The sequence below is a fragment of the Chelon labrosus genome (assembly GCF_963514085.1).
Source record: "Chelon labrosus genome assembly, chromosome: 21".
Lineage (NCBI taxonomy): Eukaryota > Metazoa > Chordata > Actinopteri > Mugiliformes > Mugilidae > Chelon > Chelon labrosus.
The window spans coordinates 5,642,001-5,713,419 of record NC_140354.1 but is presented as its reverse complement, the minus strand read 5'-3'; the positions used below and the strand labels follow the sequence as shown (position 1 = coordinate 5,713,419).

The 71,419-nt window shown below is 41.5% G+C and overlaps 4 protein-coding genes across 8 annotated transcripts; 2 read left to right on the top strand and 2 right to left on the bottom strand.

Moving 5' to 3' along the window:
- Window positions 1–29,100: 29,100 nt before the first annotated feature.
- Window positions 29,101–33,233, bottom strand: mrm2 (mitochondrial rRNA methyltransferase 2). The gene is made up of 2 exons (XM_084569877.1): window positions 32,856–33,233; window positions 29,101–31,124 (listed from the first exon to the last, which is right to left on the bottom strand). The coding sequence occupies exons 1-2, from the start codon at window positions 33,139–33,141 to the stop codon at window positions 30,688–30,690; spliced, it is 723 nt and encodes a 240-aa protein (XP_084426003.1). The 5' UTR covers window positions 33,142–33,233; the 3' UTR covers window positions 29,101–30,687.
- Window positions 33,234–33,920: 687 nt separating this feature from the next.
- Window positions 33,921–38,414, top strand: nudt1 (nudix (nucleoside diphosphate linked moiety X)-type motif 1). The gene is made up of 4 exons (XM_084571227.1): window positions 33,921–34,053; window positions 34,156–34,316; window positions 35,588–35,733; window positions 38,241–38,414. Exons 2-4 carry the CDS (start codon window positions 34,165–34,167, stop codon window positions 38,411–38,413), a joined length of 471 nt encoding a protein of 156 aa, XP_084427353.1. The 5' UTR covers window positions 33,921–34,053; window positions 34,156–34,164; the 3' UTR covers window position 38,414.
- A 33-nt stretch (window positions 38,415–38,447) lies between these two features.
- snx8a (sorting nexin 8a) lies at window positions 38,448–47,687 on the bottom strand. 5 transcript variants are annotated; one of them, XM_084571222.1, is made up of 14 exons: window positions 47,277–47,687; window positions 47,110–47,176; window positions 46,313–46,440; window positions 45,665–45,794; window positions 44,710–44,900; window positions 44,376–44,496; window positions 43,751–43,887; window positions 43,516–43,596; window positions 43,265–43,425; window positions 42,960–43,089; window positions 42,796–42,864; window positions 42,281–42,430; window positions 40,205–40,354; window positions 38,448–39,845 (listed from the first exon to the last, which is right to left on the bottom strand). In XM_084571222.1, exons 2-14 carry the CDS (start codon window positions 47,129–47,131, stop codon window positions 39,765–39,767), a joined length of 1,551 nt encoding a protein of 516 aa, XP_084427348.1. In that variant the 5' UTR covers window positions 47,132–47,176; window positions 47,277–47,687; the 3' UTR covers window positions 38,448–39,764. The 5 variants fall into 5 exon arrangements, with proteins under 5 accessions (XP_084427348.1, XP_084427350.1, XP_084427349.1 ...); XM_084571224.1 differs by having other exon boundaries at window positions 47,339–47,354; XM_084571223.1 differs by having other exon boundaries at window positions 47,110–47,687.
- A 226-nt stretch (window positions 47,688–47,913) lies between these two features.
- ttyh3a (tweety family member 3a) lies at window positions 47,914–68,544 on the top strand. Its single transcript, XM_084571150.1, has 14 exons — window positions 47,914–48,890; window positions 51,663–51,832; window positions 53,326–53,437; window positions 53,593–53,813; window positions 54,462–54,557; window positions 55,140–55,212; window positions 55,971–56,046; window positions 58,959–59,014; window positions 59,613–59,705; window positions 60,491–60,583; window positions 61,209–61,345; window positions 62,696–62,869; window positions 63,285–63,360; window positions 66,085–68,544. Exons 1-14 carry the CDS (start codon window positions 48,765–48,767, stop codon window positions 66,154–66,156), a joined length of 1,575 nt encoding a protein of 524 aa, XP_084427276.1. The 5' UTR covers window positions 47,914–48,764; the 3' UTR covers window positions 66,157–68,544.
- The last annotated feature ends 2,875 nt before the right edge of the window (window positions 68,545–71,419 follow it).

Below are 71,419 nucleotides of genomic sequence, written 5' to 3'. Positions count from 1 at the left end.
CAAACGCATGCTGGAAAGAATGTTTACATTTAACTAATGCTGTCACTACCAATGAAAATCTCCGCCTTATACAATATAAGCTGATGACCAGGATATATTACACTAAGTCCAAAATACATAAATTTGACTCCTCTTCCTCCACCCTCTGTGTTAAGTGCTGCTCTCAGGAAGACACCATTATACATGCGTTCTGGGAATGTGTGAAGATTCAAAAGATCTGGATGGAAATTCAAAATTGGTTAACAAATAACTGCAGCATGTATCTTAAATTAACCGCATCAGAATGTCTCTTGCAGAAAACCGATCATCTGAAATACCCAATGGGATGGCAGGTGATGTTCTCCTCCTTAGTCCTTAAAAAACTCATTTTAAAACATTGGAAAGACACACACGCCCCGACCTTACAAGAATGGAGGGGACTGATGAGATATTACTTAAACATAGAAAAAGCAATGCATGAAGACAGAAATAAAAAGCAGCAGTTTAATAAAATATGGCAGGAAATCTATAAAGCTTTATGAAAAGCACAAGTAAAGAAAACTGATGAGCTGGCTTTGATGGGGAACCTTCTGTGTTTTGTGTTTGTGAGTGTGGATGTGGATGTTTAGTCTATGTCCTGTCTTTGTTAGGTGTGTGTGGGGGGGGGGGGGTATTGGGGTAGTTGGAGGGTATGTGGATATGGGTGTAGATGTATGTTATCTGTAGCCTATATAGGTGTGGAAGCCTATGTATCGTGTAACTGTGTGATATTGTTGTAATTGAGATTATGATGGCAAAGAACTAATATTCTGTTTGATATGTATATTGGGACTCCAATGTAGAGTACACTCCAATGTAATCTCTGAAAAGTAAATAAAAAAAAAAAAAACAATTATAAAAAAAAAAAAAAAAAAAAAAAAAGAAAAGCAATGCAGTTGAAGGCCTATGGAGTGCTACATTTCTTCTAATTTATTTTTTATTAACAATTTATGTGAAATCTTGAATTGTCCGATTTGTTTGAATACATTTACTTAGTGCCCCCAAGTTAATGTAGTTTAGGTTCCACTAAGAACCAACACGAAAGGGTGTGGACTGCTTGTGAGAACTACCTTTACAGCAAGGTACAACAGTGTGCCAGAGGTTAAAACTGACAATCAGTATCTTACCCTTAGCACAAGCAAAACACATTCAGTCCACACAGACAGACACACTCGTAAAGAGTAAGCCATTAGTCAAAAGGAACGCCAAAATGATCTCACACAGCCAAGTAAAATCAAAACCGACCAACAGGACACCGATCTGGCAACACTGAAGAAAGCCTTTGGATAACTGTTACTGTATGCTAGGAAATGTTATGTAGTTCAGAATCAGCAGAAAGAGTTCAGTAGCATAGGAAATCCCGTATAAGGGTACTGACTGAAATGTTTTATCTTATTTTAAGGATTGTCTTATCTTATCCAGGGACAGGGAGACAATTATGTGTATGGCAATGAGCTATTATGAGACAACAGTGATGTTTACATCCTTAAATACACAAAACCACAAAAGCTTGCAAGTCTCAAAAGCCATGCGAACAGGAAGTCCATGAACAGAGAAGACAGGAGAAATACTGTGTGTTGGATTAAGGCGATGAAAGCAGCTATATGCCAAACAACACACCAAAGGAAAATAACCCAAACTGGCACAACAAAGTCAAAGCACCCAATCAACATAACACACAGCAAAAAAAATGTAGCAGCAAGCAGACACACACTAGGCAAAACACTTAAAAAAAACAGCAGCTATGGTGCCTTGTTCCTGTTACTTTTCACGAGACTGAAAGATCATTTTAAAGCACAAAGACACAAGCTTATTAGCGCAAACAGGAAATGCATGCACTTACCAGAGCTTTCAAAAGTGAAGTGTCAACAAGCGTGGTGAGGTCTGAAGTTGAAGACTGACGATAGCATTGCCAGTTTTGGGTGTGATGCGAAAAGTTTGAGGCCCACAGCTAATCCAAACACAAAGGAGCTCGGGCCTGGCTGCTTCCAGAAGCTGAGCAGGTTAGCTAGAAATGCTACATGTGCAGCAACAGGCAAAACCAGAGGTGAAGGCCTTCACTGGTTAAATATCCCGCCTCCCAGTAAAAAGGGTGTGTTGGGTATGTGTTAGCTTCATGTGGGTCAGGTCACATGTCCAGTTACTCATTGCAGTTATTTACCTGAACAAGTTCGGAGGCTGTGACACAGGTATCTGAATTTAGGAAGACTATGATTCCAGTTATCAGTAACAGCTGAATTTTGAGATGATTATCTTGTAAATCCAGTAAATTGGGACAAATATTTGTTTTCTTAAGTGAATGCATTATATTTCAGTGAACTGAACCTAAAATATGAGATGGTGAGGACAGCATAACATGGAATCTCTTCAATTTAATTTAGTCAATCTGTAGTTTGCTGCAATACTACAGTATCCAGATAGAGTATTAAAATCATGAACATATAGGAGGAACATGTAAGTTTTACTTTTCTTCACTTAGCTCAGATCAACTCAGCTCAATTTAATTTAATTTAACTTAACTTATTTTGGTTTGGTTTGGTTTAGATTAAATTAAATAGATTTAGCTTAACATCAGTAGTACTTAACTTAAAGGGGAACTACTGTTTTTTACAACATGGACCTTATTTCTGGCATAAAATACAATCGTTTACTCACCCATAGAACTTCTGTGTAATTTGTAGTCGTTCAGGAGATATTTAGATCTGTGTATATCCATATAGTGGGAGTGACTGGGGCACCGAAACGCAGCCTCTAAATAACGCATTATCTGCCGCGAAACTCGTTCATTTCACTAATAATTTGTTATCGTACGCTAGTGCTATTCCTCGATGAGTCGGGAGTTACCTGTTATCATCATCCGGGGCCTGTAGATTGACATACAGACCCCGGATGATGTCTTCTGACCTGGATGATGTCATTTCTGAGCGCCGCGCGCACCCCAGATGGTCGGCTTGTTTACCTGTAATTTCCTACTGCTAGTTTTTTGCAACATGGCTGAATATTTTTTCCGATTCTGAGGTTGTGGATGAACCATAGCATGTGATGTCCTTTGTTTTCACTGGAATAAATGACGAGTGGAGGAATTTAAAACCGCATGCATTCATCTATGAAGTCCGTGACACTCTTTTATGATCCCAGATTACCGACTCCATATCGAGTCATTTACAGTTTCATTCCATTCCTCTTCAATTATAGAACAAATGAGCCTGTGATTAAATGTTTTACAATGAAGGCACACATGCTCTGTGAAGCATTTTGGTGAATGTCTTGTTATTGGCAATAATAAATCCTTGGCATTATTGGACTGGGTGTAAAATATGAAAGTCATAATCTGCCCCAGCCCAAGGAGCCGTGGCCTGCTTGAGACAGCAAGAACTCAAATAAGAGAGAGAGTTTTTATAGCCAGAGATAACACGGCCAGTACCTTCACTGCAACGACGGTACATGACAGTTATTCTAATCTATCTCTGTAATATGAGAACCAGCCCCTCCTCCAGCCATAAAGCCTGGCAGAAATCATATACTATTTTGTAAGCTCTAATATAATTAGACTCTTAGCCGGCAGATGAGTTACAGGATTCATAACATTACTAAACTAGCAGAGAATCCCAAAATGGCTGATAATGAACTTATGTGTGAATGTCTCTCGCAGCATGTTGCTGCTCATGATCTTGATGTGGTTCCCTCTTGGCTTTCCGAAACCCCAGCTCCTCAGAATTCACAAAATGCAGACACATTGTTCATCAGATCAGAACAATAACTTCAGGTTATGAAAATGCAACCAGGAGAATCTTCACTGTCTCAGTATGATGATGTTAACGGTGAATAACAATATTAAATGACAATCCTTAGTGATATGATGCATGCATTGGAAACTTTTTTCAGTTTGCAACACAAGCTTGTGCGCTCATTTACACATAGTTCCGTGTGTTTCTTTTCACCTGATGTTCTACAGTCACTGTCTTTTCCTTTTATCCTGTTTTGGTCCTCCGTCCACTCTCATTGAAATATTTGACTAATCAAGCGCAGAATGCTCCAGTAATTACCAGCTAGTTGCTAATTTTGTCTGTCTGCCTTTTGGTCCTGGGCAGGTAAATCCACTTTGGCTGTTTAGAGTGTTTTTGATCGAAACAGCTGCTTTCTGGAGCCAAATTGGCCACAAAATGAACCGAAGCAACAAAACCGGAGGCTGCAAAATCAACTCAACACGTTAACAGATGCTGAAATTTTACAAGTCGTGTCGTAAATATCAAGCGGCTCCTCTCACGGTGCATGGATTGATCGTAGTATAAAAAAGAAAAAATACTGATTAAAGCAGTTATACATTTGATTTTTATTCATAAAGCAGTAAAGAAATAAAAACAAAGTTCAGCATCTGTTAGGGTTTATATTGAGCTGGCAGTCTGCAGCTCATTGCGTCAGGGATGTGATACACCAAGTCGGCACTCTGCCATATGCCGGTGTCTGGTCATGGGTGAGCATCTGGAGCTCTGGTGCCGAACCAGCGGCGGAACAAGTCTGTCAGAGAAATTTCTTCACTCTGCTGTTGCAACAGTAAACAAAGCGTTCAAAGGGCACTCATTTTTCATCTTCATCTCATCTGAAAAATTAAATGTGTAAAATACTTCAGGACAACGACAGGGTGATGTACTGGCGCGTTCGCTTGCAACATTTTGATCCAGAAGTAGGCGATGTGAGGGGGCGTCACAGTCGGCCTTCGCTGCCAGCAGTTCTTTGGTGTGTCCATAAATTTAGACCGCAGTAATGTTCACCTGCGGATATATTCTACCAGTAGAGGTTTTAAACAAGCTCTGCTGATAGTCAGTGCTAAAGATACATGCGGCGAGTGCCTCGCTAACCTGAATTAGCCTTTCCATGCCTGTGGCTGGGCCCAAGGACTCTCTGTACTTTGAAGAGTGGCTGTCAATCGACTAGTTTTACAAGCCTTTAAAAAAAAAGAGCAGCAAAATGTGAGAATAGCGTAAAAAACGCAGTGAAACTTTAACGTTGAAATCATTTGTTGTATCATTGCTATCACAGCTCTCATTAATACACATAAACCAAACTGGAAAAAATTTGCTAATATATCCTATATATCAGACACACAATAATATAGTATTGTATAGAGATATCAGCAAGTACTGCAAGATTTCCATTACCTCAATACAACAAATAATTTTCTCAGAATAAATAATAATAAGCATCTTCAATAAAAGATTAGCAGGAATGTCTTAAGGGCAGACTCCTTCTTGCAAGGTTGAGAAATGCAATTAAAGTGAAGCTCCAAATTGCTCAAGCAGAGTGGATTTGTTTTTGTGTCCCCCAGTGTAAAATCCGGCCTCCTGACGATAGGATACCGGTGCATTGTCACTGTGATTGCACATCCAACATGATGATGGAGAATAAGCTCATTTCAATTTTGTCATGGATAATGTCACCTGATTTTATGCTGCTGAATCTCAACCAAACATCCATCAATGTAACCACATAAATCATCCCTGACAGGGCATTTAAAAACAAATACGCATTCAAATCTTAAATGCAAAGTCACACGGAGCCTTGGCTTGGCTGTGCAGTCACTCGAGTTTGGCACCGGCGGACCCACATTTGGCACCAGATCATCAGCTGTATCTCCTTTTTCTACTTCTATCGGCGTGCACGATTACATTGATTAATAGTGACGTTTCATTCATTTTTTTACATAACTTGCAATTGCTCTCTGCGCAACAATGTAAACAATAAATTGCGGAACACAAAAGAAGACGGACAGCAGTATTGTGTACACACAAGACCTCCTGGGAGGTCCGTTGTTGATGAGAAACAACTCTCTGCTACATGACTCACCTATTTGGATGAGCACACAGAATCAGGATGTCATTGAACGTCGATGCACCACTGGCATAGAGACAGATTTCCTCCTTCATGCATTACACACAAGACCACGGCCAAGAATAATCACGGTGAGTCTGCTCTGCCATTTCCACCACAAATCAAGTTGACTGACTGAATATGTCCTGCCAGAGAAAGATCAGTACTTGTGGTGTTTTCATTTTATTTTGTTGTTTCCCATGGCTAAGAAATCATTTTCACCTGGTGAGAAGATGTACCTATTTCCTAGTTCAGCCCTGATTGTACTACTGGAGGCTGCCACCAAGGCAGTTCAGTTTTCCATGAAGAGAACTAAAATTCAATAATCTTTAAAAGGAAAGATTATACATGCGGCGTAACTTGATGTGCACGGTGCTGCAGTGTTTCAGCGAAAGTAACTGTTAATCCACATTTATTGACTTCAACTCCAACATGAGACACATAGTTCCACTCACCTGTGTGAAGTAGAGTGAAATGCAACAAAGCTGACTAGATGCTCCCTGGTGTTTTAGTGGCGTAATTAAAGGACAATACAGACACAGGCATAAATGCTTTAGACGGCGTAACTCCCACCCCAGGTTGGAGGACTTAAAATTTTAATCAAGCTTAAAATGGTCTGTTTTTTGTTGTTCAATTTAAGTAGCAATACCACCAGTAACCACTAGAGGCTTCAGCAGCTCTGGATGTAAACCATAGACTGTACATAAATATGGACAATGCATCCCTACTTCCTTGCACTGGCTAAATTGACGCTATTTTCCCAGGGATACGGGCAGCGCCATCTTGCGAGTTTGAAGCCAAAGTCTGCGTAGTACGGTCTGAGAGTGACGCCACGCAGAGCTGCGATATCGGTGACCCCACCACACTTCAGCCAGACTCATTTGCATTTTTGTTTAATTAATACTGCACTCTGCTCTATCTCAACCAGTTACAAAGAAATGACAGAAACCATCTATGAAAAAAAAATAATAGTTTGACATGTTTTTAGTGTTTTAGTTTGGCCCAAGTCCCATTCACTAACATGGAGGAGGTGGAGCTTATAATCTATACTGCAGCCAGCCACCAGGGGGAGCTCTACTTGCTTTGACTTCACTTTTGAGCAGTTCCACTGTCCATCTTTATACTGTCTATAATTTAAAGGCAAAGACTTTCATGAAATTCAATACATTACATTTCATTTAAGGTACAACCAGTCCAGAAAAAAGGTGATGTAATAAGTGCCATCACATAACACTCTTTTGTAATTATATTACTTATTTTGACGTTTTTATCATCTATCTTCTCGTCTAACATGTTCCACGGTAGTTCCCTCTCCATGTAAAGCATGGTCAGTGTATTCAGTCCTGATCCGTTGCATTTTTCAGGAATGTCTTGAATGCAAGCTTACTGGCTGCCCCGGTGAGGTTGGTGCAAGGTCTGCCAAAACCCATTTAGATCGCACTGCAGCATCTGCTCTTTAACAAAGCAGATGCTAACAGAGCAGCCAGATTTCAACACGGCAGCCATGTTGAAATCCACCCAAATGGGCGGGCCGGCAGTACTCCATGGAACACGATTCATGGGTATGAGAACAGCAGTCAAAGTCCCTGACAGCTAGCCAAGCGCTGAGGTTGAATATGGCAGAAAAAGAAATCACCCCAGTGGAGAAATCTCTCCATGTCCTGGCCTTTAGATGCATTATTGTTTTAGTCATACTGGACTTTTATGGAATTATATTTGTGCCAGTATCCTGAGCGAGCAATGATATATTCTGAGCACACAATGTGAGATTTTGAGCACAGAAAAATATATTTTGCAAGCACATCAGTTATATTTCAAAAAGAAATTACACTTGAGCAAACAAAAATATATTCTGTGCTCCATAAATGTGTTTGCATGTTAGTTTTACTCATAATGTTCTCTCACAAACTCTTTCCATGGTGCACAAACAGACCGCTGCGCTCGCTCGCTCCCCCCGTCCCTCTCTCGCTCAACCTCTCTCGCTCTTCGCGCTCGGGTTTGTTCTCTCCGCGCGCTCAGCTTGGCACACACGTTATAAATGTGCCACAAAACCAACCAATCAGAGAGCTGGCGGAAGTACATCCTGATTGGCTGTTCGCTCTCCAATTAGATCGCTTGTTACATTAACCCGGAAAAAACAAAGGAGATCGCATCAAATGGACTCGGACTGGATGAGGAGGACTTCTTTTAAAAACAAATTTCGGTCAGTATTTATTATTATTATGATTATTGTCTGATGTTACGTTAGGGTTGCGTTGTCTGGGCTTACATTATGTCCTCTTATTTTGAGACATTAGCTGTTGTGTGACTGACGAAGACTTTTCCTTTCTGTCTTGGGCACCATTAGATAATGTCAGGTGAACAACAACAACCACATGTAAGTAGTATGTGTTGCCTTTGTTATAAACACAGTGAGTTATAAAACATTTGTAAAGTTCTGTTTTTACGTTAGTTTTAACCATTGTAAGTTTGCGAACTAGCAAAACTAGTTTGCAAACCTTTCGCTAGCTTATGTTATGTCAAGAAAATAGTAACGGCTAATGCCAAGATGGTTTGACATCTTAATTAGATAACCAGTCATTTTATTTCAACATATAACGCCTGAAGAAGGTACTTTGGCGATATGTCGGGCATTACGAATTGCGTCGGTTTCCTCAGGGCACTCCGGTTTCCCCCACCACCAAAAAACATGTACGATAGGTATAGGGACTGCAGATGGAAATTAGCCATTGGCTATAATCAGATGTGTGTTTACATTCAATACCTAGTACTGAAATGTTCAGTAACATGCGCTGTCCCTCCCAAATAAACTAAACTAAACTTAAGGAAATAGTCTTGATTACCTTTACATAAGATTTGATATTCTAATGTTGCACTGTCAAATATGATTTGTAGGCATGCATTCCCCTCGGTCACTATTAGCTCTGAAAAGTTTGCTTTTCTGACAACATGGTTTTGTCTAATGATGAGCTTGTCATGATTTGTGTAGATGATGCAGATAATTTTCACTAACAAACCATGATGCCTTTGTTGGTTGCAGTGAGTGAGAGGGACATGTTTAAAATCCTTGGCAACGGTTCAATAACCAGTAGTTTTAATTTCTATGTTGAGTATAAACAGATACACTTTTATTGAACAGTTGTTTATTTTTATAAACAAAATACACACAGCAGTGTAATATTTTAATAATAGTTTTGACATATTGTTTTTTATTTTTTTGGTCTTTCTGGATCTGTAGGAACTTCAAGACCCAGGCACTGACTGGGAGAGTGTTGTACTGCAAGAGGAGAGTTGTGGTTCCTGAAATCGTATGCCCACTGGATGACGATGCCCTGGAGGAACTTCAGAGAACTACTGATCCTCTGGGACATTCTCAGTCACATGGTCGTGACTTGTACGCACAATTTTTGCACAAGGTGTCTGACATTAGAACATGAATAGACACATTAGCTGTATGAGGTATTGAAAAAAAAAATGAACAAATAAATGAATAACAAAACTTAGTAACTCTTGTCTGTTTTCAGATCAAACAGCCATTGGTATATTAATAACTTCTTGTTTTGAGTAGTCTTGTTAAACTCTGTGGAATCCACCACCATATCGCACTGCTTCACTCAGGATTCTTCTAAACTGAAAAAGTCACGGTCTGAGTGCATGCACTCACTATTGGGTAACAAACCGAGTGGCATCCAAGCTTTTCATTGCATTCATGGTCAAAGTTGCATGCTATTTTGAAATGTCTCTTTTCATCAGGGAGGATGGGGATGTGGGATTGCCTGGTCATCCACTGGAGCACATGTGGCACTGCAAGAGGTTCTGTGTCACCAGCTGCACTGTCTGTCTCCCCATCTGTGATTAATATATTTTTCAAATAACATGAATTTAAGAAACAGTTTAAACTGAGTTTAAAAAAAATAAATAATCCAAGAACATGTATGCGTTTGGTACATTAAATGATGCTATGTGTATACTATACAGTACATCATACCTGGCATTTCAAGCTCTTCCAAGAAAAAAGTTGATAATCTTCCTCTCAGCTCTTTCCTTAGATGTCCCCTTTTCGCTGTAATGTGGCTGGCAGTTCATCATCATGAAATCAGCATCAGGCTATGAAGAGAGCGAATGCAGATTTGGATAAATATCTTTAAGTGTACAAACTCAGGCTATTAATGACATACAAAATGGTAAGTTAAACAACTGGACTGACAGCTGTACCTCTGTCATCTGTCTCCCCATGCCCGCCTGAAGGAGTTCAAGCTCCTCTACTGGTAACGGTGTATGGGTTGTATTTTTTGGCAGCGGATAAAAGTTTGACTTGAAATATCCAGGAAAAGATCTGTGGATTAAAATATAAATGTGAGTTTAGTAAGTGTTGTATTCAAATTCTAATTAACATGTTTATATTTTTTTCCGATGTAATCACAAACCAAACTCCTGTCTGAGTGTGATTCAAAATGACAATAAAACGTTTTTTCCCCAGTGCAAATGAGAATGACGTTGTGTGGCTTAAATAACAAACCTTGTCATTTCTTGCTGCACAGTTACATTTCTAGGGGCTGGGGCGGGCTGCTCTGTCTCCTGTCTTGTGGGCCTTGTTGAGCCGTTTGTGGCCCAAGTGTCGAGTAGTATAGACACCAGGTTTCTGGCTGCTGACTCAACTGTACCATGACCCTAAATCAATTCATGATGTAACGTTAACATGTTTTCTGTTCAAAGTAATTAGACATGAGACTGGCGGCTGGCCTTAAAATCACGGCTAATGGTTGTTAGCCGCCAGTTTAGCTGGCTATGTTGCCAGCTAGCAAAATTAATTTGATCTAAAAACTGTCGGATAATAGGTGTAGTAGGCATCATCATCAAAGTACCGACCAAAATAGCTAACCGCTAGTTCACAAACTTACAATGGTTAAAACTAACGTAAAAACAGAACTTTACAAATGTTTTATAACTCACTGTGTTTATAACAAAGGCAACACAAACTACTTACATGTGGTTGTTGTTGTTCACCTGACATTATCTAATGGTGCCCAAGACAGAAAGGAAAAGTCTTCGTCAGTCACACAACAGCTAATGTCTCAAAATAAGAGGACATAATGTAAGCCCAGACAACGCAACCCTAACGTAACATCAGACAATAATCATAATAATAATAAATACTGACCGAAATTTGTTTTTAAAAGAAGTCCTCCTCATCCAGTCCGAGTCCATTTGATGCGATCTCCTTTGTTTTTTCCGGGTTAATGTAACAAGCGATCTAATTGGAGAGCGAACAGCCAATCAGGATGTACTTCCGCCAGCTCTCTGATTGGTTGGTTTTGTGGCACATTTATAACGTGTGTGCCAAGCTGAGCGCGCGGAGAGAACAAACCCGAGCGCGAAGAGCGAGAGAGGTTGAGCGAGAGAGGGACGGGGGGAGCGAGCGAGCGCAGCGGTCTGTTTGTGCACCATGGAAAGAGTTTGTGAGAGAACATTATGAGTAAAACTAACATGCAAACACATTTATGGAGAACAGAATATATTTTTGTTTGCTCAAGTGTAATTTCTTTTTGAAATATAATTGATGTGCTTGCAAAATATATTTTTCTGTGCTCAAAATCTCACATTGTGTGCTCAGAATATATCATTGCTCGCTCAGGATACTGGCACAAATATAATTCCATAGACTTTGAGCATGATACTTCATCGTCTCACTAGTATTTTAAACAACCCACTACATTTTCCAGCTGAATGTCTACTTAGCCTTCTTAATTCTTTTCATCAAATTTTCAGCGCACTTGAGGTTTCAGCTTTTATTGATTTTCCACGATGCAACAGCTGAGCCAGAACCGCTACAGAACTATTGTGCTTCTCCTTTAGTAATCACTAGTTCTTTCAGTATTTGATGACCATCTTTCTTTAACTGTAACCAAATGGTTTGGTTGTGTCAAACTAAGACTTTCTCCTAATCACTTAAAGGTTTATTGTTGAACATATCACAGCTGTTGAAGCGGCCTCCATATAAAACACAACTGCAATAATGTAATGGCTTTTAAGAAAATAAAACTTGTCATAGCCAAAGTTATTGTTGTTATCGTTGCTCCATCCTTCAGAGCTGTGACTCATGTTGGCAGCTGCCCTGTAAGAACAAGACCGCTGCAGGTGCATATGTAAATGAGTGTGTGGCTGGTTCAATGAGGGGTGAGATACAGTCCATATGAATATGTAGAAAATGTTGACTTGAAGATGACCGTTCTTCCCCGGCACTGTGTTTTACTTTTGCTTCTCATCAGTATTTTTCTGTTGCTGTTATCCGTGTTTTCCTGAATTAAAAGTGAAGCAAATGTGGCGTTATTGACCGAAAAAGTCCCATTTCAACGCGCAGCAGTGGAACAATTGTGTTATCACCATGACTGCCGGCTACATAAACTTTCACTCTTGAGTAATAAAGCTTCAAATTAATCAGGCAAATCGTCTCGTTGTGTTTGCTATCAGTGGCCCAGGATGCAATGTTTCCTCAATGCACAGCAAGCCATTGCTTTCCGCTTTCCAGGAATGAGCAGCCGCTGTTTGGAAACTGTTTCTTCACGTCCTGAATGAGGGATTGAATGGGGCTTTAGCAGAGTTCTCAACAATGTAACATAAATTGAGGCTGTGGGCCCCAGAGGATTCTGGCTTCCTCATTCCAGCCACAATTGGTCACATCTGATGAAAACGAGCACTGAAGACATTCCTTAAACAGACAATTGGGCTGAATATGCATTGTCGTCCACAACACAGGATAGAAACTCACAAATTTGTGAAACACAAAATTGTAGTGTTATTTCCAATAATTTGTCACAATATGCATTAATGTTTCGACTGTTTCAAATTATATTTTATAATGATATATACTGATACAGGTCTAGGGGCCCAGATGCCCAAGGAGTCAGGGGGGCTCTAAACTACAGCCTCTTTTCAAAAGCACTGTTAAAGTGACAAAGATTTTTATTTAAATATATGTCTGTTAAATCATTAGATGAGGTCACACAAAGATGAACATTTGCTCCACTTGTGCCTCACTACAGTGCTAGAATACATCCAAAATTTATGAGGACTTGAGTCAATTGACATGCACAGCAACTCTGGAACACTTGAGATCTGCATGGCAAGATGACGTATGGAAGGAGATTACAGAAGAACAGTGGCAGACAGCCTTTAAACAGATTCATAGCTCCTCAGTCTGTGTGAGACATGGTCTTCTGCAGTTCAAGGAAGTACATCACTGGCACAGGTCTAAACAGAAGCACAGCAAATATTTTCCAGATATACGGGGATCCTTCATGTGAACGCTGTAGACGTGCACCAGCATCATTATGATATGTTCTGGAGTCCTGGAAGGGAACTGTTGTTATTATCCAGCTGTTATTGGGCGAGAGGCGGGGTACGCTCTGGACAGTTCGCCAGTCTGTCGCAGGGCTAACACAGAGAGACACAACCATTCACTCTCACACTCACATGCACACCTACAGCCCATTTAGCGTTAACCAACCTAGCCAGGTCTGCTAACCATGTCTCCACCTCCGTTTGTAGTGATGTCAGCTCTGGACTATTCAACATCCATTCACTCACCGGCAACGGACTCCTTCTCCGGGACCTACTCCTCAATCGCAAACTGGATTTTCTATGCTTGACAGAAACACGGCAGCAACCGAACCACTTTTCCCAGTTGAATGAATCCACACCACCTGGGTTTGTTTACCTCTGTCAGCCCTGCCTCACCGGTCGAGGAGGAGGTCTCGCGATAATTCACCATGAGAAATGGCGTGTCTCGCGTCTCTCCCTCCCAGCATACTCATTGTTTGAATCAGTGGCTCTGCAAATTACTGGACCAACCAACACCGACCGTAGTAGCTGCTGTTTATTGTCCTCCCAAACCCAACAAGGATTTTATTGATGAATTCTCCTCTCTTCTCACCCTCCTCTACACACGCTCTCCCAATGCCATTGTGCTTGGTGATTTTAATATACACACGGACAGCATCAATCAAATTCTTACTATGGATTTTACATCATGCTTGGACAGTTTTGATTTTCAGCAACACATTAATTTCCCCACCCATTGCAAGGGCCATATACTTGATCTGGTGTGCTGCTCTGGTGTCCCCCCTTTTAACTGCTCTTCCACTCATCTCCCGATCTTTGATCATATTTTCATGTCATTCAATCTGAATTTGTCCATTTCCAAAACTAAACGTATAATCGTATAATCTGTTTTCGTAACATCAGCGACATTAATTTGACAACCCTCACCACAGCCATAGAATCACTTCCCATGATCACCTCCCCTTCCACATCTGATGAACTCGTTCTCCACTACAACAGCATTTTCCCCTCCCGGTGATGGGAACACTCAGACTTTTCTTTACTTAACAACTCCTTACGCCCTCTGGACAATTTCCCCCCACACTTCTACTTTATTGAACAAAGTCTCACTCATGAACTTTTTCAATGCTAAAATTTAAAATATCCATCAGCAACTGGTCTCTCACATCTCCTACAATTCATTCCCTCCCATCCCCTACCCCCTTCCTTTCAACGCTTCTGTAATTTAGACCTTCATTCTGTTGCTGATGTATCGGAACTCATCAAAAAATCTAAACCATCCACCTGTCAACTCGACCCCCTTCCGACACCCCTGGTCAAAGCCTGTCTCCCCTCCCTGTCTTCTCTGATCACCGCCATCATCCACTCCTCCCTCACCTCTGGTTCAGTCCCACCATCTCTCAAATGTGCTGCAGTAACTCCAATTCTTAGGAAACCTGTTTCAGACCCCAGCAATTTCGTTAGCCTCCGTACAATTTCCAACTCGCCATTCCTCTCTAAAATCCTGGAAAAACAATAACCTTTATGAACAGTTCCCAAAGCTCTCACTCCATCCTTCTCCATCAACTGGCATCCATTGGATTATCTGGCACACGTCTGTACTGGTTCCACTCATATCTCACTGGCCTTCGCAAAGCCTTCTCCAGCACATCCCAAAGATTCTCAATGGGGTTTAGGTCTGGACTCTGTGGTGGCAAATCCATGTATGAACATGATGTCTCACACTCCCTGAACCACTCTTTCACAGTTTGAGCCTGATGAATCCTGGCATTGTCATCTTGGAATATGCCCGTGAACATCAGGGAAGAAAAAATCCATTGATGGAATAACCTGGTCATTCAGTATATTCAGGTAGTCAGCTGACCTCATTCTTTGGGCACATAATGTTGCTGAACCTAGACCTGACCAACTGCAGCAACCCCAGATCATAGCACTGCCCCCACAGGCTTGTACAGTAGACACAAGGCATGATGGGTGCATCACTTCATCTGCCTCTCTTCTTGCCCTGATGCCCCCATCACTCTGGAACAGGGTAAATCTGGACTCATCAGACCACATGACCTTCTTCCAGGCACACACACAAAAACGGTCAAAACTGTTTTGGAGCCACAAGGAGACCTAAACAATATTAGGAAGCTGGTCATAATGTTATGCCTTATTGGTGTATCAACAGAGTGCTTGTTGTCACACGTTAGCCAATGAGACTGCAAACACAACCGTTTTCCCACTGCTGTTGCTTGAAATTAAAAGAAACAAACAAGTTGGCTTTTATTGTGAAGTAGTCACACAGAGTGAAAAGTGTATCTTCGCTCAAAAGTGCATCTCAAAAACACAACAACTGGCTTTTTGCATTGCAGGGAATAATGGAACAAAAAGGAGCACCCACACTGAGCTGTTAGATGAAAGGCTGCAGATGAGAGGCTGCACACCTTCATCTTCTCAGCAAGGTATCCTGCTCCTGTCACTGTGTCTTGTCGTTTGCAGACTCATTTCATGTGTAACATAAAATCTGTTCACCATTGCCCAATGATGAAAAACGCTATTGTCTCTATTTAATTCTGTGATTTTGCTTTTGCCTCCAGTAACTTCAGGTGTCAACCAGGACTGTTTAGAGGTTGAGAAGCTTGTACAGTGAATGCACTAAAATGACAAACGGATGCTCAGCGACCACATACAGACATAAAACAAAAGACTGAGCGGCGTAAAACAGCTGGGTGCTGGGGTCTTTTGCCATTGTTCAAACCAGATTCCACAAGTTCTTCCACCACTAAACACAAAGAATCCAGTGTAAATGAAAAGCATCAATATTAAAAGTCAGCAGGCGGCAATAGCTTTATATTTCGTCCAACTGTAATAATGTTCTGATCTGAAAAGGCTCAGTTAACTAGGAAGCCTGTCAAAAGCTAAAATATATGCTTCTTATTTATGGAACGTCAATACTATGGACGTTCTGTCTGCAACCTGCTCCTTTGATTAACTCACTTCATTCGGATCTACTCTCATGGGCTTGTTTTCAGTCCCGACCTCAATCAATGCCGTTTCTGTTTGTTAAACAGTCACATGATGCCGAGCTGTATTTTTTAGCAGTGGCAACATAATCATGTATTGCATAGCAATGCTGTTTCTGGATTATGTATTAGGTTCCTTATGTCAGCTGTCACATGAATAAACAGCAGTGTCAGTAGTAAAACATTTAAACATGGTTTATAGTTTTACCACCGTCAGACTTTTACAACATCATATTATTTTTTTTTATTATTATTATTTTAGTCCAAAGATTTTCTATTGTATTCTAATTCCCATTTCTAATCAGACTCTTTTAAGTTGGAAGTATTTGGTCCTTTGTAGTCCACTGATGGACTTCATGTCATTGTGAAAGACGAGAAATAAAGTAGAACAATTACTCTAGCAATCTCTCTTCATTAAAAGTAAGTTGTCCCCCGTTCAGAACCGAGACATGTTATTCCCATGACTTTCAGACTGACCTCACTCCATAATGATCCAGTTCTTCGCTGTGAACGTGAACCGCTCTTCGGTCTTATAGCCGAAACAACAGAGCCACAAATCTCATGAGGATTGTTAAGCTGCTGCGTTGACAGTGATTGTCAGTAACAGTTAATGTGATAGATGGATGCAGTCTGAGAGGCTGGTAGGGCAGACAAGCTCACGGTTACGAACATAAACTTTCATATACTCCCAAAGTAGAGGCCACATTTTAAAAAATCTGAATGTAAAGATTAATTAGACCACATGTGACATTAACGGCTGATTTACCAGGAGTGGAAATAGATTAGATTTACTGAATGTGTGCCATCAAGTCCATTGGAGCAAACCGACAATAAACTGATCATTCATCCAACCAGACGAACACAGGCCCTCTCTTAGCGGAGGTCAACATTATTTCTTCATTAGTAATTTTATTGTTTTCATTAATTCCCTCTCAAATTTTGTCTCCTGTTGAGAAACACTAGCCAATTGTTCCTCACGGATTGCAGCGAATACTTTTTTTCCCTCCCGACACAGTCAATTTAACACAAACATGATTTAAGAGGAAAGCAGCAGAAGCACTGCGCTGGTTCGTCGCTACTGAAAAACTGATTTGGTGGAAGTGACCAAAGATACTGCTCCCTTGTTTTTACTGTTACTTTTGAAATGACATTTATTACCGTCTGTGGATTAGAAAACACATCTTTCCTCAGCTTTGCAATAAATGTAATAGTACAAAGGTTGATATAAATGTCCACTGTGCTCTGACAACTGACCTGACCGTGTTATGGACTATACACCGATCAGAACATTACGACCACCTACCTAATATTGTGTAGGTCTCCCTTGTGCCTCCAAAACAGTTGTGACTCATCAGAGAATGGACATGGGCCTTCTGAGGGTGTCCTGTGGTGTCTGGTAACAGAATGTTGTTAGTGGGCTCCTATGGGTTGAGGGGAGGGGCCTCTGTGGATCATCCCACAGATATTTGATCAATTTGGGATCAACACCTTTTGCTGTTTTTCATGTTTTTTGAGTAGTCCCTGAACCGTATTTGTGTGTGTGTGCCTGTGTCAGGCTGCATCAAGGAGTGTCACTGCTATGGGGTGGGGGTGCTTGGTCTGGTCAAGGTGGGTCTCTAAGTAACGTCCACATGAATGCCAGGTCCAAACGTTTCTCAGCAGAACATTGTATTGTCATAAGATGGTCAATGTTATTTACTTCCCCTGACAGTGGTTTCAATATTGTGGCTGATCGGTGTACATTCGCCCTTAACAAGTCTAGCCTGAGCTCCCTCAAAGAACCCAGGCATCACTATAACCTATTCTTTATATAGCCATGGTTACTGGATGCCTTGGATTTTCGTAATATTACCATGACTCTGCAAAGCAGATGACCACGAAAAGGTTCTCTGCCACTGTCCTGCTCCTGCAAAATGTTTTGTCTGACAATCATCCGTGCTACTGACATCATGCTACCCGTGCTAATATTAAATCCTGGTTGTTGTTCCACCACTGTAAGCTATGTTAACCTAACAAGGTAAAGCCCAAGTGACTCGTTTCACACACTGACAGCTGCCAACACACCTTAGTGGCGACCGGACCGCTCATTAGCGCACCCCTCTCTGCCTTCTTGTCAAAAAATTCCATCCCAACTGTGTCCAAAGCCGAAAGTTCAACATTTTGGTATTTACTGTTGCTGCAACAAACCACACAGCAGCTCTGGTTTGTTTAAAAAGTTCACACTGTTGCCGTCCATGTAGCAAACAGAAATGTTTTCCCCCGGTGATGTGTGGTGATGTGAGCCTACTGTGGATGATGTATTGGCGATCTGATCGATGACAGCGTTTGCAGGTATGTCCACGATCTAGTTCATAATGTTTACATTATTTCCAAATTAGTATGTAATACAGGTTGAGTAAATTCTGCAGTTTTGCATGAAATGAAAGCAGCTCTTCTGTTATATAGTTTGTTTTGGTTTCTTCTGCCAGGACCAAAGTGACTGACTAATCGTCAGACAGAAGGACTTTTCCATCCCTATAGTTATGATTATTGCATGGAGCAAAAAGAGACTTCCTCCAGCAGCAGCATTGCTTTGTTTAAGTTCCACTAATATATATTGTGTCATATGGCGGAGCAGATGGACCACAACATAAACCATTACTTAGGAATATAATGCAGGGATTCTGATGCCTCACGTGAAACGGTCACAATGTCGCAGCAGACCACTCAAATGAATAATTATTCAGACTCCTCTTGAAAGGCGGCCTGCAGTAAACCTTGAGAATCGGCGGAGAGATAAGTCCCTGCACCTGCTGCATACACCAAACCGAATAAAAGAACAGGAAATTATATCACAGAGTTTTTCATCATGTCTCAGGTCCAACGGAGAACATTTTCACAGGGAGATCAGGTTATCGGATCAGCCGACTCCTGCCGCCTTGTAGTCAAAGTGGCAAGAATCATTTATGGTCACACAGCAAGTCAGAAACACTGATTATAAAGAGTGATCTGACTTTAAGATGAAGCATTGTGAGTATGCTGCAAACAAATCTCCAACTGTGAATGCTGTGGAAGATTTCAAACTTTGTTGCTTTTGTCAAACTTTTTTTTTATCTCACCTTCATGTAACCAAGGTTATTCCTGAAATAGAAATCCCTTTTTGAGACAGTACGGGCAAAAGGTGCAGGGCTGTTACGTTATATAAAGAAAAGGAATCAAAACAACCCAAAGGGACGGCGATAAAGAGAATTAAAGCATCAAAACCAGGTATTAAAAAAAACTAATCCCTGGAAAACTATCCATATAAAACTTCCTAAAAGAGAATTACATACTTATTGATAAAGTCTCTGGAGGCACTTTATGTTTCACTGCTATGTGTGAGAGTCTCAGTTTATCTGGATGGCAGAAAAAGAGAAGGACAGAGTGACCTGTACGGTTATTGTGGTGTTGAGAGATCATATCATTTTGGCTGCCTGGACAATGGTGATTTTTCACTATTAGGTTCCATTAGTTTTAGTTTTAGACTTTATCAAGGAAATTATCTGGCGTAATTTTCATTCACAGCATGTGAGAAATGGTGGTGATGGGGTTAGACAGACGGCCTAACAGAGGTTGGTATGACTGAAGAATAGCCAGGAAAATCACATAAAGGGTGGAAAGCCTTTTGAAATATTATAATACAGTGGTGAAACTAAAATGCAAGCTTGGGAATAAATCAGATGAAAAAATACAGCATTCAGGGAAGGGGCTGACATTTCTGCTCTTTTCTGTATCAAATATATACTACTATTTGACAAGCAAAGCATACACCAACAAGGAATAACATTATGACCATCTTCCTAATACTGTGTTGCTGTCAAAGCAGCCCTGACCCGTCGAGGCATGGACTCCACTAGATCCCTGAAGGTGTTCTGTGGTATCTGGCACCAAGATGTTAGCAGCAGATCCTTTAAGTCCTGTAAGTTGCGAGGTGCAGCCTCCATAGATCAGCCATCCCACAGATGCTCTTTCGGATTGAGATCTGGAGAATTTGGAGGCCAAGTCAACACCTCAAACCATTCCTGAACCGTTTTTGCTTTGTGGCAGGGCCATCAGGGAATACCATTACCATGAAAGTGTGTCGCGACAATGCTTAGGTAGATGGTACGTGTCAAAGTAACATCCACATGGATGGCAGGACCCAAGGTTTCCCAGCAGAACATTGCCCAAAGCATCACAATGCCCCCACCAGGTTGCCTCTCTCCCACAGTTCATCATGGCGTCATGTGCTCCCGGCCACCCGTGTGGCGCTTTCGGCGGTGGACAGGGATCAGCATGGGCAGCCCCATACGCAACAAACTGCAATGCATTGTATATTCTGACACCTTTCGATCAGAACCAGCATTAACTTCTTCAGGAACGTGAGGTAACTCGTCTGTTGAGCCTTCTCTCCCCAAGTGCATCAATGAGCCTTGGCTGCCTTCCTTCCTTGGACCACTTTCGATAGATACTGACCACTTCAGACCGGGAACACCCCACAAGCTGCAGTTTGTGCGCTCAGTCATAATGTTATGCCTGATCGGTGTGCACACACAGGTAAGTGTTGGAATTATTACATTCACTAAGTCTGGGTGGTTGGACAAAGGGGAGCTCTTGTAGCGATGGCTGAGTCCTCTGAAGCTTTTGAATAGTTCAGCCACGCTTTAGGAAATTGGCTTAGTCACTCTACTTCTTCTAATGAGGCTGTGCCACTCTCTCGTCTCATGTCATGAGGCTAGAGCCGTAGAGCCATTAGTCTGGCTTCTGCTGCATTCACACCACATGACTGAGCATACGTTAAGGACCAGGGAACATTCACGGCATCAAACAACTCAAAGCGACGTATAAATAGAAAGCTGGTCATGTCAGAGTTAGAAATACTTGGCATCATTTTACAGTCTGGTTCAATCTTTAATCTGATTTTAGTTGACGTTAAAGGCTTGCTTGCTTTTCAGACATTTCGGCATTATAAATCACCAAACATAATTACTGTTATAAAGTTGTGCATTTATTATTATGATAAGTCTGGGTTAGGGTAAAGAGAAAGACTGGTAGCTCTAAAGGTGTAAAGCTGACTGATTAACAGGTTGTATGTATTTCTTTCAATTTAAAGCATCTGGTTGTGGCTTGTAAGGATTTCCCCATTCTGAATTTCTCTGTGAAGAACAATTTGTCCAAGACTTCTTTGCAGCCCTCCACTGGTTGCTTAGCAACCACCTGATGACAAGACCACGGGACGTCACTTTGCCCGACTCCTGGTCACCAAGAAATAAAGTCAGCACATAAACACCCCTAAAACCACAAAGTTCCTAATGATAGCATCTGAACAGGTTCCTTTAGCTGTGCCATGGTTTGACTAAATTACCGTTCCTGCCGCTCCAAGAAGCACCTGGTTCCAGGTGGGTAACACATTCACCAAAAGAAAAACACAGACGGTGATGCAGGAGATTATGTCGCAAAGCCAGACTACATAATGATGCCGCACAGAACCCCCACTGCTCAAAGCAGACATTAAGCCTCCTAAGCACTGAAAACTTTTGACAGTGAAGCTGATGGGCACTATTCTCCCACACAAAGAAAATGGAGGAGCATCTCGCCGCTCAGGAAAATATGAAACAGACAGTGGGCGGTGGTGGAACACCTCTAAATAAAATCTTGGAGAAGAGAACGTATCAAACGTTAAAGATAACATTTTGATGTTTTTTTTCTGACTTTGATTCTGAGTTTTCATGCTTTCCAGTTTTAGTCCAACATCACATATCATGTCCTGTCAACATACACCGATCAGGCGTAACATTATGACCACCTTCCTAATATTGTGTAGGTCTCCCTTGTGCCTCCAAAACAGTTGTGACTCATCAGAGAATGGACATGGGCCTTCTGAGGGTGTCCTGTGGTGTCTGGTAACAGAATGTTGTTAGTGGGGACCTTTGGGTCCAATGGTCTGAGGGGAGGGGCCTCTGTGGATCATCCCACAGATACTTGATCAGTTTGGATCTAGTGAATTCGGAGGCCAGGTCAACACCTTGTGCTGTTTTTCATGTTCTTGTGTGTGTGCCTGCGTCAGGCTGCATCCTGCTGAGGATGGCTGCTGCCATCAAGGAGTGTCATTGCTATGGGGTGGGGGGTACATGTCTAAGTAACATAACCACACGAGTACTAGGTCCAAAAGTTTCCCAGCAGAACATTGGCTTGTCACAAGATGGTCAGCGTTATTTACTTCACCTGTCAGTGGTCATAATGTTATGCCTGATCAGTGTATACTGGTATGTTCATATTTACAGATACAAGCTTTTTATAAAATTCTAATGGATTTTGGTGCAGTGAAGCTTCTTAAATCAACAAATTTTCCTTTTCGCAACTAAATTTAGTTTATAGTCATGTCCAGTGGAGCTGTTAATAGTCAGCTGCTCAGCTTGGCCTTCGTCTTCTCCACCTTCTTCCGTGTCCGCAACCCTGGCCAAGACCAGAAGGACTATTGATGCCGCTGAGAAGAGGCATGCAGCAACAAACCCAAGATAACAGAGGGTCATTTTTCAGGCAATATGTTTTCTTTTCACTCTCCTTCCTCTTTTATTTCACGAAACCAAAGGAATAGAGCCAGAGAAGTTCATTCATTTACCAGCAGGCTGAGGAAAATGGATGACGGAGCAATTCTGAAACAAAAATCAGAACAATAAAATGGGAAACAAAAGGGGCCGCTCGTCCTGCAGGGGATGGCGAGTCCTGTCACAATGGAGAAGTTTTTGGAAACAGCTCCCGCTGAGGCCCTCCCGCACCTGGGAAGAAAATGAACAGTGGAAAAAAAAGATTAGTTTCATAAAATAAAGCCCATACAGCGAAAGATGAAGCCACCATATGGCGAGGCAGTGGGAACAGGTTGGAAGCGTGCGCGGGGACGGGGGACAGATACGGAGGCTTAATGGGACTCAGCTGCTGCTCCTTGTCTCATCAGGCCGCCCCTCACCTCTCCCCGCCTCCTGACCGACAACCTGACTCGGCTCCGGTTACCACACACATCCATCTTTTAGTCTCCTTGCTCCTTTTTGTACCTTTTGTTCTGATATGTTTGAATATCGGGTTTTCTTCATTTATTTCAAAGCAAGAAAATAGAGAAATCTGAAAAAACCTGAAGCATCTTTCCCTTTGCTGCATCTCACAGCACTGATATAGAGAATAATTGTGACGAGTATCGCAGTTCACTTCAAAGACTTTCTGCAGGATCCTGTGGCAACAGGGCAAAACAAGAAATATCTTCTTAAATCCCAGATGACTATGCTCCCTGGAGATGAACACTGCCTTGATTTTCAATTTTGCAGCGAAAGTAGTTAAAAAGAATCTGTGAATACAACCTGAATAACAAGCGTATGAGTGATATCATATTTGTTTTCATAGTGTATTGTGTGACAACACTGATACCGACAATCCACAAAGAATAGTCCTTCAAGTTAACGCAAGATAGTTCCAAATCAAATGAATATTTAAAATCACAGCTTGAATCAAGCGAACGCCGCACCTATAACAACTATAATTCAGTCCTCTTGCATAACAATGAGGACTTGTTTTTCCTCTACATTCATCAACCTCCTGCTGCTCTCCGCTCTGAGAGAATGTCGGATGCCTTGCCAAAAGTGTTGCCATCCTCTCCCGCTGATAGAATGACGACTCCCCCAAAAGGTGAAGTTTTGCACCTTCCAGGAATGAGACAAGTCAACCATAACAACCAGTAGAGCACTATGGGAGACCTGCAGACAGCATGTCCATTTTTTTTTTTTTTTTTTTGTTGCTATTCTGCTTGAGAAGAGCAAAACCCAACACAGCGCCTCTGGTCACACAACCATCTCTGGGCTGACGTGAACCCCAAGGTTCCACCCACTGTACAACCATGTCAAGTCCTGCCTTCAGCATTTTTAGAAAGATTAATGAGCGAGCCCACTCCGAGACTCCCCTGCTTCATCTCTCACTTTCCGCGTAATCCAGAGGGGTTTCAGTCATTACCTGGGATACTAAACGGGTGAATTTTACTTCAAAGTCTCCGATTTCATAAACAGCCTTAATTCCTGTAATTACAGCCCAGCACACTTACATAAGCCGCAGTCTAATTTTGTCACAAGATATTCACTAACTGGACAAAATGAGGATTTATTCATAATAAAAAGGCGTTTTATTTGATTACTGATTTTTTTTATTCCTACTTTTTTATGCAAATCAGTCACTTTTGTATTCCCTGGGTTGGATTATGGGTGATTTGCGAACCTCTGTCTGGTATACAAACAGTTACACAAAGTAAGATGTCATACAATTAGCCATTGCACCATCTGTCTTCTGTCCAGTCTTCAATCCCAGTTGTATTACCTCATTTGTTTATCCACCGGTGAACAGATTGGTCCCGCGATCCCCAGAAGATAGCTCCCCACCTGTCCTATGACAACTCACATAAACAGAAAATAAAATAAAAAGAGCTGAGACATATTGTGGTTATACTTGTATTCATCATCATGAAGCTTTTATAGCCCGGCTTTGTAGACTGTCACAAGTCACGCAAATACCTTGCTTCACATGTTGTGAGGTGGGAAAAATGCCCCCAAACTGTAAAACAAAGGGTAACAACGGACATGTGGAATAAGAGAGAAAAATGTTCCGGGCCTGTCAAGCCAAGTAACATTTATTCGTACGGCCCAAAATCACAGCTGCTCAACGAACCAACAACACCGCAGAGCCACGCTAGCCTATGGGATCTTACAACACCATGTAATCACAGCGTCCCCCCCGTCTCAAATCTGACAGGGGACCTTTACCGTGCGACATTCCTTCCAACTCAACCTTCATTTCCAGTCACCTCTCCACTTTTCACTCTAAAGTACGGGTGAAAATACTTTAGAAATGTCACAACAGCTGCGTTTTCTTTTCTTTTTTTTTGACTCTCTTGGAAAAAGAAAAAAATAACGTCTGTAAACGGACCTTTCATGGCACCAGATTTCTTGAATGAAAAACGTGGAATGTCACAAGTGCAGTTTAGAATTTAGAAACAGCTTGCATTTTACCGCTGAATACATAATCCACAAGCCTGTACATGCCTGGATGGCTCTGCTCAGTGTTCATGTTTCAGGTTAGATCCCTTCAAAGGTCACGTATAACAACTGTATGCTGTTATGTTAGTCTATTCCACGTATGATAATACATTTCCAGTTGATAAAAGACTCTATAATCTTTGGATCAGCTTCTTGTACGTGTTCCTTATTGATGTCAGACACATTTTAACACACTAGCCTCAAAACATATCACGGTAGCATGTTGACTGGAGAAGAGTTGAAGCCTAATATAGCTCATAATTAAGATTTAACACGACCCAAATCTAAAATATTAATGTATAATAATGGTTTTGTAATGAAAACTACTGCAGAAATAATTCAATGTGCCGGGGATGCCCTTCTGTTGGAGGAAAAACACAATGGTGAGGCTGCTAGATGAGGGAATAAAGGCAGGATTTAGTCTAATCCACCGCTTTGAGTCTTATTTGAACTGCCTGACCCTTCACCAATAATCACTCCGCTTTTCAGTGGCTTCACCAGCACTGTCCCTGAGCCAATTACCAGTTTGTTCCGATTAAAACATTTTTTAGACCTTCACAGCAAGAGAAAGTTTGCCAGTAAGTCACCACAGGCCTTGTTTAGAGGGGCCAAAAGTCTGCCAGGAGTTGACCCTCAGTGCCTTCATTTTTGTCCAGCTGTGAGAGGCTGTGAAGTGATACAGACGCAGAGAACGTCTTTTCAGGGAAATCTAATTTATGCGTCCTACTGATTCATAAAAAACTATTACGATATTAAGATCTAACCATTTTCTGATGATTTAAGTGTTTACAAAGGCTCGTATTTGGTCTTCAAAGGAAAGCTGATGGTAATAATGAAGCTTTATTATTCATGAGCTCCAGTGTGTTTAAAGCCAGACTCTTTTTATAGAGCTGATATTTTTCAGCAAAGCGTTTCATCTGCACAGACCTTTCAGAGTAACGGATGCAGCCGGTGACTAGGAAAAAAAAAACAGAGCGAAGAAGAGATGACATGCAAAATGACACAAAGCGTGCTTCTGAGATTTTAGAAATAAGACATTTGGTGATATTCCAAACATCCCCAACAACCCCCACCCTCCCCGACCTCCTTTTATTAGCCCGCGAACCCTTGGTGGACATCCTCCTCGGCTGTGCTTCTGAACTTAAAAGTCAAGCACATTACCCAAAGGACATCCACTCTGGCAGTAAAAATGTTAACGTAAAGTTATTAGGTATCGCTTCCCATCCGCAGCCATTTCCATTCGGCCCCGTAAATGTCAGTAGATATGGAGATGGTGCCACCGAAAGCTGACCATGCTTTTGTTTGTTCCTTTATTATTATTATTATTTTTTACAGTGGCTCTTTAACCGCTGTACCACAAATGACCCTTTTTTGCAATAATGTTCCTGACATTATACCTTTGTTATTCACTGACATGTGTCCTTTTGTATGATAGCTGCAAACGGAAGAAAGCTGAAAAAGTTCAAAAGAGAATTGATGTGTGAGACGCACGCTTAGAGGCGCTTTCCACTGTGTTAATTGTCTTTCCAAAAAACGCCAACAACGCAAGCTGAAAGGAAAAAGACTTGCAGTTGTCATACAGTTTGCAGATTTCAGATTCATTTCCCCGCAAAGACGGTATGAAATTATCATCATAATAGTAGTCATTACTTTGTGTCAGTGAATGGCTGCTTGGCTCAGTCTGCTAACATTCAGGGACAGGGACTCAGCGAATGATGAATGTTGTCAGGGCGAGCAATTCATTTTGGTAACTCGGGTCAGCCAAGGGAATGAATGGTTAGATGGTTAGAAATGATATTAACGTTTCTTTAATTTCCTGTCAATTTGAGACTTCCACTGGGTTAATAACAGAGACAATGTTTGTTTTTATTAGCGAGCTCCTTCCTCTAAAAGGAAACATTCCCTCTTTTCCGAAAAAACCCCCAAAAAAAATGCATCCAGTTTTGTTTCTCTGCAACGGCCATTCGCTAGTTTGCATATAAATACAATGAGATTTTCCAAATGACTCCGGTCTCCTGAGTTTTTATGAAAGCGTTCGTGTGGTGGAACAAATCAATTCCAAACCATCCGAGGGCTTTTCTGATTTGATGTCTCCTGCAGCCCTTTGACACCAGAGCAAATAACGGCAGAGGAGCCTCGGGAGGAGGTACATGTTTCTATTAAGAACTCACTCATGTAAACACAGTTTTATTCATAAAACATGTAAGGAAAAAAAATCCAGTTCTCGCAGCCTGTGTTCATACGCAGAGTTTTTCAGGTGGTACTCGATAAGGGTGGCACTAAGTGACAAGCAATTATAGTCAGTTTGATCATACACTGATTCTTAGACACAGTCTGACAGAAAACAGGAAGGAATCCACTGGTGGGTGAGATTTTGATACGTTACATTAAGATATGTCGATACACCGATCAGCCACAACATTAAAACCAGTGACGGGAGAAGTAAATAACATTGACAATGCAATGTTCTGCTGGGAAACATGGCATTCATGTGCTTACTTAGACATGTACCACCCACCTAGACCAGACCAGGCACCCCCACCTCATAGCAATGACACTCCTTGATGGCAGCAGCCATCCCCAGCAGGATGCAGCCTGACACAGGCACACACTCAAAAACGCATTAGGAACAACTAAAAAAACATGGAGAACAGCACAAGGTGTTGACCTGGCCTCCAAATTCACTACATCCCAAACTGATCATGTATCTGTGGGATGATCCACAGAGGCCCCTAGCCTCAACCCATAGGACCCAAAGGCCCCCACTAACAACATTCTGTTGCCAGACACCACAGGACACCCTCAGAAGGCCCATGTCCATTCTCTGGTAAGTCACAACTGTTTTGGAGGCACAAGGGAGACCTACACAATATGAGGAAGGTGGTCATAATGCTATGCCTGATCGGAATATATAGTTAATCAAAAGTTTATCAGAGACACTGGCATGTGAATAGAAGTGTGCGATTGCAGTCAACACAAACACGTTCAACACAAATCAGAGCAAAAGAGCTATCCACAGTGTCGTACAGCTTCTCAGATCTGAGTTGTGTTTCTCTGTGACCGTTTCCCTCCCTTCATTTACTAATATTTACATCTGATCCTGCAGCTGGCCACAGAAGAATGAATTAACCTGTGGACGAATCATCATTCATCCCGGGCCCGAGCGCTCGGCGCCGATGAAATTTACATAAATCCCACAGTAATTTTGGAATCATTTAAATCTAAATAGCAAAGGGCCGAATAATCAACAAGTAATGAGAAGTAAAATTGGTCATCTGTTCACATCTTTCACTATCAGCTTCATCAGCAGGCATGGCTGCTCCCTTTCACTGCAAACAATCATCTTTAGAGGTCAGCCCATCCCGCCGCCTCCCCCTTCTATTTAGTTAATTTTACCAAGAGGCATGAATGTATCAGTTCATACTGTATTACTCATCACTCCTGAGACAGAAAGGCTAAATAGCAGCCTTATTAATTTATTCATGTGAGCCGTCGCTTCCTTTGCTGCATAAATGCAAATGTGTGCTTGATTAGGCTTTTCATTTTCATTTTGTGGAATGATCAGGTTTATCAATTAAGGAATAATGTGATTTTCGAAAGAATGATAATTTAACAGTAATTTCGAGTCTGTTTATGTAAGGAATAATAAAAAAATATTTAATCCAGTTACGCTGTGTGAATCATGCATTCAGCTGTAAAAAATTATTAATAATAGAATTATTAAGGCTAAACAAGCAGCCCTGCTTTTTGGTACATTTATATATTTATGTCTCTGTTTAAAACACTGATACTTCTGATTGAGAATTTAAAACCCTTTATTGTTTCAGTTGAGAACAAATGAATAAATAAATAAAAACAGCAGAAATCACTGCAACCTGTATTCGCAGTTAAATTTAAAGCTGGACGTTTCTCACAGAACTGCATCTTGGTAGTTGTAGTTAACATCCATTTAAAAAAAAAAAAAACACAACAACAGATACGTGCCAACGCACTCCACTTTTTACTAATTATTTAACTGTGGAAATTTCGTTCAGATTAAACTGAAAGAGTCAGATAATAACTGCCTCCGTTGAACGACGCTGCACATGTTTGGATTTGATCATGATTCAGTTATTTATTTGCAAGAATAAAAGTATGACCAGCTATATCTCCATTACATATCAAGCTGGAGATGTTTGTCGTGGATCATGTTGCAATTTTTGCAGTTATTTGTACAGGCACAGAAATTCAAAATGTTTGTGGTAGACTCATGGTGAATAGAGAACAATTACACACTATAACAAACATGGCAAACTGTAAATGTCTACAGTATATACACACACTAGCCAGTTCATTAGGTACACTAGAGAAACACGTGTTCCAATATTACACCCCTGCACTAGATCTTAGCTTCGTGGAGGCTATCGCAATGACTGAGAGAGCTGTTGATTCAACTGAGTTTTCATTGTGAATTGTATTGTGACAAGTTTCTATTATTTTGACCACCCCATTGTAGTCAGTGGAACACTGGTGTTGAATTCAATCCAGTTTAACAGCACCACAAACTACATCCTCCAGAATGATCATCCAGTTGAATTAGCACCAGGATTATTACATTGGAATGCATACGTTTTAACTAGCATACCTAATGAGCTGGCAAGTGAGTGTAGAATTCTGCAATACTGAATTTATGAGTATAAAATCACATTTACCATTGGTTTTAAACTCTGGTCCGAACTGAATCAAATAAGCATGAAAAAATACAGCGACAAAATTAAAAAGTGACTTTCCAAAGAATCCAACACAAACAAACAAACAAACCAAAGAGTCACGAAAGAAAATCTGCCCACTGTGATGAAAATATTTGCGCAGGAAATGGTCATGTTTCCTTTGTCAGACAGCCGAGCCCAACAACACTTGCCAGCGTGCCAAGCTCCAGTATCATCCCACTTCCCATTAGTCATACTGTACGTGACTCTTGGTTTTTCCCTTCATAAACTCTCAATGAGAGAATGATTACATATTTCTACGTGGCTGGCAGTGCAAATTATTAGCATACTGGTAAATGACTTTCTGTAACAAAGTAAATACCAAACTGAGCATGCAGAATAAACACTTGGGGCAAACAATAACTTCAGAAAAAAACAGAGCAATGGGCTCTTGAGGAACATTACACTAATTCTTGCATAGGTTTACATATGACAGATTTACTGCTGTGACTGTGTGAAGTTTGCGAGGACAGAAATCAGCATCACCAGTATTTAACGTGTCTGAGTCTGCAGCAGCAGTGAGCCTCAGTGATGCCTCAACAGTGCCACCTATTGGTGAAAGTGAGCATCTTCCCTCCTGTTCAGATGGAGCTGAAGCAAAATAAATCTGACACATATCAGAAATATGGAATAGAACTAAGATCGCTTCAGTGGTTTTCTGTACATTCTAGCGAGGAAATATCTCTCAGCTGAATCCTTTCTGCTGGCATCAGGCTTTAAAGTCCGAACACTTCCGAACACACTTGAGAGCTTCTCCTGCAGTTTATGGGTGAGGCTGCCGTCCCAGTATTTACAAAGCAGAGACCCCTGGGGCTGTAAGATCTTCTCGGCCAAGTCTATCAAAGACAAACACATGGTGATGAGCTTCTCGTGGTCCATGTCTCTGAAACCGCTGGCGTTGGGCGCCATGTCGCTCAGGATGACATGAGCCCCGCCGGCGGGGAGAAGCTCCAGCAGCTTGGCGTGCGTGCCAGGGTCAGTGACGTCATGACTGCACAGGAAGTGGGCACCGTCCAGAGGAGGTATGTGAAGCAGGTCAATGCCAACGACCGTACCACGTGATAAATCTGGGTCTAGAATAAAAGGACAGATTGCTACTGCAATTTACAAGCTTCATATATGCGGCTAATAATAATGATAACACTAAGAAGAAGAAGAATTGGTCCTTTACTGATCCCTCATGGGGAAACTGCTCCTCTGCTTTTAACACATCCATTCATTCTCACAGCAGTGTGTACCTGTGCAGTGCCTGGGGAGCAGTTTTGGGGTTAGGAGCTTGCTCAAGGCACCTCAGCCATGGACACGGGGCGGAGCCTGTAACCTTATGGTCCCCAGTCTGCTTCTCTAACCACTACTCCATGGCCCCCGCCATAAAAGGTGCAGTCTGGAACCAAACCTGAGCACCTGCAGTGAGGACTATAGCCTCAGTTTATTGGTGCCTCTCAACCAGGTGAATTAATGGGGCTCCCTGCACTGATGGGTTAATAGTTAAAGACAAAGATATGTCTGTAGATGTCAGTCTACTCCCTCTGAACTATACTGAACCAATTCTATATTTAAAACAAAAAAGTTTTTATACAGTAAGATGACAGTTGACACAATTTTAAAGATAACTTCTTAAGGATTGCATTTTGGTTTTGGATGACTGAACTGATCAGAACAATTAACCAAACTGGGAACTTGGAAACTGCCTGAATCTATTATCGGATAAATCTAATGTCTTCCTGACTACTGTTTTGATACTTGGTTAATACTAATATGATAATTCCATAGCAATGTTTTGCAAAATGTTGTGTATCAGTTAATCAAATATGTTCTTTAGTGCATTTCCTGCTTCTGGGAAGTTGTAAGTTTACCATAAATTAATTTATACAGAATCCATCACAATCAATATCAAATTTGCTTTGTGTGCCAATTCACTGCTCACATAATAGTCAAACTCTGCTGACGTTTACAACATACCATGAATCAGTACAGTAAAAATGTAAAAGTTTAAACATAACAATCCAGCTGCTAGTTATATAGAACTTGTATTATACTAAACTGTAAAGGTCTTGTGCATGAACAGTATCATCTCCTGCATAAAACACTTGGTTTGGTTTTCTGAGTTGCTCCCTGTACGTTATCCCAAAACTCAACAGCAGTGGCGTTTTATAACTACTTACAGGTATAAAATGAAAATGAGTCACTCTTTGCTGTTCGTCATTGTTTATCATTATTTTTCTAACATCTGTCTAATACTGATGTGATAATAGTACATGTACAAATTAGCATAGTGCAGGTTTCATCAAGCTGGTAGTATTGCTCCCCAGCCATTCTTAACTGCAACAATACTGCACCACAAAAGTCATACCAGTTACAAATTATCACATATTTCAACTAGGCAGTTATATATATTATGTAAGCTATTAATAATGTTAATGCTGGCTCTAATAGTCATGTAAGTGCTGTTCCAGATAAACTGTGTCAGACTTCTCTAGTATTACGTTGACATGCAGAAGGATACAACTTGCAAAGGCAACAGCATAAATAAATAAATAAATAACTTTTCCAAGACTGGCAAATAAATAAAAGTAATATTCTCTTAATTTCTTAATATTTTAAGCATGGACAAAATAGAACTAAATGAACTGAAGAAAAAATGGAGAAACTAAAAAAATAAAAAATCATCCAATATATCATCCAAAGTTAGATTTAGAGTTAAATCATACCCTTTTAAAATATTGATTTTGGTATTGCTTTGTACTGTCTGGTGTCCCTGTTATTCTGTCCACTGCTGTCTCAATAGGAACCTTTCGTCTCACCTGTCCCGGCTGAGTTGACCCTGTGCACAGCCACCTGGCTCCAGGCTCCAGGTGCGGCTCCGCAGTCCACCACACTGTATCCGGGCTGTAAAAGCCTGAACTTGTCATCTATCTCCAGCAGCTTGAAGGCGCTTCTGCACCGGAAGTTTTGAGAGTGAGAAGCTTTGACATACGGGTCTTTGAGCTGCCTCTGAAGCCAGCGCTGCTCCGCGGGAGTTTTACCCTTCAGCTTCTTCAACAAACACACCGTGGAGTGAAGACATCTCCTCTGCGAGGAGGACCACATTGTTTTTACTGAACGCCGGGGTCATGTGGAACGACTGCTTAACTGCGCTTGCGTGGAAAGACAATCCCCATTGGCCAAAGAGGAATAGCGTGTAACATCTATATGCGTCCCTTTCCTGCAAAACATCAGCGCCAACTGTTCCCACCAGCGACTGTCATACATACATACCATAAATTAAACGTGTCCAAAATGGAATTATAAGAATTGTAAGGGATTTATATTATATGTATATAACACGCACCGTAATATATAGTATATTTTCATCTGTTTTCTTGCTATCGATAAACCTTTTGAGTTAACATGTGAATTCCCCCTCTTTAAATAAATACTTCTATTGCTAGATAGAAAGCAATATCCTATTGCTTTCTATCTTTTCTCGTTTTAGATAATTGTCTGCATTTTAATCATCAGTCTTATATCATAACTATACCATAAATCTTACTGTAAATATAATATTATATATTTTCTTAGATAATAACAGTAGAAAAATAACAGTAATACTAATAATATTTTTTGTTTGTTTGTTTGTTTGTTTGTTTGATCACACTGTGGGTTATCCGGAATTAACACGTGTTGTTGGTAGCATAGTCTGTGGTTGGTACGTTGACTGCAGAACATTGACCCCCCTACGTAAAGTTTCTAGTCGAACATATTTCAGGGTAACACGGGTTAGCAGATCTTGAAAGTAACTAGCGGATCCCATCAACGAAGTCTGGCGTTCATCGGACCAATCCTGACTCTTTACGTATCAGCGCAGCGTGTGATTACGTCTGTGGAGCCGCACGCGGGAGTCCTTCAACGTGAAGTGTTGTGTTGTTGTTATACAGAAGCCAGATTTTATTACTTTCGGGCATTACCCACAACTTAATTTCGACAATTGCACACTGTACAAGTTACAGCTCAACTAAGCAGGTAATGAAGTTAGCACTAAAAATGTCTAAACAGTTGCAGCTGATATTGCTGTAGCTGTACAGTATACTGTACATAATGCCAGAATGCTTCACGTCCACACAGTGAGTTGAGATGCTGAGCTCCAAGCTGCTGACCCTGGTGCTGGTGGTCCAGCCGGGCAGAGTGCTGCTGGGCATGAAGAAGAGGGGGTTCGGGGTTGGGAAGTGGAACGGCTTTGGGGGCAAAGTTCAACCAGGTGAAACCATTGAAGATGCTGCTAGGAGGTAAATTAAATAGTTTACATGTGGTTTTGCATATTTTTTTATAATAAACTTCCTGTATTTTAAAATTGCTCTTTATTAGAAAGAATGTTGTGTTTTTTAATGTGGTTTTCTTAGCCACAGGGTGCACAGGGTAATTAAGGTGCTTTTCCAGTGTAGTGCAGACTAATTAGGATGAAGCCTACCCACTAGGGTCAGTGTTATTCCATCCACACAGTTGGTAATTTGAGGAGCAAGCAGGATGCAAGGATGCAAAGCTTAATACTCTTGATACCGAAAGCAGGAGAAAAGTCATTTATGTGCTCGATATAACACATCGTAGCTTTCAGTTATCTGTTTTCTCATAGATTTTAGAATCGCTTGAAGGAAAAAGATTGAACTGATTTCCCAATCTGTACATCAGGTCCACGGTGGATATTGTGACATCAAAAGCTTTCCTTGACATTACGCAATGCCACGGTGAATGCTGTCACACTTTTAACATGGATTAATCCAAGCAAAACATCCCAAGACATGATGCTGCATTTTAACAGCCAAGGCCATTGTGCACACGTGGTTGTGCACAAGGGGAGGAAAGAAAAAAAAGGAAAAGATTGTCTGGTTTGTAATTTGTTCAAGAAAGTGTTAAATACGGACAATGTGCAATCAGTTATCTGCAGGAAGTTTGTTCCAAAGCTGAAGGAAGGAAGCCCTGAAAGCAATCAGGGCTTTCCCAGGCTGTTTTTCCCCCCAAACATGGGCCGCAACAGACTGTGTGTGGGGAGTTTTTAGAATACAAAATATATGTAATATCTCAAGGCTATTTTAGTCATAGTTGCGCCTTTTTGTAGTGAGGGCTTATGTGCCAAAAACAGGCATGTATGTTGGCTAAAGCCTACTCCTACTCTTGGCTGAACTGAAAAATTCTGACTGGAAGGGAACTTTAAGTCATGATTGCACTGGTTGCTGTCACACAGCCAAAGAGGATCCCTTGGTATACTTGCTCAGTGTTTGTATTTTTTATATTTTATATATTTTTTATAAACTAAGTAGAAGATATGTGATTTAATAAGTGATTTATAAGTTGCAGGATTCAAAACTTTTAGGCATATATCCTATCATGTTTTACTAGGAATAGTCTGTTTGTTTTGCTAGAGAGCCATCCAGAATGGTCCTGGTAAGTGATATCGTGACCTTTTTTTAGTTCCTTTTCGGGTCTGTGTTGAGTGAACTGGAAGTTTATTTTTAAGATACACATCATCAAGAATTCATTTGATGTTTTTCCCCCCTTTTAGAGAACTTCTGGAGGAAAGTGGGCTCACGGTGGATGCGCTCGAGAAGGTCGGAAATATAAAATTTGAATTTGTCGGAGACACGCAGCTGCTCGATGTCCACGTTTTCAGAGCTGACACTTACAACGGAGAACCGACAGAATCGGACGGTATGATGTGAAGTGTGCGGAAATGAAAGCGGCATTTCATTTTGCTAATTCTGGTTCTTGAGGAATGGTCACGGGTCCAGGATAGAGCCGAGAGGAAGTGAGGCGATGATTACAATACAAAATGAAATTAAAGCGAGACAGCTGTTGAATGTGCAGGCAAGTAAAAGGTAAATGAAAATAAAGCTAGTCTTTGCAGAACCAGTGCTAGAAAAACGCTCTTGTGTTTAATGGGAGTAGTGTATAGAATAAAACCAAATCTTGAAACCGTCATTAAAAGGAGAAGTGCTGCTTCTGAAAAAATAAATACCCTTTGGCATTTAAGAGGAACTTATGTTTGTCGTGTGAAACTCCCAAGTAATTGGACGGTAATCCAACAGAAACTCTATTTTTTGACTTCCTTTTATGTTTTCTCAGTGTCAGTGACAGTTCTTCATTGTCAATAAAATTTAGATATTTTATGGAGATCACTTTTAATACATCCTACTAAGCAATGGTGTTTTTCAGTCTTTTTACTAATCTCACATTTTAACTCTATAGTACTGGAGTCAGTGACAGTTGTTTTTATGTTTGTTTTATATATCTTAAACTGTCAGCTCTTCAGGTTAAATTTGTAGGGTTAGGGAGCATGAACAGCTCCTATCACGTATCTCCACAGCATCTCAGTGGTGTTCAGGTCCAAATTTTTGACTAGGCCACTCAGGCTGGTGACATTTTACCTCAGGATTTTCTGTCAGACAGCAGAATCTCATTTTCCCTTACTTTGGTCATGACCGTGAAGCAGCAAAGCATCCAGGCAGTATTATACTGCTGCCTCCATGCTTGACTGTAGGTATAGTGTTCTTTTCTGGATCCTGTGGTTTGTGCCAGATGTAACCGCAGCCTGGTCCTCCAAACAGTTTAACTTTCGACTTTGAAGAACATTCAACTAAAAGCTTTGAGAGTCATCAAGGTATAATGTTCTTCTAGGTCAGCAGTAGTTTTCTCCTTGCCACTCTCCCATGCCTTTTTTTCCCAGTGTCTTTCAGACAGTGGAGTCATGAACACTGCTCTTTATGGCAGTGAGAGAGGCCTGCAGTTCCTTATATAATATTTTCATTGCATTTTTGGTGAATATGAGCCTTTGCCGTGCTCCAAAAGGAATTTTGGAAGGTTGGTCGCTTGTGGGAACTTTTACTGTTGTTCTAAGGCCCCCGTTTAGACGTTCCATTAACATCAGGGGCAATCTGATCGCAGGTGACCAAGCTTAAAGAACAGGTGTGTAGTTTTGAGTGATCCGGTCCCAGACCACATTTGGAGGTGGTCTCGGGCACACATAAATTATGAAATAATAACTTAATGTGTACTTTCAGTGAGTTAGAGAAACCCCACAGCTTGTTCCAGAATATGTATCATTTCCCCAAGTCATGACACACACATGTGCACACACAACAAACAGCTGTTTATGGTTCTGTTTGTGGCGATCCATTAGAGACAGCGGCTGTTAAGATGTACTACTAAGCCCCAAATGATCTCCGTGTTTATTAAACAGAGATCGACTCTAGAGTGCTGGCTGGGGACGCATCTGGAGATCCATTTTAATATCAGGTGTGACCACAGGTACTTAAAGCTGGCCTCTTGGGGTTGGATTGCCCAGGACAGATGTTAATGTAAGGTCTGAATGGAGCCTAAGTCTCCTCTGTTTGTGGATAATGTCTCTCTGTGGATCTGTGGAGTCCCAGAGTCTTGGAAATAGCTTTGTAAATCCTCCCAGACTGATTTATTCAAATCACTATCTTGCTTTTTATGTTCGTCAAGTCAATATGGAATAAAATAGTTTTTCACAGCACTGTTTTTCCACCATTGACTCCAAGCACATTTGCTACACAGACTTGTCCGGGAGCAAGAAGAGTGTATTAGAGCGTATAAAAATCTATAGGTGTGCTCTCACTAGTAAAGTTTAAAAGGCTGTAAATAAACAAAAGGAGACTCTCAGCGGGAAGAACACAAAGACTTGCAGTCATCTGTATTTCCCAAGACTTTAGCCAAGGTCAGCTGGGTGAAGTCCACAGACGCAGCACAACAAACCACAGCTCCTGCAACAGTCAGACATTAGCAGCGAGCCAAAGAGTCCAGAGGGTAAGAGAAGTCAAACAGGGTTGAAGAGATAAGTGGAGGATTAAGTTGAAGTGAAATGCGGTAAAGTAGGCGAAAACTGTGTGAAGTGGAAATATGACTATATAACATATAACACTATCTGATATAACCAATTTGATAAATTTAACTTTTTAATTAACCTAATTAGGGCTTTAACGAAACATACCTAGTGTAGATTTAGAAGCAGTCTGGGTAATGATTCAATTTGAGATTTGAAAAATCACAGATGCTCAGGACATGATGGTTACACTGTTTGTATCACAATGTCTGCTGAGGCTTCAGATGAAGAATGAACGATTGAAGATGTCAGATTTTGTCTCATCTCTCGAACTAATCCCTGGGAGGCCTACTAATTTATTTTGCTTGTTTCCTAGAAATGAGGCCTCAGTGGTTCGACAGCGACAAAATTCCTTTCGGCCAGATGTGGGCGGACGATATCCTGTGGTTCCCTCTGATGCTCAAGAAGAAGAAATTCGTCGGATACTTCAAGTTTCAGGGTCACGATGTGATTCTCAGCCACACACTGGAGGAAGTGGAGGAGCTCTGACGTGAAATATCACGGCTGTTGTTGACTGATGACATTTAGATCTTGGGACCAAAAAAAAAAAAAAAAGACAATTGTTACTGGAACATAAGTCACTGTTCATAGTTCATGTTGTGGGTTGAAGAAGATACTGAAGATTTGACAGAGTTATGGTACCTGTGTTTACACGTTACTCGAATGCAACAATTTTAGAATTAATCTTGGGATCTAATCTCATTTTTGTTTTTTTGAAGTCACCTTTCTTTGGTGTCTAAGTACCTAATTCAGCAGTGACTTACAACACCCACAGTTTAAATTTCACAACTTGATTTTCCAAACCAATGTGTTTCATACTGTGTGTACAGTATTAGTTCCTCCATAAAATAAAGTCCATATGCACATATTTGCATTTGTTTATTGGCATCATTCATGTCAACGCAGTGTATTTAAAATGAGATGAAACATATAATATTCTGATAAACTATATAGGCGCATAAATATCTGAAAGGTCTGGCTGTGTTTGTAAAAGGAATTCAACAGTATGCAGACTGTGTTGATCTCGATGAATGAGTTCATGTGTAGAGTGTCGTGGAGCGCAATTCTTTAGTCAAATGGAGTGGTAATTAGTTACTTTTCAAATGTAGGAGTCATGTCATGGTTTACTGAAGTTTATATTGTTGTATCTTTGGTAGTAGATGGATAGCTTATAGTGTTACTGTGGACATAATTAAACCAATGAATAATCAAATCTCTGTAGCGTCTTCCAGGTTGAGGTCAGGCCTTTCAAATAGCTTATAAAATTCTTGCCAACAATTTGGGCTGAGGAAGCAAAGATGGCGCTCTACGCAGAAGTTAACATTTAGAAACAACTGTCCTTAAAAAATACAAAGTAGGCCACTACACATCCTTTTAAACGACAATCTGTATCAAAAATACATTGGTCTAAAGTTATTCTGTATCTGTGAATACAACCTCAGTGACGGGAGATAGAAAATAATCCCATCCTGGAGTAAAGTCAAACTTTCTGTCCCTCTCAGTGTGTCCCAACTATCGTAGTGTGTAAAACCTTGCAAGGTATAAACAGGTGCTTTAGCAAATGAGTTGGAATGCATGGATATACTGTCGCCCTTTTACATCCCTTGTAAAATAACGCCTTAGAGGATTTCTTGGTCATGGTCGTCTCCCGTCAGGCTTAACACAATGGATTTACGAGCACCTTGCAAAAAAACCTCTCATTGAATGAAACGTACAGTGCATCGTGTTTGTACATTATACTTTTTTTTTTTGCTTTAGCTCACGGAGCTTTTTATTTTGCAGTTTGTTTTTCCTGATCGGAGGCAGGGTTTCTCCTCTTCATCTCGTGTGGGCTTAGGTTTCAGATCGGGGGTTTCAATCCATTGTTGGCGCCGAAGAGACACCCAAGTTTTGGCTGGAGTTCACTCCACACCTCTCCCATCTGGAAAGAAAGTTAAGAAATCAAGTCAGGTCTTTATTAAAAAGGAAAACATCGCAATAAGGTTCTTTTACATCCACAGAAACCTTTTCGAAATTGGTTTTCCACGCGAAGATAATATCGCATTATATGACCACAAAAATATACCCTGATTTTAAAATTCACTTGTTCATGTGAAATGTAAGCCAGGTTAACGCCTCGATGAAGAGATTACCCGTTCAGCAACACCATCCCTCAATATTAGTTCTTTAGTTGGACTTTGAAAGCCTTTTTGAAACTGATTCGACCCTGGTGGGGAGGTGGTGCTGCGTCGAGGTAGAGGCTGGCCTGTAGAAACATGATTTCCAGACAAGCAGTCTCACCTCTCTGTGTCCTTGGACCTGGGAGTTAACGAAAGCCCCGAGAATGTGGCAGGTGATTGGAAGGTAGGTGAAGATAAGCTGGGTCTCTTGGTGGAGGCAGAACAGGGAGAAGTAGTTGCGCAGCTCCATGGTCTGAATGGCATTTTCTTGCTGTTATTGGAAGAAAATACAACACGGTGTCATGACCACTGATTAAATGATGACAATAATCAGGAAAAAAAATGCAGGAATTCATCTCACACCAGTTTACTAAGACCACTATCTGTTTTTTGGCATGCTATAGGTTTTATTGTCATGACACTAGTCGCAGACTATCCTGGAAGCCAGACGAAAACTCTCCACTGACAAATTGTTGTGGGGGAAGGTTGGTCTGGAACTGCTCCGTTGGGAACTGATCATGCTCCGGCAAAGGTCTGCCAAGCCAGTCAAATTGTTTGGGCGGGCTTCATGTGGTGACTGACCACAGGAGCAACAGCCAAGTAGTCCACATCATCTGACTGCCGGGGAACTACCACAAGGGCCCTGATGCCAGGCTTGACACTGACAAGTTTTTAAAATCTCAGCTCAGGCATTATTTTAGAATTTACAGTTTTTCAGTGCCCTCAAAAGCAAAATACTGTTCAGAATATCAGTGAATATCAGTGATTGAAATCTTTAACAACCTGTCTAATGATGTCATAGAAGCACCTCATGGAGACAGACTGCATTATAGTTGAAAACTCCCTGGCCAAAACTGAAAAACAGACCTAAAGTTAAAGTGCCATTTTAAGTACTTTAAGTATTTTTTCTGAACAGTATTGACTTTAAATGGGGGGAAAAAATAAATAAAATAAAAACATCTGGGCTGCCGACACTCCTTGTCCATACTCGGACCGGGACTGCTAGCGCTAACAGCTCCGGCGGTTTCTGTGCTCACTGCAACATGCCTTGAATTTAGATGGCACCGTAGGGTTGAAGTGCCTCGTTGGTATGCAAACTCTTTTTTTTTTGCACAATTTGCACAAAACCCCGCCTTCATCAAAGCTTCAATCAGGTAGTTTTTTTAAATACAATTTGCCTTCCAGCTCTGACGTGTGCATCAGTGTAATCGGTGTACCAGGGAATCGTGCACTGACAAAGGTTCCGCGTTGTTTGGAATGCAAACTGCAATTAAATGCGTTAATTTAACCGCAGTTTGCAAAAAGGCAAAAATAAACTTGCCTGAGCCCTAAGTGAGGGTAAATTGGTCAGAAAACGTACATGTGTAGCCATACAACGATCAGGCATAACATTATGACCACCTTCCTAATATTGTGTAGGTCTCCCTTGTGCCTCCGTAACAGTTGTGACTCATCAGAAAATGGACATGGGCCTTCTGAGGGTGTCCTGTGGTGTCTGGCAACAGAATGTTGTTAGTGGGAGCCTTTGGGTCCTATGGGTTAAGGGGAGGGGCCTCTGTGGATCATCCCACAGATACTTGATCAGTTTGGGATCTAGGGAATTTGGAGGTCAGGTCAACACTTTGTGCTGTTCTTCAAGTTTTTTGAGTTCCTAAACAGTTTTTTTTGTTTGTTTTTTGTTTTTTTGACATTGCGTTGTCACAAGATGGTCAATATTATATACTTCTCCAAATTGCGACCATCTTCCAAACGCAGACAGACCACAGAGACTAAGAGGAACTGCAGCCACAAGATAAAAAGGGATACGAGAGTATACAACAAGTTGGCAAACAATTTTGTTTTTGAAAATTGCGATTCGGTTCTTTCAGTGACCAGTGACAGCTCTTACTTGTGAAGTTATGCTTTAAAAATGACTGGTCATATCCAGTCAGACAGAGTACACAATAAATACACAGTGCACGAAACTTAGGGAAATATGAACTAATTGAATTTAACTGGAAAAATAGACTCAAAATTGTGCCAAACGTGCCATTTTTTTTAATATCTGTCTATTATGTGGGAAAGCAAACTTCTTTAATGGCTGATGGGCTTTCAGAGATTAGAAATACATTATTTCTACGATTTTTATTTATCATGTCATAATAAGTAATCAGAAATTTCCAAACATGGGAGAAGACAAAGTGAAAGACGTGATCACCTGAACGATGCGTGATTCCAGCTGCTCCACAGATGCCTGCTCTTTGGGCTGCACCGTGGCGCTCATCATCTGCCTCTTCATCATGCCGTACTTGTGCAGAGCTCTCTGGTGCTCGTGGAGCACGCCCTTCTCATGGCGCTCGCAGAGATCCTGGGGAAAAAGCGGATAAGAGCGCTTTTTATTCCAGTCAAAATGGCAAGGGAACGCAGTGTACCACAGTAACAGCCAAGGCTGAAAGGAGGACTGTTTGGACACATTATCAAATTATCATATATATTACAGTTAATAGACGTAATGGGAACTATGGAAAATGACACTTTATCTCCCCATGAGTCGCTTTGTTAAATGTGAAAGCTCCACAAATGATCAAAAACTGCTTTTTCAAGTGAGATGGACATGGTGGGTTAAAACTGCTCATTACACAACATCCTGAATTTGATTACTAAATAAAAGTTGGAGACTCCTGGGGGTGGGCCGAGTGGGCACAGCGAAAACCAGAAGCAAAACTCACTCACTCTGTACGACTGCAGCAAATCCAAGAAAAGATTCAGTTTTTCCACAACATCATCCTCCTCCCGTCTGCCCTGAGGACATTAACAAAACAACATTTATTACCCAGTGCCAGTTTTGGACAAACACAGCAGAGCAGGTGGCGGGGATGAAAGACGGGGGGCTCTACCTGCTGAGCAGCTTTGTCAGACAGCACAGCAAACTCCACAGACAGGCTCTTCAGAGACTGGCGCAGGGTCCCCCAGGTGCTTTGCGAAGAGGCCAAGGAGGGAAGAGATGAAGCATCTGAGCCCAGCGTACTGCCGAAAACAACATGATTGAACAGAGAGAATGTAATATTGTGGTGCTGGCTGCCAAACTCATTTCAAGTTAACAGCCATGAAGAGACACAGCAACAGTGAGGATTTGAATCTTATTAAAAAGACCTCTGAACATTACAGAAAACCTAACTTAGTGCTCATAATAATAAAATACCTGAGCTCTTTGCCAAACATGAGGAGATCAGCTGCATTCTCCTTTGAGCGCTCTGCCATTTTCTCTGCTCTGTCCCGCAGCCTTTGGAAGCTGTTGTGGATATTTCTAATCATTTCTCTGCTCGCCGAGAACTGAGCTTGAATGTCGGCCGGGAGGTATTCCTACACAAGAGGTAAACAAACGTCTTTTTTGATGTATTTTATGAATTTTAAATGCAGGCCTCGCTTCATCACGCGTGCTACGAGACCAACCTTCGCCTGGGTTGCGATTCTGTTGGTCATGAACTCATCGCCTGTCTTCTTGTAGGTGTCACGCAGCTTAGTCTGAACATCCTGTTAAGGAAGAGGGGTGAGGAGTGGGTGACTGGAAAATAGACAGGCGGCGGCTAAAACAGGATGCAACTCACTGTCAGTCATCATGACGAGAGTGCTTATTGTGCAACGGCCTGCGCCGCAGAGGCAGGGGGCGGCTTAAGGAAATACTCACAGAGCCGCTGAAGGTGAGGAAGGTCTTGACTAGCTCGTCCTCTGAGAAGAAGGGATGCCGGGCCACCAGGTTAATAAACCTGGCCAGAGCGCGCCTCCTCCCCTCGATAAACTCCCGCTCGGAGACAGAGGTCAGGACTGTGAACAGACAGAAGAGGCAAATTACGTTAGCAGGAAAGAAGTGTGGCATGAGAACACATTGAGGAGTTAGCACTGATGGAGTTGGAAATCCGTTAAACCATGTCGATATACTGCTGCTTTTATATAAATAAACTAAACCATCATCTGATCAAGTGTTTTTGCAAGGACTTAACGGTGTGTGTGACATATTTATCCCTTCAAAGCTACAATAACTCACTATGAGCTCATTATACGCATGACTAGTCCCCTTGCTCCCTCCATGCAGTAACACTGAGATGACTGTGTTTGAAACAAAAGGACCCGCAGCTGAACATTTATTCTTCATCAACAGCTACGGCGGCTTCCGAATGTTTGCACGTTCGCAAACATTTCCAGTAAAGAAGATAAACAGAAAAAATATATATATATATGAAATTCAAAATGGTGGAAAGGGGAGAAGAAAGAAACACCCTGGTAACAAGCAGAGTTCACACTAAGCGACATACCTCCCTTTAACATCCGTTTAGGTGGCAACGCCGGCACCACTCTGTAGGCAAACCTCTGAAGTAAAACCTCATGGAAGACGTCGAAGTCACTGTAGCGTCGGTAAACGGACACTTTGTAACGCTACATAACAAAGAGCAGAAGAAGGAATAGATGAAATTCAAAATAACAAATTTTAAATATTCCATATAAAGTCAGTACAAACTTTAACAACATGGCTAAGCTGAGAAATGATGAGGTAATTTCAACTTCAATACTTTACACTAAGGCGAATATAAAGTCCAAGAGAGTTCCAAGCTTTTGAGGTTGTAGTGTGGGTGTTGTGGGGTCTCTTGCCTGGCTGGTGACCTGGTACTCCACATGTTTGAGGAACAGTCCCTTCTTCTCAGGTATGAGCTCCACCTGGACCGTGTCTCTGTCCAGGAGCCTGTCCAGCGTCAGCGACATCGTCAGTACGTCCTCCTGAGCTGGCTGCATCCTCAGTGAGCTCAAGTCCCTCGGCTCCCCGAGCTGAGGTTTCGGTAACTCTGCCGAGCACACAACCAGAACCAACTCCTAATATTTGCTTTCCGTGTTCAAATCAATAACCTTTGAGCGACACAAAATTTCCCAACAGTGAGGAATGCTGATGTTAAGACCACTTTTCTGCTTTTCATTGTCTTTTATTCTGTTTGTCCTGAGCTGGCACAGTATTGTGCACGGTCTTCATGTGACCTGTTATTCATTCCTTTCCTGAACATTCCAAGACGGTCATATACTGAATGCAGAAAACTTGTTCTGGTGCAGACCAGGAAGTAGATGCAACAAGTTGCCATACTGGCCACACCTGAAATAACAGAGAGAGCCTAAAATAATCACAGGAGGTTGGGGATGGATCTAACTCAAGCCAGCGTAATCGCTACCTCTATGAAAACCAGAAAACTTTCCCCTGTCATCTTCAGCTGAGGGTCTGGTGAAAGAATGCAACATTTAAACCAAGCTAAGGCTTCCCAAACAAAATAAAAACAGTATTAAACAAAATGAACAAAAAGTATAGGGTGAAAAAAATACATTTTTGTGCAACAAACTATCACTGGACACATTATGTGTGTGTATTCCACTGATAGACACACTCTTCTCCTGAATGAATCTTTGCATCCGTAAGAGTCAATAAAAGAGTGACATTTGCCCTGTGCAAATGAAATATCTGAACAGTAGCGGGATAGCTGAGGTTGCTCTTGGACACGCTGAAGAATTACTAAGCTACTCATTAAGCAAAACCTTTATTGCGCAGCTGTCACCGTCACCTTACCTTGTATGCAGTTCTCCAAGAGCTTGGGGCTTGGCTGCTTCCCTTGCTGAGCAAGAGCAATCAGGGCGAGCGCTTTATAGAGGGACAACTTGCTCAGGAATCCATCCGCAGAGTCAACGTGCTCAGCAATCTGAGAGAGACAAAGACAATATAACCTGAAGGTCACCACTTTTCAGGCCCGAGACCTAAATGCAACAGCGGTTTGAATTCCTCCGAGCAAAAAGTGCAAGGTAGACATAAAGCTGGTGATGCGGTGAAAAAAGGTCAGTAGAAGGGAAATTCGAGTGAATCATGAGCAGGCTGTGAAATATCAAAATAAAGAGTCGTTTCATAACACCGAGCTGTTGCACCATAACACAAGAGTATATGATTAATGGAAAGAAACTGCATCCTGTTCAGTGTCTATATGTTCCTGTTGATAAGACGCTGATAATCACACCTTCCTGCAAATGTACCCTTTTGTGTAGTCCAGCCCCATGTCACTAATAAACACTAAGCACATGTGTACTAAAATGTGGATATAAACACCAACATGGATGGATGGGATATACCATGCATTATGTAAACTGAAGGTATACACCATAGTAAGCCATACTGAAGTTGATATTAGAAAGGAATATTATGTAAGGCCTGTTATGAAATCCTCACCTGGTTTAGAACCGTCTTGGACAGATCGGTCCTTTGCAGCAGCCGATGAAAAACTTCAACCTGCACTCTCTCATCCGTCCTACAGCGGATGGCTTCATACACTTCTTTGTAATAGGCAGGAACTGAGCCTAAAAGAGTAACAGCACCTACATAGCATCACAACTGCCCAAACGTGTGACACCTTTATCCAGCAGGACAGCTCTAACTAAAAATCTAATTAAATCGTTTTATCATTTCAGTACAGACACTCATTTACATCAGTGGCACTCTGTGCTGAGGGTATGGACTCATTAGCTTTTATGGGGCTATTCGCTTTATTTCACTTCATGTGACTTTATATTATCCTTACACAGACTAGCACATACAGACAGAAAACCCAGTCAGAGCTTTACAGAATGTGAAAGAAAAAGATGAGAGATCTCACGTGACATTATTTTTTTTTCACATGGCAGGAAAACAGCATTATAATTTCCATCCATCATTTTCACCTCTGGCATTAATACTCGCTTTTACTGTAGCTCATAGGGTGTCGCCTAGAGATTTTTAACTAAGGAAAAATAAGATCGACCTCTCATGAAGGCTTTTAAGATGGAGCAACTGCTTTCCGATCATAATGTACCCAAAAGTTCCCGCAGGTTGGCTCACATCGCGATTTTAGCGAGCAGAAATGTGAACGCATCTTCTAAAACACTTTCCCCCCACACTGCAATGACACGCTAAAAAACATTAAGAAAAAAGAAAGGAAATGATGTGGCGACATTGGCTTTAAATGACCATAAGAAGTTTTCGCACTGTACCTTCATTGATCTCTCCTGCCATGGTTCAGACTGTCATGTGAGCACAAGAGCACCTCCATGTGATTTCCTGGAGAAAGAAAAAACAAGCAATTTATTTCTTAAAGTTGTAGTGAGCGCTGGTTAAAGTCCAAGCCTGGAGCAGGGCAATAGAAAATGATGACACCTACACGCGCTGTTAATGAGTGTGTTGCAGTAATCGGGATTTAAAAGTTTGGAAGACACGATAAACCTTTATTATGTCCCGGCAGCTTCAGGTTTCGGCGGGAGTCTATTAAATAAAACAGTCTACAGCACACGAAAATGTTCTGGGAAATATTGTGCTGGTTAGAGTTGTTTATTTCCTGGTTTCACTTGTGCAAATTAATTTGGTTTATTCTCTGTTCCTCATTCTTCGAACTGCATTACGAATGCTGCATTCAGGTACTTCGGGTAAATTTAGATATTCTGTCTCATGAACACGGCTTGCCCGATATTTAAATGCTATACGTTTTTGCAGAATGGTTGTAACATTTTTAAAGTCAGTTGCACGAGCAATAAATCTTGATTTTCTTGACTGTGTTTGCTATACAGAACGCTTTTATTATAGCTTATTATTTTATTATTATCTATTTTATCATCTCATGTAAAATCTCATACTTATTTTTCCTTTTTATTATTGTTTTCATCACGTGGTTAAATAAGGCAGCAGATAAGGAGTATTAATTTTTCCGACGTTACTTGAACCTCTCATTATCTGACACTGTGGCGCCTCTGGGTGGCGCTACTTGGTCATTTTTGGCCGTTGAGGTGGGATGTGTACGGGCCGGGCCGGGTTGGTTGGCTGCCAGCTGGGTGAATGTCGTGAACAGTCGCCGTGTTTGGCTCCAGTCTCCCGCAACCCAATAATAACTGGATGGAGGACTCGCCCGGAGTGGATGGTTCGAGCTGTTGCGGTGGAGCAAGTCTGCGAGAGATGAAGTGAGGAAGTCCCGAATCAGCAAACCAGGATGTAACAGCCCGCAGACCAGAATGTCAAGTGGAACAAAAGAGACTTCTTGTTATTCGCTTCTTTCGTGCCCGAGTCTCAGCGGACTGAACTAACTAGCAGCTAAACCGGCTAACGTTAGCAGACTTAAAGCTAGCTAACCTACATTGCGGGTGTAACTTCCCTTTTTTACGCATTTAAATAACATTTCAATGGACCACTGCTTCCTGGAGTTTACAACTAACGACGCAGCAGCGACACGACATTAGCTTCAGTTAAGTTGTTAACAAGGTAACTAGCTAGGCTAATCTTAAGGTCGTTATACATTAGCTACTAGTTAAGGTTAGCAAGGTGCTAGCTACATCAGTGTTTGTCAAGTTGTTGATGTGGTCGAGCTTATGTGGAATAAGAAAGTGTAGTATCGGCAGCTTTTAAATTATATATTGTTGCCATTTAGGTGAATAATTTAATGTTTTTATTGCCACATTGAGAACAACTTTAGTAGTTAGTAGTACGTTTAAAGCTAGCTAGCTTCTTATGGTAGATAAGTACTTCTTTGGTTTTGCTGCTTTCATACCGGATATTAGACAGACAGCCTGCATGAAGTGGATTCCCCTGCCTGTTTACAGTTAAAGCATCCTCGCTCACATCCTCTGTCCGCTGAGTGGATCATATTGACATTTTCCTCGCCATGGCAGTAGTGGTTAGCTACTCTCCACCGTGGTGGGTGAACCTGCTGCACAGACTCCCTCATTTCAACTTCAAGTTCGAGCAAACAAGCAGCGATTTCCGACCTGAGGACTGGACATATCAACAGGTAAAATTAAATCCTAGAAGATGGAAATAACCCCATGTGATGATTGTTTGATTGGACTCTAAACCTTAATGAGTAGGGAACAAAACGTAGTCCAACGTTGTCCATGTCTGCTACTATAAACTTTGTTTTTATTAGTGACAGAGGACCTGTCTGCTCCTGTTCCTTCTCTTCACCTTCTGATCCATGTCACCATCTGTGTGTCACTGTTATATCAATGTCTTGACCTTTTCCAGACACTAGCCAGCTGGCACCAGATAGTGTGAGCCAAGCAACCCTGTCTGACCCCCAAACAGACCACTTCCTCAAATATTATTTCCTGAAGATTGAATCAGAATAAGTATTTGCTGTACCACATTAGGCGAATGAAGTCCCAACGCAAAAATAAACTTGCTCAAATAGATTAAGGAGGTCAGACTGGTGACGAAGGTCAAGAAGGAGTCTGCACAGTCTGGGCAGCTAAGGCTGGAGGATGGAAGAGCAGCACTGATAACATGATTGATATGAAGTAGAATCTTACAGGTTTGGGTGAAGCGATGTTTCATTTTCTTAATGCACTGGCAGTTTGTCGCCATGCCCCTCATTTACCCTGATTCAGTTTGTGTCCCTTTAGTTGAAGATCATTCCTTTCAGGAGAGTGAGTTTGACACACAAAAAAAAAAGTATGAAAGTGAACTGTTATCTGTGTCATATGGCGGAGCATTCACTTAAGTTTATATGGAATCTTTTTTAACAGCTGTGAAAGCCATGTCATCATAAGTTGGGAAATACTCAGCAGTCTTAAATTTTGTGGAAACAGCTGATTCAACTGTTGAGTTCATTTCTTGTCTGGAAAGAGGAAGAAGTTGTGTTGTTTCAGTAATAACAGCGCCCTTCATTTCATTTATTAATAGAGCTTGTATATGCTGTTCCAGTTTGAAAATGCATCATTAGTAAATCTATTCTGTGGTTTTTTTGGTTTTTAATAGGCTCTATAGGAGAGTGTGCAGCAGGTTAGCTTCAGACTCCTGATGGTGTGTGTGTGTGTGTGTGTGTATATATATATATATATATATATATATAGTGGTAGTTTTGAGCTAGAACTGAAATATCTGCAGGCATGGGTGAATGTTAAGAAAGATTGTCATGACATCACTCTGTGTCCCTTTTACACTGGAAGAGTGATTCAGAGAATTGTGAAATGAAAGGCGGCCCAGACATGGTCGAGACACGCGATGGCGGTTTCGGGTTTTGTGCTAAGTCTGCGGGCATTCAGAATTGAAATTGAATGTAGCATTTGATTCTCTTGTGCTAACATGTGTAGATATCTGATGTCTACGCTTAAGTTTGTCACATCTCTGAGAAGTACAGACTCTAGTTCTGACAAAATGAACATTTTAAAGAATAGATTGTTAAACGTATCTGGGTCAGTTTGCTAGATAAAAACATCATGGTACCATGTCACGGTTGTTATAGTCCAGCTCTCCTGGTAGGATTCAGGAAGGGTTTGTAGGCTTAATAAAAGCTGCAGCTGTACATGTTTGGCACCCACTATGAACAGCTAGAACGTCAGTGTAAACAATGTCAGTGTTGAAACAGTAAGGTCATTTTACTGGTCATTGCATACAGTAATTCACATGTTATTAAAATGCACAAATAATCCATCTGTAAGAGAATATTATCTCCTTCAGGACAAGAGAACACATAAAAGGGTTCATCACTGGGCTGCCATACAAACCATAATTATTAACCTACTGTGATGACAGCCTGCTAATTATTGTCAATGCAGTGCTCCCACTAACGCTTCAAGGGAAGCCTCCAGTTATCCAGATGGCTGAGCTGTTTGTACTGCTTGCTATGGGACTAGATCTGGATAGTTCAATCTATGAATTTGCCGATAAATTTGTCACTGATACCTCTTGCGTGATCTTATGGAAAATGGTGCACTAAATGAACATGGATCAGGACCGTAGTGTTTCCTGCTTTCTGTGTTATAAAGAGCAACATGCAGAAGTAGTCTCACCAGATACTGAGTTGTCAAGACTGTGTTTTGTGTCTGTCCATTTCCTCATTGGAGACTGAGTTCGCTCATGTCATCAGGGCGTGTCATTCACTGCGCTTCACGAAAGAGAAGACTGAACCAGTAGACCCACACTGTTTTTTACAAAACAAAAGTGGATGGAAATCTGCCCCAGCACTGAATCCCCATGAGTATACAGTGAACGCAGAAGCCCTCTGTCTGACCTACATATTACATGTTGCTGCTAGCTTAGAGGTTTAACTATAGCTGTATATCACTCTGCTGCTAGCCTTCAAATGCCGCCAGTGTATTGTAATAATGATAATGATTACTTAAAGAATTTATATCTCTCCACTTTTCTTTTGGCATTTTGTAAAATACTGTCACTTAAAATCTGCTTTTTATTATGGCTCTTTGCAGTTGTCTCTAAATATCAAGTCCACAATTAGCTCTCTATTTATTGTGCTTAAATGAACGGGCTGTTCAGTACTGCATTCAAAACAAAAGAACCATTTTCTCCATGATTATAGTGCCTGTTCTCTTCAGGTTGTTACAGGACAAAGGTTAGTTCTTACCAGCTTCTATGTTTGTAACACGGCGGTTTGTAATAAACCATCTGTTATATGAGGAAGCAACATATTTGGAGTCCGTTCTTAAAGCTTACTTTGTGGTTTTCTTCTGTGGGAGGCTTTGAAAGCCCATTATCCCCATTGCTATTGATGTGAAATCGATAACCGCTATGAACTATCCATAACTCTTGTTCTCCTGTCCATCAGTCCATCCTCTTGCTGGGAGGTTTGGCGCTTGCCTGTCTGGCTCTGGACCTCCTGTTCCTGCTCTTCTATTCCATTTGGCTGTGCTGCCGGCGGAAAAAAAGCGAGGAGCAGCCTAATGCAGACTGTTGCTGCACTGCCTGGTGTGTCATTATTGCAACACTTGTTTGTAGGTGAGTATGAACACACAAGCATAGTTGTACGTGCTTTCCATTTAACACACTTCCACAATTCATTTGGTCCTGAAAAAATGCTTCAGAATATATTACTTCATCTTTGAACTCGTCCACTGTTTTGACCGTTCAGATCTGACATCATGAATGCATCTACAGTAAAGGCACTATCTAATGTGCGTCCACACAGCCTGAGTAAAGCCATAAAAATAGACAGGACATCAGTCAGCAGTGGCTGAATATGCAAATGATGCTGTCAGCACTAAAAAACAATGTTTGTATGAAAGCTATATACAGATTAGGTTTAATTTTATGTTTTTTTTTTTAAGTAGATAGTGTGAGAATCTACCATCTGGACACATTTTCTCTCCTTGAACACAGCATTTGTTTCCTGTTTTCCTCCTCCTGTTGATGGGCCACTGGAGACCCATCACGGTTGATTCAGAGTAGCACAAAGAGCTTGGGGACCTGATGAGTACAAGAACTGCATTACAATCACTGTATTTGTGTCTGCTTGTACCCACGCACACATGTTACAGTCAGAGCAGGAAAAACCAAGTTAGGGAGATCTGACATTTCTGTGCTTTTAGTCTTTGTCAGTGACACCATGCCTGGCATCACTGCACAGAGCGCTGCTTCCCCTAAGGATAAATGGGATTATCTTGATATTTTTGTTTGTGTGTTCTGAGCTAAATTTTAAAAGGTTGTTTAGTTTTCACGGGTTAATCTCGCAGCAGGGAGGTTAGGTTCGTTTTTGATTTGAAACTGCTCCCGCTTACCCTTTTCACACTGCAGAGTATGAGAGGAAGAGATTAGCAGCCCTCTAGGAAGAGGAAAAAAACCATTGATCCACTGAGTGCTGTTGGCTGAACACTTGGCTTGAAGCAGTTCACTTCTCATCATTCCACTTGATAAAATCTACACTGGTAAAAAGACCAACAGCTGCAACATGAGGATGTATATGTCAATACAGAAAGGAAGTTTATTTTTGTGACAAGGAGTGGGGTTTTTGTCAAGGAGGACATCCGGTTTTGCTTTGAACAGAGTGAAACCTGCTCTCTACTATAAGTAAGATTGTAATTAATTTCAAAGAAATAATTCACTTGTACCTTTAGAAACTGTTGCTCATGCACTTGCCAGAACTATTTTTTCCTGCGACTTGAGGCCTGTTTGTGCAAATGAGAGCTGATCTCCTGCCTCAGTACAGCCTTTGTCAGCTGCAGTGTGGGGTTTGGGACATAGCTGGTCCATTCCTCTGTGTTTCCATGGTTCTGTATGGGGTCTTTCTGCTGGAGCTGAAAGGAGCCCGTTGACTGGGGTCTGGTCCGACAGGGTTAATTTGGAGTTCACACGCCTCTCTCCCGGCCTAGCTGTCCCCCTCGCTCGCTCTCTTCTCTGTCTCCTCTCTGTGTCTTTTTTAGCTAATCCCTCCTCCTCACCACCCTGTCTCCCCCCCCCCCCCCCCCCCCCCCCTTCCTTTTGTCTCCCTTCAGCGCTGGCATTGCCGTCGGTTTCTATGGGAACGGCGAGACTTGTGATGGAGTGAATCGGCTGACGTATTCCCTCCGCCATGCTAACCGCACAATCACTGGAGTGGAGAAGCTGGTAAGAACAAGCGCACAAATTATACCAGCGTGTTTAATAATTTATCGCCCTTCTGCCATAAGCTTCCCTGGTTTCATTAGAGCTCTCTGGTCGACCCCCCCTCTTTCCTCCTCCAAACTCAATCATGACCTTGTTCTTCCCCGTGTTACCTCTAGGTATATGACAGTACATCCTCACTGAACCAGACAGTCGATAAGAATCTGCAACAGCTTGAGGGCCAGTATGCTCAGCATGCCGACTACCTGTCCATCATTCAAAAGCTGCAAGGCCAGCTGGATGAGCTGATCAAACAGATGGTGGAGATTCCCTTCTGGGACAACACCAACACCTCCCTGGAAGAGTTGGCTGCCAACATTGAGCTATATGACTGGTATAGGTAAGAGCAAAGTTCCAGCACTAATCATGGCAATGACAGTGACAGCAGCCACACAGTCAAAATCATAGTATTACAGACAACAAGAGACAGACTGCCTTGTTGAAGGATTTAAAAGCTACATGATTACTTCGCTAATGAGACGGTGTTGGGCGATGCTGCTCTGGTGAATGTTTCCACATTAAAATGTCTTGGTGAATCAGAATTAGGAAGTAGAGCCAAGCACAGCCAACAAGGAATGACTCTTACTTATTCATCACATCATTAGGTAGCTCGCTTGCTGAGAATCCTTCCGTGCTGTGTTTAATTTGCTTACATGTGTGGCTAGATTCATAAATATGCAAGTGAGGCTGCAGACAAAATGGCTCACTGCGTTTTGACATCAGATTTAAAGCTGAAGTGCCACAGATTTGCAATGTGAGTGTGGTCACCCAACTATGTCTAGGTTCACAGTCTGTCTCAGAACAATAGTCAGACCTACGAAGTGTAATTTATAGCTTAAGATAAAACTTTGAATTTTTGCAAGGGAAAACTTATTCTGAAGTGTCTGTTAAGCACAATTCACAATGATGGCCTGTAGGCTGGAGATTGCTCAGCTGCTTAGCTGTTCTGCTCTTTGCCATTTGTTGTTAATGCCATGTGTCTTCCCAGGTGGATCGGCTACATAGCCCTGCTTCTGTTTGACGTCCTCATCTGCCTGCTGGTGCTATTTGGCCTCATTCGCAACTCCAAGGGAACACTTGTGGGGTGAGTCTCATCACGAGAACATTGCCACTTAAGAGAAAATGATTCTGGCCTCGAAAATTATTTCAGCTGAGGGGCGATCGCTGTACACATCAGGGCCACGGTGTCATTACGGTTGAGTCAGGATAAATTCACGCTCTATAAAATTTCAGCACATGCACCATTCATTTAACAGAAGCATCACATCATGATCAGACCAGTGTTTGGAAGATTAGTAGTGACACTTTTGACAGGTTGGCCTTTATTTCATTAGTTAATCTCTTCATGTTTTATATTATCTCTAAACACCAACATAAACAGTTCTCAACATTTAGTTTGGGGCGTTTTAATGGCACTGGCCATTCAAGCTAGGATGCACATCGTGAACTGTGTAAGACTAAGGACATCAGAAATTTGCAGCACATTTAATTTTGGAGATTAGAAATCAGCTCCAGTTTAATGGAGGTTTTACGCCCACTAAATAATTCACTTCATTACTTTTTATTATCTTTCTTTCCACAGTATATGATGTTGCAGTTGCACAAATAAACGTTACTGCTGGTTAAAGCTACTTCTCACCTCTCCCTCTCCTCTTGCTCTCCTCAGGGTGTGTTTGTTTGGTGTAGTAGCTCTGGTGATCAGCTGGGTCTCCCTGGGGCTGGAGTTGGCTGTCTCTGCGGTAAGTGTCCTGTTTTCCAGGTAGAACTAAACACTTCAATGCATTAATTGGATGGGACAGAATTTGGTTGTTTTGATTAATCAGTGCAGTCAAAGAGTCAAATGTAAAATGCACAAAATAAAAAAGCCTTTATGATGCCATGTGGCATAATACGATAACCCCACAAACAATAGGACCTTACATTTCACTGAACCTACTGCTTGTTATAATGATTGCGGGTTTCCCAAATGATGTACTTTGTTTTGTTACATTACTCAGCTTTTTCCACAAATCCTCAAGTCTAATGATGGTGATTAAGACCTGCAATCACGTGCAAAATAACTGGGATTAGTAGTGGAGCCAAAATATCACAGCTAATGTTCTTCAGAAGGAGAAAGAAACTCATTCACGTGCCTCATGGATGAGAGAAACTACTTATATCAGGAATACAGCACCTTAAATCAAGAAATACTGCATGTTCTTATTATTAATTTAAACATCTTTAGATATATTTTCTGTAAAATAAAATGTTGTCTTATGCTCATCTTTATTTATGCAAATTAAACCCTGTGCGGGGATTTCCTTTCCTGCATATGAATCAGTCTGTTCACACCTTAATGTGCTTATTTTGTGTGTGACTGCTCTCAGATGAGATTGTGGCAGTGTGATCAGTGGCGGTGCTTTTATGGTCATGCTTGCGGAAATTGACTTGTCTGAATGAATTGGAAATGTCACCACAAAGGGTCTTATTCATTTTCTTCATGTTCTTGTGTTTCTAGACCTCCAGTGACTTCTGTGTTGCTCCTGATATGTATGTTACCACAGTGACAAACCAGTATAAAGTCATCAATCAAGGTAGGATCCCTTCCAATAAGTGGAATCGTTTATATGCATGTGATTCAAAGTCTCTATAATGGTGAATATTACTCAGACTGAAGCAGACGCGTTAGCTTGAATTGTTTAATTTCCTGGTGTCAGTTGTCTGATTATCGTGCACCAGTGAGACGACATTGTTCAAAAGGGTCTGGCTTTGTCTTGTCCATGGCCCATAAAAAGCCCCTCAAAATTACTGCCACATCTGCAGCGGGGTCATGAGGGCAATGGGCTGCCTTTTCAAACAGTACACAAGCCTCTCTAACGCGTCTCCTTTTAGTAGTAATTGCCCAATCTGTCCCGCAATGGGCTGGGTCTAAGGGGAAAAAAAACAGAGAGCTGTGTGTGTGTGAAGAGGAGATAAGAGCAGTGGAGCAGAGGATCAGAGACACAATATAGCCTATTTCCTGTGTCTCTTTTTAGTCCATGAAGAGAAATTATGGTGCTTTGAAATAAAAAAAAAAAAAAAACAGAGAATCCCAATTAGGCTTCTTTTTTTCTACAGCAACGTAACCGAATGTGTCTTTACTACTCAGAATACAAGCAAGCAAGCTTATCGATTAGACAGAAGTCTGGATATGAGCTGTAAACGCTGTGTTGCATTAATCTAAACGGTGAGGGCTGACTTACTGTATACACTCAGCTGGAATGCTGTAGTTTGCCCCAAGGCTGACTCATGCAGCATGAGAGTCTCAAGCTCTGTTTTCTTCTTTAAACTATTCAGCAGTTAATTTTTTTTTTTTTTTTTTTTAAATGTGTCTCTTGTGACAGTATTATAAATTAAAACTTAGCACACAGTAGAAGAAATTATTTTCTTCCAAGGTTTTTTTTTTCTTTTAGAATTAATTTCCTGTAGTTTGCCTTTGCAGCTTTCGCCTTCTTGAAATTGCCAGACAAATCTCTGGATAGCACAAAGTGTGCTATTACAACACTGGATTTATTGCTTTCCTCCCAACGGCGGCTGTTATATTTTCTCCACCATGCATCATTTCAACCACCCACTCTGTTATTTTTCATTCCACTTTCTTCTCACTGCACTGTTCCATCAGACATTTTGGTCTTAATTCAAACAGAGAATGCAAGTTGATCCATGTTGGGTTTCCAAGTTGCGGCCAGTGTTTCTCTGATGGTTTCGGTGCGGATGACAGCAAAATGAGCTGCATCTCATGAAAAATGATGCAGGCGTTTTTCCAAGTCAGGGGTTTGAAATCAAAATTAGTCCTCATTAACTGTACAACCACATTTGGGGAACTTGTTCACATGTTTCTTTCCAATGTTTGTTCAGTTTGGTAGGATCCGGTTTCTAACAGTTTTCCATTTTTGGAGAAGTATTTACAAAATACTCACTGAACCTCACTGAATAAACTGGAACCTATACCTTCTGACTGCCTTACTCTGCAAAAATCCAGCCTGCTGTGATGACTGGTATCAAAATCTCTAATAAACAAGGTATCCTGTGACTGTTGTCTGATTCCATGGCTCACTGGTCAATCATACTGATCATTAAATAGAACAATACCCATGTTTTATAATTTTGAACAGATTTGCTCCCTGAAATGTATGTTTTTGATCAGTTAAAGTTTGATCGTTAACTTCTCAACCTACTGTAAATTGGCATTCATTGGAATTCTTTTTTATGATATCAGATGACACAGAAACAGCTCCAGGATGAGGCATCAGTAGTTCCACCACAGAATTCAGGAAATCTGCTCTTCCTGATACTATCGTGTGGGTGTATTTGTGAGAACTTGGCAAGACACAAGCTTGCTTTTTATGTGCTTTTCAGTGCCAGAAATTCTCTTCTCATGGTCAGCTGTGTGGAGGGGGGAAAAAAATGCTCCTGACACAGCAGTGAGTCTGGACGTCACTAACAGCATGTGTCAGGACGGTGGTGGTGTTCTCACAGCTTGTAGCTTGGACAACGCTGTACTGCGTTGCTTTTGAGTCACGCATAAAGGATTTCTCATCGACTCCTTCTCGCTGCCGACTATGAACAAACTGAAGTGGCTTTTAATAGCATGTGAAAGTCCAAAATGTTAATTATAATCTTCATGGCATACCTTCCTTGAGCAGCATACAAGTTTGATCATGTTGTAATTTACCGGTAACTCCAGAGGTGACGTAGCTGCTCATTGTTATGTTTTGCTGGAGGCGTTGTGCGGTAAGAAGGGTTCTACCTAAGCCTCTCACGGGCCATGTGTTCTGCTGTTGTTCAAGGGTTGCTTCATTAAGAGAAAAACACAATCACTGATATTATTATAGCACGTGTGAACTTTATTCTTTTGGAACCTTTCCCCTTGGAGGATTAGTTTGTGTATACTTGGTAGCAGTCGAGCTGTAGGCGTGTAGCTGTGTCTCCTTAAAGTAGCTGCGAACAATATTTTTAATAATTAACATTTCTAAAAGATTATATGACTCACAGAAAAATTATCACCTGAATCTGCAGCTCAGATTCACAGAGCTTTATGATGAATTCCATCTCACTGTTGAGCTGTCCAACCCACGACTTTATGGTTCACGCTCTCCACTCACACAGCATTGTTTTCCACCACAAAAAGCAGCTGTTAATGAGGGGAAAAAAACTCCACCTGCTCTGCATTAAACAGCAAACACAAACAGTCTTTTTCTGGTCCATAAACAAAGTTAAATTCTTCCTGAGCTTGGCTGATGGTTTAGTTTTTGTTTTTGTAGGCTATTTTCCCGTGAATGAAACTGAATAATAAATAGATTACTACATACATAAATAGATTACACTAATTATTTGAGGCTTTGTTTCACCCTTTCAAAATGAAGGGTTGACAGTTTTTCCTTAACAGATATGATGTTAAATAAATGAATAAGTGAATTTTTGTTGGTCTGCTAACATATTCTGCTGTGTTCTTCCTGTCTTACAGATATCCTGCAGTACTACCTGAGTTGCAGTGTGGGACAAACTAACCCCTTCCAGCAGGTTTGTTGCACATATAACTTAACTCACTTCTTGACATTTAATACTCAGATCCCAGCTGCCACAATATTACATTTTATCCTCAGCATGATATATGGCCTTGTAATTACTAAGAATGCAAGTGGGCACAATGAGCCTCTCCCATTGCCTCAAAGAAAGTCTTTTTTTCTTTTCCAGTGCAACAGTATAATACTTCCCATTCTGCCAGCAGGAACACTGAAACAGAGCAGAATTTCCTGCATATCCATGCAGATAACGTGTGCTTGCTTCAAATGCTGTGGTAGATAAGAAAGAAGAGGCGCAGAAGTAGAATGTCATTTTTTACTGAATCTATGGTTTTCTTTAATGGACAACCCACACTTTGTCTTTCAAGCCACATGAATAAATAAAAACTTTTGAGTGCTGCCAGGCATGTATTGTTAGTTCAAGTGTAAAGAAAAGGAAGCTATATATACAGCCTATAAGCCTTTCAGCTCATATTTAGAACCTGTCAGCATGAATTCACAACACATCCACTTGGTTACAAAAGGAGACAGCAACTCAGATGTGCTGGCCTGTTACAGTATTCATACCTTTTTTTTTTTTCTTTTTTTTTTTTCAGAGGCTTTCCGGGAGCCACAAAGCATTAGTGGAGATGCAGGATGATGTGTCTGAATTGCTGCGCTCTGCCACCAGAGAGTACAAGCAAACCAAGGTATGTTTCCCTGATGGTGTACTTGTTAGTAGAAGTGCTACATTGCATGGCAGCTTTTTGTGATACCAGAATATCCCAGTGAATGGGCCCTGACTGACCTGCAGAGAAGTGAAGTGCACCTGTCCACATAAAGACCTGCTGACAGCTCACCTGGGACCCACATTATGTCCATTTAGCTGCATTAGGCTTTCACTGCCCCTTGTCAATACAACACTGTGGCATTGTCCAGCGCTGGTCCTTACACTGTGTTGACAGAAGCTTAAATGAGAGCTGACATTGGGAACACAGAGAGGCATATTTCCACTTCACATACCCACACAGAGAATTTTGCTGAGGTTGTGGAAACTTTTTTATCAGGAAATCAGACGTATCTTCTGCCCGAGCTGAACGGGAATGAGAGGAAAAGGGCAGACAGTCCATTAAAACGTATCATTCATGAAAATCTGCTTTTTCAGCTCTAACTGCTGTGTTCTGCTGTATGCTGGCGAAAGACACATCCCAGAGGAATGTGTGTTGAATGAATATCTGTGAATTAATCACCATAAAAAAAAAAAAGTTTACATTTTCTTGATTTTTGCAGTTATTCACTGTATCTCATTTTTGAGGAATAAACAGTCAGGAGCAGGAAATTGTTGCCCATGTTGTTTCATTTTTGTCATGTAGACAACAAGTATTGTGCTGATTTGTTTCCGATTTTCTCCATTATGTTTGCTCAAGAATACAAGGGTGCAAGAGAAGGTTTTTAAGTCAAGCCTGTTCTTTTTTTCTTTTCTTCATTGATCCAGGGAACTTTGGAAGAGATCCAGGGGATACTGAACACCACAGAGATCAGCCTACATCAGCTCACCGCACTGGTGGATTGTCGCAGCCTGCACATGGTGAGCAGGACAAGAAGACTTACAAACTGAGACATTGTTCCTGGAGGGTTGCTCGGTGTCTGATTAAAAGCGAGCCTGGGGACTGATCTGTTGTGACATCTTTGTAGCGCAGCTTAGTCGTAGAAGGCGACCTGTCTTTTAGGCTTGTGCAGTTGACTACACCTGTCACCATAAATAACGTTTTCTCTCTTGTATGCAAGTTCTTGTGCAAATGATGCTGGCTGTGTACCATTTATTAAGCCGGCTGAGTGACAAGCACTTGGCCATTGCAGGGATTTGGAGGATTGTTCCTCAGCGGCTTCCAAATTCAAGTGCACACGTGCAAGTGTCGCAAGAATTTGTTGCTTTCTGCTCTGCCTCTCCCCTGAAACATCTACCCACACTGTTATTTCATGAAATATGGATCTCGACTTGCATAAAATAAAATGTTTTCCTGCTGTGCATGGCATGCAGAGTGGAGTTCGTCACTCATGATAATGTGGAGCATAGTGCTTCTCTTCTAATCTAGTCATAACTGCACCAGCTCCCCCGTTGACTGCCTGTGTGTGACCTTAATGTTTGTTCCAAGTTTAAATGTGTTTTTACATAGCTTCTATGATGACATTGGTACCTCTTCTTGTTCCAGGACTATGTCCAGGCCATGACAGGCCTGTGCTACGATGGACTGGAAGGCCTCATCTACCTTGTGCTCTTCTCCTTCGTCACCGCTCTTATGTTCAGCTCGATTGTCTGCAGCGTGCCTCACACCTGGCGGGGCAAGCGGTAAGGCATCCACTGTCCTCGTGCAGTATATTTCTCCACCTTACAACCACACAGGAAGTGGCACAAAAGCTTTTAAGCCGAATTTATTTACACCACTGTGTATGAAATGAGAAATAATTTAAGAGGGGAAGCCCATTAAATAATTATGGTTTGATAGCATTTCTTGTAACCCTTATTACATGGCAGTACAGCAAAGTGTCTAAGAGAAAAAATTGTACACACACAAGGAAATGTGAATATTTTGTGTCTAGGACTGGTGTTCATAGACCGGCTGTGTTTACCACTGGGTTGTCCAGAAGGCTCCAGCTGCGTCCTCAAATAGATTTCTTCCCATTTTCTACTTAATTGTGCCGAGCTGGCCTAAATCTATTATAACCACTGCCTTAGCGGATGTCGTTTTCCACAACAGAAGGGTGAAATCAGTCTGCTTTTTTTTTTTTTTGTTCTATTAGCAGCAGATAAGGTTTGCTGGGTAACTACAGAGAAAGTGGTGTCCCAGGCGCAGCTGTCAGCTCAGCTGCTCCACATAATTAACTGGTCCCTTCTTATCATTGGGGGGGCATGTTGATCAGTTTGATCTCAGCTGGAGCTTCCTGTTGTAAAGCAAAGGCTTACACGCTACCAGCCTGTTTTTCCTCAGCGGCCCCTGCTAAGCCTGCTCTGTTTTACTGCTGTAATGATGCAAGCTAATTATCTTACCCCATCTGGGTTTGAATTGAAAAGTAAATATCAAGATTGATGTGTTGTAGAAGAGTTCAACATTTCTCAAGTATTGCTTCTGTTCTCTGTTAATTAATATGGAACTTTTTTCCTGACATTTACAATGAACGCATTGTAAAATGCACTGAATGGGATTGTGTGATCTCATGGATTAGATATGCAAGCTCTGGATGCTGTGAACACTAGAGGGAGACATGCTCCATGATGTCGCTTTATTGCTGCACAGACCATGTATAGTGCATTAAGGTTGTCCTCATATACTGCTTCAGACTTCATTGTTTGGACAAAAAACAAATGTCAACACAGACATCCTGCATAAGTAGACTACTGCTTTTTTATGACGGTTCAAAATGTTTATTGTGCTCATAAACTGAACCACTTACGTGAGCCTGTTTTTACAGTGCACTTATTTAAGGTCAGTGGAAAACTGCATTGTCTTTGCTTCAAACAGCACACAATTCATCTTGTTTTTCCTCCCTGAAGCAGTAATGAAACCGAATAAAACGGGACTGAGAATGAATGAAAAATGTGGCCACGTGGCATTTTTATTCTCCTTTGTCATCAGAGAGATAGGGATGGGGGTCCCTCTGGTGGTGGTTTTACAATGTTGTTTTGTGTTGTTCTTTGCAGGAGTGAGGAGGACAGTGAGGATGAGTCTCTGAGCCATGGAGGAAGGCAGAACCATGATAACCTGTACCGGGTCCACATGCCAAGCCTGTACAGCTGCGGCAGCAGCTATGGTAGCGAGACGTCCATCCCTGCTGCAGCCCACACTGTCAGCAATGCACCCGTCACCGAGTACATGTAAGACACCACTGGTGCAAACCGCTGTAAATTTAAACAGAAATCCGCACTACATCAAAGGTGGAAGTAGAAGCTGATATTAGATACCTCATGTCCTCAGGAACAAATTTATTTTTCCCCAGAGAGAAGCTTAGTTCGTCTATAGTGGTGTGTGGAGCACATGCAGCTGTTGCTCTCCAGCTGTGATGCCTGTGAAACCCAAAGCTCTCTGCCTCATGATTGAAGTCCAGTGCCGGGGGGGGAGGGGAGGGGGGGAGGGGATCGCTGAGTTTCTGGCTCTGTATTGTAAAGCCTTGTTAATTGAGAAGATGTTCAGGCATACAGTGTATTGTTTCGTAAATGGAAAACGGTGAGTAGGGACTGTGCTGTACTTGTGTGCTCAGTGTTCGTGATCTCTGTGTGTTTTATTCAACAGGGCTCAGAATGCCAACTTCCAGAACTCTCGCTGTGAAAACACACCTCTGATTGGACGAGAGTCTCCTCCTCCCTCAGTAAGTGTCACATTCCCTTTGAAATCATGGAAACTCCAAGAACACGTCTAGGTCATATGGTAGCCTCTTGTGGAGGCACTGATATTTAGCCCTTGTTGTTGAAAAAAAACAACAACAACAACAATACAATTATTTCACGACTTATCAAATCAGGTGATCAGAACTCAGGAACTAAACTGGAACGTGTTAGCGTTTCCACCTAATCTGCAGAAACATGAAGACAAGGAAAGCTAAACCAGTGATGGATTAATACGACCTATGGCAGCCTTATTATGTTAGTCTTTAATTGTTCAGTGTTCTCTGCATCCTCTGGGTGTTTCATGTTTCATTTCAGCTATAGACATAACTTCTGTGAAACCATCAACAGCTTATTCATTCTCTATATCACTCTCCTTGGTTCACCTAACTTTGTTTTTGTAATATTAATAAGCATCAAGTAATATCCAAGTCAAGTCTTACAATTTGCAGTACACAAGCTAAGCACAAGCTTTGACCAATCAGTATCAACCCCAGTAGAATCATCTGAACACTATGTGTTTAGTTCCTGAGTTCCTCAAAAGATTCTTGGTTCCTTGGGAAAGTTCCTGCTGTAGAGGGGCCCCAGTTAACTGCACAACTTTAGGTCTTTATTTTAAACTACCGCCTTAAGAAATACCTTTATATATCAAGAGCTAACGAAATATACTTGTAAGGACATGGATAAGCCATCTTGACCTGATAGCACGTTCAGTATACAGTATATTACTAGTATGATTAGTATGATCCACTACATTGGAGAGATCATTGTTCATCTGGAGCTCTAGTTTCTGTGAGCATCCACAGATCCTACTGATCACAGTTGACTTTTTATAGGAGGGGAAGCAAAGCAGAAATCACCTTTGTTCCAGCTTCTTGCCAGAGTCCAAAGATATTAAAGCTAAAGGTTAATTGGCAAATCAAATTTTTCAAATGTGATCTTGAATGATTGTCTCTCTGTGTGTCAGACCAGTGATGACTGGTGACTTCTCCAGCATGTAGCCCCCCCCCTCTTATCCAATGTCAGATATGTTCCAGCCCCTCCCTCATGACTTCAAAGCATAAGCGCGTATAGCTAATGGATGGGCAGATGTCTAAATGTCACCTGACATAGTGTATTCTGTCTTACGTGATCACAGTTGGAAGCACATTAAATATCACACTGACACTGTTCATCATTTGTGTTCATTTTATTGTTCATATTTTGGCATAAGTGTGTGGTGCTGTTTGTGACTGAAACATTCGACACATGATGGACTATGATCAGGGAGCATTAAAACCATGTTAGAGTTTGTATCACAAGCCAACCTCCTCCCCCTGCCCCCACCTAGGCTAAACCTCAACCAGAAACCCGGCTCTCCCTGGTGTCTGTGTGTCTGTCTGGACCCCGACACTGCTTTGTCTATCTTCTCTATACTCTCTTCTTGTCGTTTCTTTGTTTCTGCGAATCCATACAGTTGTATTTGACTGCCGCGGACAGTAACAGCGGTCACTGCTGGCAGTTAAAGCCCTCGGAGAGTTCAAGATCGTTTTGGTAACCTCATCTGCTATGCTAACAGGTACAAAACATGCCCGCCTCCTCCACCTGCTGGCCTGTTCCTCCTCTGTACCACCTCCCAAACTCCCAGCTCTGCTCACCCTTTATTCAGGTCCCACCAGGGCCGATGGAATCCCCTCAAACCCCCCCCCCCCCACTCCCTCTCTGTCCCGACTCTTGCTAAATGTCCTGGTGTCTCACCTGATGTTTGTTTCCTGTGGCCCCGGGCTGCATGTGTGCCTACCCCCTGCACCGCAGATGTATTGGGAGGAACATGTGAGGGTGTAACTCTGCCCTGAGGCTCACCGCGACCTACGAGTCAATGACAAGTTGGCATCAAATTATAAAGCTCTTAAACCGTTTCACCGATCATGTGGATCTGCTTTGTCTTGATTCATAGGTGTAAAGGTGAACTCATAGAGAGTCACCAGTAAAATAGTATGCAGGAGTTAGCTATTCAAGTAAAGAAAATAATCTAGATTAATCAAGAATGAAAACAATCATTAGTTGCATATTTTTCTTTAACATGCCAGGTAAGTCATCCTCTCATTGTGTCAGCACTCACATCCTCATCAGGCTGTCCATATGGTGTGAAGTAGGAAAATATACCAAAGAGCAACCAGGTCAACTTGAACTGCAGCCTTTTTGTGCTTGTATCACCTGTATTCAGAAATGCATGGGTGCATCTTAAATGTATATGAATGTGTGGCCCTTGCAAGGTGCACGAAAACAAAAGGTGAAAATACCTGAAGCTACGACTGGTTTAAATTCATCCAGCTCCTCCTACTCTGGTGTCTTTGTCTTCTGTAGCTGTTTTGTGATGTTGTTTCTGTGAATCATTTAATATCCCTTTAGATTCCAGCGCTCTGGAGTTATCTCAAAGGTAATCTGTGTAGGATTTTCTCTGATCCGTTGACTGAGTTGAGTTGTGTAGCGTTTTGTTGTGCATGTACAGTCTGTATCTTTTCAGCCTTCTCTGCTGTCGCTTTTGATGTTTAATCCAGCAAGAGGGATTTGAGGCTTTAAAACATGGGTCTTTCCATCGCGGTACAATATAATGAGAAAATCCTACATTAAACTGAAGTGTTTTCTTTGTGTGTGTGCTACTTGTGATTAATCATTTTAACTATAAAGACTGAAATGATATTTTATGTTTGTTTTTCTCATTACAGTACACCTCCAGCATGCGAGCGAAGTACCTGGCCAACAGCCGACCAGAACCCACCAACCCTCCAGCACATTAAACACCCCTGCACTCCTCCAGTCTGCAGCACTGATGTCTCTGAAGTCACTCATCCAGTCATCACTCCCTTTTTTTGTCTCCTGCTTCTGTCCACTGTCTCGCTTGACTTAAAATGCAGAAAGACCAAATGCGCTGGTTTTGCTGGTTGTCTAAAGCAAAACCCGAGGACATCCATCAGCTCTCGTTCATCTCATGAGCCGCAAGTGAAGGTACTTCTTCATTTTCCACACTCTGTGGCTGATGTTTACTATTGCACGGTTCACCATTGGTGCTGGGAATAACTGCAGCTCTGATGTGATGGAGTCTGGACTCAGTTTAAACTTATTTTCTTCACGTGAATGCATCATGACATGTACTGTGTCACATCTTACAAGCATTGCAGTGTTGAGAACTCTGGAAATGTTAATAGACTAACACGGATTACTACTGGTTGTTTTGTAAAGTACTGTAGTATCGCACTATCATCACTGAGAGAAAAGCCTTATGGGAGTTTTCTTCTCACCTGAAGCCTAGACATAATTTCTCTCATTATCAACATATATCAAACAGTACTGTGTCGTAGCGTAGGTTAACTTTACAGTTCAATATCTCAGTGTTGACTTACTGATTATGATACATGCTCAGCACACGTGGAGTACTCTGACCCAGCTGGTTGTTGCGTTTTGTCTTAAATCCAATGTCTGGGACCAGTTTTCCTGCCGTATTGCACGTCTTACAGTCTCCTGAATCTGAAGTCGTTCTTCTCCTCGGGGCGCTGTTATTTCCTGTGGCATTTTTTAAAAAAAAAATAGTGTGATGAGCCTCTTTTCCACAGCTGTGATTGAAACTTGTGAAGCTGTGATTCTGGCAAATGATTTGAAAGACGATGAGCAGAAGAGCAGTAATGGGATGATGTTTTTTCATTAAAACTGGTGAGTTTGACAAAGGAGAGGTTTTTTTTATATATATTATATACTACTGGAAGCAGAAACTTATTTTTACGGACGATGGTGAAGCAGAGGCCAACTGTGGACTGTGTGATTTTACCCTGACTTCACCGAACTGCTTGTTATGCTCTCCATGTCCCTGTTAAGTGAAAACTCCTCTCCCTTAACAGAGCTGGGATTTGTCCACGTACACGCTTGAAAGCTATGAGCTTCTCCACAAAATGCAGAAGTTTAGAAAACATCCTCTCACTTTTAATCCAAATTTATGTGAAAAAATATGCATATTTGAAGAGAATTTCCAAGAGAAACTTTATGCATTGGTAATGCAGTGTCTCACAAATGTGTTTTAGCATTTATAACAAAAAGTAGAAAAGGGTGAGTGGATGCTGTGAAGGGATTGTGACAACTCTGCTCTCTGTGTAATCTGGAGTTCCCCTGAAAGGATCTACTTTTCCTGTGTAAGCATGACCAATGTGGATTGAGACGTCGTACCGCTTCTCTTAGATGTGCTTTGTGACCAGTACAAGAGGTGATGTTGCGACTGTGCCAACAAGTTAAGCACAACTCTTTTACTATGTCAATATCTTTGTAAATGTCTTTACCTTAGGCCTGTTTTGTATCGTTGACAGCTCCTGGTTGCCTGGGCAATCGGGTAAGAAAATGAGCCGGACTTTTTCAAAACCATTTATGCTCTGTTCATTATTACACTGATGCAGTCCTTCTGTTTTTGGGTGGTAGTCATATTCTCTTTGTCGTTTGTAATGCAAAGCTGTTGTACAGATTACATTCAATTTCAATATTAAGAAAAAAAAAATTGCTAAAATGTTATGTTTTTTTTTTTCTTTTTCTTCACATTTCACTTTTTGAAGCATCTTTTTTTTATTTGCTTGTAGATCTTTTGTATTTGATTTTAGAACCATAGCAAGCACAATGTTTTGCTTCATTAATGTGAATACAGTAAATAGATTTAAAAAAGAAAAAAAAAAGATTTAACTGATGGGGAAAAAATCACTGTAGTTGTAATCTGTTTTCCTTTCTTTTTTTTTAATTATTATTTTATACATTATTTCTGCAATCTCTAAAATGTGTACATGTAAAAGCTGTGGTTATATTGAGCTTGAATGCTGTGTTTTAAAATTAAAGAAACCTTAACAGGAGTGCAGCTCGTTGGATTTCTTTCTTTCTTTTTTTCCTTCCTGGCCTGGATCAGACACTAGGTAGCAGCAAAACTACACTCTTGTTTTCTTCATTTTCTGCTGCTTTATGAAGGCAAAAGGAGAACTCATTTCAGCGGAAAATAAAAGAAAAAAACTTTAACACGAGTATATAGACTCCCTCTCCACTCCTCCTTTCATATTCCCTTTGTCGAGTCTTACCATGTAGATCACAAAAAATGCTCAGCTTCGTTAAACTACAACAAGCTTTACAAATGATAGACAATCTTTTATAGATTCACAGCATCTTAAAAGAACACAAATCACATATAACACAACTAAAAAAAAAACTAAAAAAAAAACATTTGAGAGACATGAGAGTTAACTTGGCTATGTAACACAACTGCATTTCCCCTGCATGTTGCCCTTATAGCTGTGATCAGCTAAACCTGCAACTCCCCTCTCTTTCCAGGGTTTTAGCTCACACACTTCTCCTCTCACTCAGCCTTTGTGGATTGGTTTTCAGCCTCTAGTGGCTGCTGTTCTCATAGAGAAAGCTCTAAAAACCGACATCCAATTAGTTGTGGACTTGTATCAGGCAGACAAAGTGACTGATAGCTATAAGATACGTAAATAAGCAAGTGTTTGATTCATCTGAAATGTGTTGATGTCAGTGCATTGTGTCAAGTGGCCAAAAAAAGTTTTTCGATTCGATGATGTGAGGCTACATACGAACCTCTTTCTTTCTGCATATTTAAGCGTGGTTTATACCTCTGCGGGACTTAGACGCCGTAGGCTACGTGTGTAGGTTACATGACGTGAGCCATTCATACTTGTGCGCTCGTCAGTCTGGCTCGCTCTGTAAAAACACCACCCGAATGCTAGTCGGCGCCGTGCCTTTTTTGCCAGTCTGGTTCATTTTTGTTTCTACTTCCTGCTGCACTTTCAACAATGGTGACTGAAACTTTCACCAAAATTTCGCAGAAGATGAGTCGTGCAAAGGTTTGTGTCTCTGAACCTCCTCAGTTAACCTTTCCTCGATGTGTTCCATCTTTATTGATCCAAAACAATCAGTTTGAAAATTGGGGAGATGGAGAAGCAGCCAGAAATAGTAAAGCGGAAACACGCTGCTACCAAGCAGACCAATCACAGCTTTTGTGGTCTGTGTCGCCGTGGCGCGTAGTTACATTTCTGGGGAGGTGCACGTCAGCTACGGAGCCAGGGTCTGCGCATGCTCTGCGCTGTCGCGGTAGCTACGCCGTCAAATTGACGAAGGAGTCTAAATCGCCTATAACTTCCCTGCCCACAATTTTCTGTTGGTCTGGTCTCTCTCTGTTGGGAACTGATTATGCTCCGGAGAAGATTTGTGGAGCCAATCAAAGTGGGTGTGCTTTAACAGCAGCGTAGTTATGTGTGTCACCTGAGCGCCGTGGAGTTAATTTGTTTACAACAAAAGGCAACTGGAGAGCCGAGCTGTTTGTTGTTAAAGACAGAAAAATAACTTTAAAGGACCAGTGATTAATGCTTTCATCACATACTTTGTTAATCTGTTTGGTATTTCAGAGGTATTTCTCTACATCAGTTGAAACATCCCCCCTAAAGACATCCAAATGGAGCATTAGCAGACTCGTATCCTGATAAGAACTGAGTCTGGCTGTGTCCACTCACTTAGTACGTATAAATCTCAGTGACGAGTAATTCACAGTGGCTACGGAAAGATCATTTGTCTTCCAGACATATTCCATCATATTTAATTTAATCCCCTGTTATGAATGTGTCCGTGTGTCTCGTCGTTTATTTCTGTGGCAGCGGGGTGGACGCAGAGCGCTTATTTGACCAGAGCAGAAAGGCAGCCTTGTGTCTGTGACCTCCCTGAGCCGACAGCAGGCGAGAGGTCAGTGTCAACACCGGGCCACCAGTCTGGTTTTGTCAGCTTCCTCGGTAGCGTCGGCCAGCTGCTGTCACCCAAAATACCCGCTTCTCACATAGAAGATTAGGGGCTGAAACTGAGAATATGGAACATTTCTGCATCATCTTTATAGAGAACAGCATGTTCACTCGAAACAATTAATTAAAAATATATATAATTGTAGTATAACCTTCTAAAAGAGCACTAAAATATAAAAAAATGCATCAATTTTGTGTCAATAAATGCTATATTTATCTTTCCAGGCATATTTATAGTTTGAGATAAACACAGAGGTTGCGTCATCTCCTGGCTCCTGCTGTTTATCGTGGGGGCCGAACTAAACAAAGCAGTAAACAAACAAAGCATGACGGAGGCAGGGAGGTTTTTACAGCCCGTCTAACACACAGAGACCCAATGATGCAAATGAAATTTCACACGGTCTCACTGTCGAGGAAATTGAATTACCCTGCTTGTTGCTGGACTGGAGGAATGCATTACTAATGCTTTGAGGTGAGGAGCTGAATGGAGCAGGGAAGGAGGAGGAGGAGGAGGAGGTGGTGGGGAGGGAGTGAGCCCCCCCCCCCCCAAATCACAGACGCTTCCTGAGTCTGGCTGGGCTGTCTGCCAGGTGGTCGGACCATGGCTCTCCTTCTTCTCTGCCTCCTCAGTGCCAAGCAGCTGCACAACGGCCAGGAGATGCACGACTCGAGTTAAAAACCTCACCAGGCAGTTCAAGACTTCCATTTAAAAATGCGCACACTTTATCAGCCTAAATCACTTTCTGACCGGGACCTTTCTGATTTATACTGCAGGAAGGATCGGAGTATACACGGGTGGTTTTGCAAGTTGCAACAAATGCAGAAAACGTCTTCATTAGTGACTTTGGTTTTCCAAAGCAAGCCGTAAATATTTAGATCGTTTTCCTGCCCTTCTTTTTGCACAGAGTTTCCATCTGAGTCAGCGCTAAAGCTGCAGTAACAAGATGAGAACTCTATACTGACATGACACGGCCTTTCAGGTCAATATGACAAGCTCGGCGTCAACGGATCGGATGCTTATTTACATATCAAGAAGTGAGGTGCAGCAACATATTTTATATACAGTCAAGTTTGTGACCAGAGTTTCCTCTCTTTTAGCTCTGGTTTTGGTCTCCACCAACTCCTAATTGAAATGTGCGTCTCCTTACCTGCTAAAAACTCTATTATCCGCACAGGATAGCAAAGCAGAGTACAGATTCAGTGCCTCGTCACAGCTTTAATAACAATCCTACTTTTA

Bases quoted from the DNA above. Each gene is read 5' to 3' on its own strand.
- mrm2 (XM_084569877.1), bottom strand. From the start codon at position 33,141: ATGTGGTCCTCCTCGCAGAGGAGATGTCTTCACTCCACGGTGTGTTTG. The intron at 31,125-32,855 runs GTGAGACGAAAG...CTTTTATTCTAG, and splicing joins GGTCAACTCAGCCGGGACAG to ACCCAGATTTATCACGTGGT.
- snx8a (XM_084571223.1), bottom strand. From the start codon at position 47,131: ATGGCAGGAGAGATCAATGAAG. The intron at 43,090-43,264 runs GTATTTTATTAT...TGTTTTCGGCAG, and splicing joins ATGTTTGGCAAAGAGCTCAG to TACGCTGGGCTCAGATGCTT. The intron at 42,865-42,959 runs GTAGAGCCCCCC...TAATGTCCTCAG, and splicing joins CTGACAAAGCTGCTCAGCAG to GGCAGACGGGAGGAGGATGA.
- nudt1 (XM_084571227.1), top strand. From the start codon at position 34,165: ATGCTGAGCTCCAAGCTGCTGACCCTGGTGCTGGTGGTCCAGCCGGGC. The intron at 34,317-35,587 runs GTAAATTAAATA...CCCCCCTTTTAG, and splicing joins ATTGAAGATGCTGCTAGGAG to AGAACTTCTGGAGGAAAGTG. The intron at 35,734-38,240 runs GTATGATGTGAA...CTTGTTTCCTAG, and splicing joins AGAACCGACAGAATCGGACG to AAATGAGGCCTCAGTGGTTC.
- ttyh3a (XM_084571150.1), top strand. From the start codon at position 48,765: ATGGCAGTAGTGGTTAGCTACTCTCCACCGTGGTGGGTGAACCTGCTG. The intron at 48,891-51,662 runs GTAAAATTAAAT...CCTGTCCATCAG, and splicing joins AGGACTGGACATATCAACAG to TCCATCCTCTTGCTGGGAGG. The intron at 55,213-55,970 runs GTAAGTGTCCTG...TTGTGTTTCTAG, and splicing joins TGGAGTTGGCTGTCTCTGCG to ACCTCCAGTGACTTCTGTGT.